The sequence below is a fragment of the Equus asinus genome, chromosome 7, assembly GCF_041296235.1.
Source record: "Equus asinus isolate D_3611 breed Donkey chromosome 7, EquAss-T2T_v2, whole genome shotgun sequence".
NCBI classification, from domain to species: domain Eukaryota; kingdom Metazoa; phylum Chordata; class Mammalia; order Perissodactyla; family Equidae; genus Equus; species Equus asinus.
In genome coordinates, this window is record NC_091796.1 from 103,681,183 (window position 1) to 103,753,271 (window position 72,089).

A 72,089-nucleotide genomic window follows, 5' to 3' on the forward strand; every position below is an offset into this window, starting at 1 on the left:
GAAAATTATAATGTGCATAGGCAGGTAGGTGGATGAGTGGATGGATGGATAGACACAAGAAGAAGTTAAGAAAAGGAAATGTCTTTTAGTAGTATAAAATATAACGAAATAAAGATAATAAAGCAAGATAATGTGGTGGAGAGAGGCAGGGGTGGAGGTGGCATCAGTGAGGGTCATCAGGGAGGCCTCTGTGCCCATGCTTGTCTGGGAGAAACTGTGGGCCAAGACCTACACACAGCCGCACACAGTCTTTTTCTGGCACATACCAAGCACTCATTGAAGGTAGTTCCTATCCTCGACGCAGAGATTGAGGGGGATGGAATTGGTCACTCTGACCATTGCCTCCAGATGTCTGATGAGGTGACATGTGGGGACGAGTGAGAGAAGAAGACCTTTGCACTCACATGCAGTGTGTGCTGGGCTGGGTGCTATGCCTACGCCCCCTGACCCTCCCTTTGCTCTCCTAGCCCTGTGGGGGTGCACTGGCAGTGTCCCCACATCGTGGGGTGCTCCACAAGGTCCCCTTTTGCGTTCTGTTCTTCACACCGTTGAATCTCTTGCATCTAGCACACAACCTGCCACATAGAAAGGTGTAATGAATAATTGAATGAATGCCTGGATGGATGAAAGAATTTAATTATGAGAATGGCAGTATCCCTGCTTTTCAGATAAGGAAACTGAAGCACAGAGAGGTTATGTGACTTGCATGAGGTCACAGAGCAAGAAGTTGGCAGAGACAGAGTCAAGCAACAATTCCTTCATTCGTTTATTCATTCACTCAGTTGTCACTCTAACAGGCTTTGTTAACAACACTGACCATGCGTGGGCCACTCTTCTGCCAGTTGGTGATGTGATGATAGATAAGGCTGGTCACTGTCTTTAAGTCACTTATCACATGGAGACGTGAATGGGCTGTCAAATTCCAAATTTCAGTTATGTCTCCTCAAAATAAAATGAAATTGTAGAAGTTAGAAGATTGGAATTGTTGGTGCAACATAAAGATCTTTTTCACACTTCTGTATCAGTGGTTAGTTGTTCTGGGTGAGTGAGTTCCTCTTTTCTGGAATATTCAAGGCAAGGCTGAACAATCCCTGGTCAGTCCCAGGAAAGAGGTGCCTCAGGCTAAAGGTAGTGTGTTAGACTGGATGGGTGGTCAAGGGTAGACCCCCGCCTCCCCCAGGACCCAAGAATACAAGGGCAGATCTGTAGACCCATACCCCCTGCAGGCCTGGTACTGAGTCCCAGGAGTGGTGGGCACCAAGTGTTCTGAGCAGACCACCTCCTGCGTGTGCCCAGGAGGATCAGCAGCTCCACGGATCGGCACCCATCCCCCGAAAGAGCCGTCAGAGCTCCATGTGGAACTGGCAGAAGATTTCCTCCCCCTGTGCTGCTCCTCTTGCTTTGTTCCGTTGAGTGGGAAGATACCCAGGAACCAGCCTGGATTTAATGAGACAATAAGTGAGCTTCTCAGAGGTAGTGAGGACAGCTTCTATGGGCATCATGTTAGAGGAAAGAGCAGAAGAGAGAAAAGCAGTGGGACAAAGGCCTCTCCGAGTTCTCTGGTCCCACAGCAGGAAGGACACACAGGCAGCAGGAACCGTCTCCTGTGCTGCTCGTCTCTCTGAAAGTTGACCTGTTACCTGTGGATGAGAACAAGTTGGGTCGTAAGTAGCATTCAGGGGGTGCCTCGCAAGTGTCCGCCTGGGCCAGGTGCTTCATCCACGAGCATCGATCCTCCAAACAGACTGGAAGTTGATCCCCATTTCATGGAAGGAATCACGGGTTCAAAGAGGTGGGGTAACACATTCATGGTCACCTGGGTAGTGAAAGCCAAAGTCATGAGCCTTTCACTGTCTCGTTCGCTCATCTGGTCTCCACTTGTTTATAGAAGGCAAATAAAAGAGGCAACTTCAAAGGACAGATTAGAAAAATCGCTGGCCCTGTCTTCTGCAATGTGAAGTGGGCTAACCTATTTAGTCACTATGGACTGGGTTGGAATTTACCTGTCTACATGCCTGTTTCTTCCAACAGACTTAACTCTTGTGGTAAGAAAAATAGTTAACCTGTGATTATGTCCCCAGAATCTAGTTGGGGAAGAGGGGAGGCAGCATATAGCAGATTCTCAGGTGTGGGCAACAAAATGCATGAGATGGTGATTGCCCGAATTATGAGTAAGGTCTCTAACTTCTAAACCATCTCCCTTTGCCTGGGATAGTCCTGTACCTGGAGGGCAGCCCCATGCCATGTCCAAGGTCATCAAGCTATTAAGCAAAGACAATATTCAAAGTCTGTCCATTCTACTTTGCTATGCCACCACCTGTCACATCATACTACATAAAGACTGATGTGACAGCCAAGGACAGCTAATGTGCACTGATTGTGCGCTTACTGTACCTCACTGGGAAGTGGGCTGGACTGGAGAGAAGATTCTTATACAGACAAGTAGGGTACCAGTATCTTAGCCTAGAAGCAGTAAGTTGATCACGTCAACTAAGATGCAGGATAAGGATGAATGTTGGCTGCAAAATGCCGGCAGTAGCACAAAGTGAAGATGTGACCCTGCAGGGGGGTGGAGAAGAAGATCATGTCAACGAGGCCCCGAGACAGGATGGTACCCCCATCATCAGTGTGCGTGACCCTTTGAAGGCCTGTGTGTGAGGCTCAGGGAGACAAAGAAGGTTGAAGTGCCAACTCGCCGAGTCCTCCCCAACATGCCAGTTCACTGGGCCAAGTGCGCAGCCTCCTCTCGCAAGGCAGGATTAAGACACAAGGCTAAGATACAGGCTTTTTTTTTGAGATCAAAACATTTGTTGTTCATGTTACAAAACAAAAGTAAGTCCAAGCAGATAATAAAATCAACATTTGTTGAAGTGTCCCATCCCGGATTCTCTGTCCTAAATTAGTAACCAGTCCAGGTTCAGGTTGCTTCAGCACTTCTTCTGGATGCTATGAGGTGTTTCCGTGGTCAGCTCAGAACTGACTGGAGAAGTCTTCCTCTGCATTGTCATCATCCCGTTATCCTCCCAGATACGTGCATCTTCATCTTCATTGAAACCAGCCTCATCTTCCCAGGAAACTCCTCAAACTCTTCATCCTCCTCGAGGAGACTCAAGTCCACGAACTGCTTTTTCTCTGACTTCACGACCCTCTGCTCCCCTAACCACTGTGGCCAGTAGGAAAGTCGGACCCCTCACTCTTCCTCACGGCAACCACCACCATATGTCTATATCGGGACATCATTCAGAGTTGGCGAATGTTTCTGAGGAAGAAGCCACCACAATCACCCCATTCCCTAATTTAAAACAAAAGCAAATAAACAAAACACGGAAAATAACTTCTAGGCAAATGTACTGGGGAGAAGGGGTGCCACACATCAACATTTGAAATGCCATTTGCTGCCTTCCTGGAATGGCCCCCGACTTCTGCAATTTGTCATCTTCCCTCTGAGGACACTAGGCAGATGAAGCTGCTGGGGACCCCAGGGCTCTGAGCAGACCCCTCTGAGCAAAGTTGTGTTTTTGCGTTCCGAGGATCGGCTCTTCTGGAGAAGCTCATTTGACGAGCTGTCATTACACTCGCAAGGAATTAAGGGAGCTTGGGGAAAGAACAACATATACATAGGTTACTTTATTTGGGGATTATCAGATTTCAATCAAATGCTGCAACCCCACCTGTTATTGATTTTCCTCTCTGTTTGAAGGTGGAGATTTCCCTGAGGAGAACGGACTCTGAGCTGCCCTGTCCTCTCCAAGGCTGGGAGGATGCGGGCAGCCTGTGGATGGCCAGATAACAGGAGAGGATAGGGAGAACGGATGATTTACTGTCTTCCAGTGAAGCACCCAATGCCATGGGCTCTGTGCCTTTCCGTCCACTCTCTTCTTGGACCACCTTAGCATCCAAATCTGCGTCTCCTACCTTTTTTTTTTTTTGAGGAAGATTAACCCTGAGCTAACTACTGCCAATCCTCCTCTTTTTGCTGAGGAAGACTGGCCCTGAGCTAACATCCATGCCCATCTTCCTCTACTTTATATGTGGGATGCCTGCCACAACATGGCTTGATGAGCAGTGCCATGTCCTCGCCCGAGATTCGAACCAGCAAACCCCAGGCTGCCGAGAAGCGGAGCGTGCAAACTTAACAACTGTGCCACCCAGCCGGCCCCTGCATCTCCCACCTTGAAACCTCCCTCTGGGCTCTGGATTTGCAGATTTACCCTCTCCTCTTCTGGAAGCTGCTTAGCTCCCCACTCCCAACATCTCCAAACTGGAAGCTCTCACCTCCTGCGATTTCTGTCCCCAGTGGCTTGTGTCTCTGCACGTGGCACCCTCCATCCAGTGGCTCAAGACAGAAAGTGGGGCCACCTCTTCCTCTCCTGCATTCCTAGCATCCTGAAGATTTTATCTCCCAAAGTTTTCTTGATTCTGCCCTTTTTCTGCATCACTACCATTACCATTTACCCTCAAAGTCACCCCTGCACCTAGAGGATCCAGTCCCAGTTCCTTAGCAGAACTTAGAATGCCCCTCCCGAATGAGCAGGCCCTACTCTATGCCTTTGTGTCTTTCAATTCCAGCAACACCAAAGGGCTTGCGTTTCTCAGCTTAGACTGCATAGCAGGTGATTTCATGCTTCCACCTCCTTGGTTTGCTCACGACCTTGAGGACTCATATCAGGTTTCAGTCCCTCCAGAAAGTCTTTGCTGACTCCCCCCTAGGCCGGGTTGGGTGCCATTTCCCCCATGGCTGCAGCTCCCTGGCTGAGTGCTCTACGCTTTGGTATGTGTCGAATCTTCCATAAGTACTGGTTGTGTTTCTGGGTGACCCATTGGACTGTGAGCTCCCTGGGCTCAGTCTCTCTCTCTCCCAGCACCAACTTCAGTTCACGCAGCCGTCGGTGCTCACAACGTAAGTGTCCAACGAATGTCTGGCTAGTTTCCTTTCTCTCAAGAACAGTGCTGCCCTCATAGCTCAAGAGTCGCTCCCTATAGAATCTCAGAACCGGAGGGAAACTTCTCCCACCACACTACACAGATGTGGAAACTGAGGTCCAAGGAGAAAAAGGTTTTTTTTTTTTTTTTTAAAGATTGGCACCTGAGCTAACAACAGTTGCCAATCTTCATTTTTTTTTCTTTTTTTCTGCTTTTTTTCTCCCTAAATGCCCCGAGTACATAGTTGTGTATTTTAGTTGCAGGTCCTTCTAGTTGTGGCATGTGGGACGCCACCTCAACGTGGCCTAATGAGCGGTGCCATGTGCATGCCCAGGATCTGAACCCTGGACCGCCGAAGCAGTGTACGCCAACTTAACCACTTGGCCACGGGGCCAGCCCCGAAAAAGGTCTTATGCTACACCTGGACTGCCCCAGGCCCCCAACACTGGCCCAGGACACCTCCCCTAGCAGCATATCTTCTCTCTCGCTGTCCTCTCTGCTGATACTGACCCCTGGGCCAACCTGAAGCAGCGCTCCTTATACCCCAGCCTACTCTGAACCCATTTGAACAGCACCACGAATCGACCTCAGATAGAGGCAGGAACCAGGTTTATCCCGATGAAACTGCAGTCAGAGAACACGTGCACAGCTCCCCAAAGCCCTTGCTGTCAATGACTTTTGGAGGCCAAGAGACTAGAGTCTGGCTAGACTCAGAACTCCCATTCCAGCATTTTATTGTCAAATTTCAATTCTGTTATATGCGTAGACCCATCCTTGACTCACCTGCTAGACTACAGGATTTGGGGGGGCGGCCCTGGGAGTCTCATTTATCTACCCATCACCACCCCATCCACCTCGAGTCAAAGCCCAAGCAAACCGTAGGCGCTCAGGAAATAGTGGCTGAAAGAATTTAACTCTCCTGACTGTCAGGACAAGGCATTCCTCATCACCTCAGGAAGACTAGAACTCAAGCCTGCAGGAAGCACTCACAACTAGACAGTGTACTGGGTTATGCTTCTGTATTCACTGCCTCCTTCAATCTGCATCCCCATCACAGGAAGTCATCACTGTTATTGTTCCCAATTTAGAGATGAGGAGACCAAGTATGTAACCTGCCTGAGACCACACAGCCATGAATTTCAGCCTAGGTCCACTTGACCCCAAAGCCTGAAATTCTCTTGGCATTAACACGTTCCATGGTGCTCACATTGCCCATAATTTGTTATTTTCCAGGCACGTGCTGGAGGAGAGAGGCTACATTATTCCTCTCAATTTATGATAAAAACCTGGAAGGCAAGAAAGAGACACACCTGAGGCCAATGTCAGTATCATCCAAGGGGTTGAGAGAGCCAGACGCCAAGGGGTGGTGGCCCAAGACCCCTTTGGGACCACACTTAATTAAGTCAAGTTCTTTTTCTTTTATTCTTTTTTTTCCTCTTCTGTCATGGCTGCACTATTGGCTTGTGCTGTCTAAAGAGAAAATAGTTAATTGGTTTATTTAGCCAACTATAGATGTATTCAGTATTATTCTTCATTGTGTGAATTAAATTAAATAGTTTATTTACCCTCGTGCAATTCATTCAGTTCATTTAATTTAATTTCATAGTTATAACATGGGGAACAAACTAACTAGATTTCTCCCTTTGGGATGGAAATGGGCAAATATTTTGGTTCTGAATTAACAAGCAGCAAAGCTGATATTTATAATAAATCATCCATTGTTAGCCATCCTGATAATTATTCCGTGAATGGTCTAAAACAGACATGGGCATGTAATAGACATATTGTTGGCTTTTACTGCAGTTTAGTTCTTTGTGTTAACGAACAATCCAAACTGAAAACTCAGAGATGCCTCCTGAGTAAATCGCTTTGTTTCACAGGCACGAATTGAGTACCTACTATGTGTCTGGCCCGGTGAAACAGCTTCGCATGCGTTAGCCATCACACTGACGCCTGCTTAAAACACGTCTGCATCTTCCAACTCCCACAAGAACATGTCTAAGCCCCTTAGCAAGACTTGCAGGACCCCTCTGATCTGGCCCCACTCACTTCCCACCCTACACTCCTCCCCCTTGCTCCCTGCTCCCCACTTACCCACCTAATTTGCAATAAACATTAGCAATGCTTATGCACTATTTGCAATTGTGCAAACATGACAAGTTGCACTGTGACTGTGGGTCCTTGCTTCTTCTGTCCTCTCCCTGGGGAACTCGGATTCATCATTCAAAGTTCAGTTTAGTTTCTACCCTGCTCCTAGCAGCCTGCCCTAAAATGTCACCAGCCCAACAGGGTTGACGCCACCTTCCTTCATCCTTTCAGCATGGCAAGCATCACCCCCCATTGCAAGTGGTCCTATCACCCATTGTAAGAGTGTGCCTTTGCCATCCCCGGAGCAGGGAAGGAGCCTGTCTGTACCTCCTCCTTTCTCATCTCAAACCCCTATATCCCTAAAAGGGGCTGACAATAATATCTTCCTTGTGTAGTTATTTTGAGAATTAAATGACGTTACAGCATGTAAAGAATTAAATGACAACGTATGTAACAGCAAGCCTATAATAAATATTAATAGTCACTATCTGCTTATACATCACGCTTCCTGCTAGACAGTGACTTGGTGGAGAACCAAGGCTTTGTCTTATTTTATCTCACAATTCCCAGTAAATAGCACAGTGCTTTGAATGATTTTTTTCTTTAATAAATGCATATTTCATGATTTGTGAAGATTGTTAGAGAATTCCAGGTGACAATTAAGACACATCTGGGCAATGGAAAAGGAGAGGAGAAAAGAGATAAGAGCTTTGTTATTGGAGGGGCACCAAAAATTGCAACCAAAGCTCGCTGATGTTCAACAGATTTTGGAAGCTCCCACGGAGCACGGGCTGGATATTAGGAAACGGGTTGATTTCAGGAGCATGCGCAGAGCCTTCCGCCTGCAACTTACATCAGCTGGGAAGCTTCTGAGCAGAAGTACAAGTTCTCACAGAAAAAAATGCAGCCCTTTAATCCTTCTTCACCTAATAAGGATAAGCTCCTAAGCAATCCTTTTGGGGAAAAAAGAGGAGAATCTTAAGACAGAGAATAGAAGACGTTTTCTTTGAATAAGGGGAACAGATCCAGAAAGCAAAGAAATTCAAAGACTGGCAGATATGTGTCTGAGTCTCATTGCTGCCTGTCATGAGGAGTGTCATCTGGGGCCATTCACCCCACTCTGTGGGCTGCAGATCCCTCACCTGCAAAAGGGGGAAGATGGCGGGAGGGTGAGGTGAACTGCCTTCAGCAAAGGGTCAAGGAGAATTATAAGAAGGGGCAGTGGCCGCCGAGGTGTCATTCTTGCTCTCCAGCCCAGCACACAGCCCCACAATCCTGCTCCCCAGGCATTGCCCTTAGAGCTGCAGATCAATTAGTCACAGGCCTTAAAGCCGAATGCAATTAATTCTATAAAGTGCTGCTATTCCTGCTGCATTCCAGGAAAATCCCATCATGAAATTGGGGCGTGATGAAGGATTTCTGACGAAGGGAAGACAGAGCTGCGTCAACCCTCCATGTGTCCTTCGTGTCAGAGTCTGGTTCAGGACTTCTGAGTCAAGTGAGGACCTGTGGACATCCTGCCACGGGCTCTGCAGAGGGGACACATGGGCGCCCTGCCTTACGGCCCCTCTTTCCAGGAGGAGGCACAGGGGGCTAGAGAAAGAAAGAGGAAGAGGAAAGGGCAAACCAGTGCCCGCGGAGTTGTTTCTTTCCTCACGGCTACCTCCAACTACTTTTGCCTACCTTCTATCTGCAAAGATGGCGGGAAATACAAATTTTTTAATTATTTTTGTTGTGGTAAAATACACATAACGTAAAATTTACCATTTTAATCATTTTAAGCATACAGTTCAGGGGCACTAAGTACATTCACATTGTTGTGCAACCATCACCACCATCCAGAACTCCATCTTCATCCCAAACAGAAACTCTGTCCCCGTTAAACACTACCTCCGCATTCCCTCCACCCCGGCTCCTGGCACACACCAGTCTGCTTCCTGGCTCTATGAATTTGCCTGTTCTTGGTGCCTCATGTGGGTAGAATAATACAGTATTTGTCGTCTTACATCTGGCTTATTTCACTCAGCATAATGTCCTTCAGGTTCATCCACGTTACGTTATGTATCAGAATTTCATTTTTTAAGGCTGAATAATATTCTATTCTATAGACATAGCACATTTTCTTTAACCATTCATCCGTTGATGGACATTTGGGTTGTTTCCACATTTTGGCTATTGTGAACAATGCTGCTATGAACATTGGTGTACACAGAAGTGTTCAAGTTCCTGCTTTCAATTCTTTTAGATAGATGTCCAGAAGTGGAATGGCTGGATCTTATGTTAATTCTATGTTTAATTTTTTGAGTAACCCCCACGCTGTTGTTTTCCATAGTGGCTGCACCATTGTACATTCCCCCCAGAAATGCACGAGGGTTCCGATTTCTCCACATTCTCACCAACACTTTTGTTTTCTTTTCTGTGGGAGGATGTCATTCCTAAGTTAGGCAGACCGCTCTTTCCAACAACATAGGAGATCTTTTAGTAAGGAAGGAGTGAGGAGTAGATCTTGAGAGGGAGGAAAATTTTTCCCCCAGCACCTAACAATATAACTTCCAAAATACAGAAAACAAAAACTTGATTGAACTGCCAGAAAATGTTAAAAAAATGGATGAATCCCCAGCCCAAATGAGTGTCTCTAAGACCTAGGTCAAAAGATGATAGAATGGATGTTACATGAGTAAAAGTTATGGCAGGGTTGAATTTCACTATTGAAATGCTGATGCACAGCATGCACGTGTCTATGCGTAGTATACCTGATGGATAGATAAACGTTGTACACCCAACAGGCAGGGCATGTGTATCTTTTCGGGTATGCATAGAAGATTATGAAAATTGATCATGTACCAAATCTAAGTCTCCTTCCTCCTCCTAAATTAAGTATCTTGAAACCAGGGTCTCAGCACAGTTAGAATTCAACATGAAGATAACCGAGAAGAAAACCACACTTCAGAGTGAGGCACTACCGTGTCTGCAGACACCGGACCTGGATGGCGCACAGCGGGGACGCCAAAGGCAGCCTGCCCCCACCACCCCATACCAGCCCTCTCCACCAGAGCTTCCTTCCTTGACCACCTCTGGGTTTATAGTTTGGGTTTGTTCTTATTTTCATAAATGACCAAGGAAGACTTGCATCTAAAAATTCTAGCTGGATGAATCTTTATCCCGGGAATTAGAAAGTAGTTTCCAAGGACATTTGTTTATCCCTGGGGATCGTGGTGAAGGATCCATGATCTCTGTGAGCTGAGCTTAGACACAGCCTCCCTACTGAAAACCCAAGTCGTGACTTGTGCTCAGAGGGCTGAGGCTCTCCCACACCCGCCTTCCTGCCAGGTGCCCCTGCTCTCCCATTTTTCTTTCTAGAGAGTGACTATTCTATGACTGAAGCACCCACCACCTTGCAACCTCAAGGCAACTTTGAGCAGGTGGCCAAATCCCCAGACCATCAGATTGTTTGTGTAAGGCCAGCAAATCCAAAATGGCTTTAATATTTTTAAAGGGTACTACACATTCATAACCTACAAATTAGTCCTTTTATCACCAAGTAGCACCTTCTCCTTTGTCCTTTTTTTTAAATTCCCTTTCTCTAATGTTAATATCGACGTACTGTCTTTCTTTAGGTGAAGGTTGTGTCTGGGTGTCTCTTCCCATCCATTTGCAGTCCTTGGAGTCATTGTCGAGCTGTGTCTCCTGTAGATAGCCCTCCATCATATGTCAGTAGGTCTGCGTCAGCTGAGTTTAACTTGGGCTTATTTTTGCCTTCTTAATTTAATGTTTTCTACGTACTATACTTTCTCTCTGTTTTCTTATTTTTTCCCTTTCTCTCCTTTTGTGAGATTATTGAGATTTCTCTGATGAATTTTTTGCTTTACTTCTACTGGTTTGAGAATCATACGTTCTCTTTATTTTTAACATCTCTCAAAAATTGTAAACACACATTCAAATTTATTTTGCTAAAAGACATCATCAATATCTCCATTCTCGTAAGCAAGACAATCTGTACAGAGCATTTGCTTCCTCCTAAAAACCCTCTATTTCATGAAATTATTGACAGAAACTTAGCTCCAACATGTTTTTACACATTCTAATTTTTTAAATAATAATTATACCACGATTTATTTAGATGCCTCACAATATTTATTGATTGTATAGTTTACTTTCATTACTTGCATCCAGTTCCTTTCCTCAGTTCCTATTTCCTCTTGCTAAAGCATATCTTTTCAGGTTGGCAAACTTTTCCTATAAAGGGCCAGATAAGAACTCGTTTAAGCTTTGTGGGCCATGTGGTCTCTGTCACAACTGCTCACCTTTGCCCTTGTAGCATGAAAGCAGCCACAGACGCAGTGTAAACATGGTTGTGTTCCAATAAAACTTTATTTATGGACACTGACATTTGAATTTCATATAATTTTCATGTGTGATCAAATTTTATTCTTCTTTTGATTTCTTTTCAATCACTTTTAAAATGTAGAGTCTGTTCTTAGCCCACAGACCATACAAACCCAGCTGGTGGGCAGGATTAGGCCACAGACCACGGTTTATTGACCATCATCCTAGGATGTCTTGTTCTTTCAGGGTCTATGGCCAACTTCCTGGGTTGTATGTGTTTCTAAATTTCTTTGTTTTATTTTCTCAAAATCTACTTGGGAAGGATAAAGAATTCATGACAGAAAGCTATTTTCTCTTTCAATGTATTACTTAATTATTCTTCTGGTGTCTGATACTGCTGATGAGAAATCTGATGTCAATGTGATTTTCACACCTTTGTAGGAAATTCTTTTTTTTTTTTTCAATTTCCTCTGATACTTTGTAGGATTTTTTTTTTTTTTATCTGTTATGTTCGGAAGTTTTTCTAGATGACATCAAGAAGTTATGAGAATTTCCAGAAAAACTGTGTTCAAATACTCCTTACACATGTTCTGTGCTCTGTTCTGCCCATTTTCTTCTCCTAGAACCAAGATAAGCTGTGGCTTCTAGACAGGCCATCTCCAATGTCTCAACTTCTCTAGCTTGTTCTCTCTCTGTACTGCTGCGGCCTTGAAGTTGTCTTCTGTTAGCACATCTTTTACGGTACTTCTGTATTTACAAAAAAAAATGTATTTTTATATATGGAAATTATTGCTTTTCCTAACTCATTATTTCAAAGTCTCTTTTCCTCTATAGCCTTCTTTGCTCCACTCATGGCTTCTTTCCCTCCTTTATTTCTTTCAGGATATTAAAAATCTTTTAAATTTCTTTGCAGATTCCTTTGTGATCTTTTCTTTTCATCATTCAGAGCAAATATTCTCCCATGGTCTGCATTTTTGTTTGTCTCCCACAGACATTGTCTTCCTTCAGTGTTTTGTGATTCTTGGTTGTGAGGTCAGCATCGCCCTGGAGGATTTCTCTTCTTGGCATCCTGAGAACTCCCAGGGTGCATTGTCATGTCTCCTAATGACAGATTCTGTACATGTCTCAGTTTGGACCCCACCCTACATATTGCACTTATCTCAGGACAGTCCCGCCCCTTGGTGGCTCCAGGCCCTGCCATGGGCAGAAAGCATTGCTCAATCTCTGGACTAGGGCTAAAGCCACACCCCTGGGTAAACAGACACAGAGCAGCGCAGACTCTGGAAATGGGGGTCAAGTAGCAGATTTCCACCATAAGTGCAGTCCTTAGCCACACCCAGATTGCCAGATGTGGTCCTAGCCCTTCCTAGGACTCAAAGCCCTTGGCCCAGCCTCACACTTGGAGCTGGACTCTTCCCTGCACCCCCTTGGGCCTCACAGATTCACACCCTGCTAATCACAAGTGCCCTTTCTCAGGAAATATTTCCATTTCTGGTAACTGGAGATCCCCTATTCATGTTTTGGAGCACTGCGATATGGTTAGTCCATCTTACTAATACTTTCTTCATCTCCCTATGTGTTTAGAGAAGCGGGCACCATCTTGAACTGAAATTCTCATTATTATGTGAGTACAATAGTGTAACCATATCCATCCTCTCAGGATCATTTTTAAATCCAAGCGAGAAAAATGCTTTGGAAACCATCAAGTGTCTAAAATATAGCAAATAATCTTTTTCTTTTTTTTTTACATTGTATAATAACCCCACAGATTTGGTGTCAGTGAGAGAAATGAAGATTAATCAGGGAAGCACTGATTTCTGGGGATACCAGCGCAATAACAGAGGGATTTAAGGATGAAACAACTTTGGGAAAAGCAGCAAATCTTAACACCCTCTTGGAGACTCCTAATACACACCTGTGTATTACAGGTTGCAAGAAGCTCTGCTATAAAGACACCAACCTAACTTTTTTTAATCTAATATTTCCAAAATGCATTGATCATGAAAGTCTTTTTAATATAGTGACTAGAAGGTACGAGAATAAGCGAATCAGGGCTTTCATTGAGGAGTCTTGATTTTGTGACAAGACTGAATTACAGAAGCCTCTTAAATGAGGCTTTACTAATATGAGGCACAGAATAAGCAAGAAACTTCACCGTAAGACAGTACCAAAACACAATGGGAAATAATATATTGAAATAATCACAGTCCAAAATAGGCTTACCTTACTTAATAATGTACCATAAACAAGAACTTACTTCACACCTCAGAATTACCTGGAGGACCAATAACTTGAAGGCCTATTGTGGGAATACTTAATGAGACTGGGCCCTTTTCAGTAGAATGGGCTCATGTCATACATATGAGTTTGAATATTAATTTCAACCTCACTTAGCCTCAGTATTATCTTCTGTAAAATGGGAGCGATATCAACCACAGTAAACATCCAACACACTAGGACCACTGAATAATACACATTCTCTTCTGCTGTAGCCATAGCACCCGCCTCTGAGGTCAAGAGGATATTGAATGAGAACCATATGCCCCATTCTGCAAGGTGGGAACTATTAGTGGTAAAAGAAATTCCCTTGTTTTCTAGTCCCGTATTAGACAGCTGATAGATCATGGAATTTTAGAGCTGAAAGGGGTCTGATAGGTCATTTAATTAAAGCCTCTCAATTTTTAGATTAAGAGATTGAGGTTCAGAGACAACCCATGACTTGTCCGAGGTTAGTGGCAGGTGGCAATTAGAACTCCGTCTCGCTGGCTCCCTGCCGCGTGATCTTCCAGGACTCCACGACGCCTCTCTATGAGTGAAACAAAAGTTTATCCAAGTTCAGACAAGAAACCTAAGGCTTTAAAGAGGCAAAAGTTTCAAAACTTCTTATTTCCGTCAGCAGATCTTAAAGCACAAAAGAAGGGGATGAATCATATTCTACTTTATTTAAGTCACATTCTCCTTGCAATTTCTGCAAATAAATGAGAGTTCTGCCATATTTTGAATGACTTGCATCAAGGGTGAATTTTTGCTCCCTATTAAACACCACTGCCACTTGACTAGCCTCTGGTCTGAAAGGCTTAGCCAGGAGCTGCCCATGCCGGTCCTGATGAAGGGCATGCACTTCGGTCGTGTTTCGGTCACCTGGAAGGCAATCGTCAAGCCAGGCATGTGTGCATGTGAGATGCCTCTGTGTATTTTTAGAAAGTTTTTAAGAAGGAGACAGCCAAAATATTTTTACTGCACAGCAGGCAGTTTCATGTTGGAGTGTTGGAAAGAAAAAGAAGAGGAGGAAAATAAAGAAAAAGATGCAAGACTGGCTCACAGATTGAAATGGCTAATGCCTTTGTGGGCCTGCAGAACAATCGCTCTGATCTGGGAGACTGTCACAGTCTCCATTTCAAATGTCCTCACACAGATTCCAGGAACCACACGATGTAGGCACATTCCACCACGTGCCTCAAGCCACCAGGGTGTGAACCTTGACCATCAGGTAGGAATCAAATGCAAGAGATACAGGCAAGAGCATTGCAGTCAAGTTGGGGTGAGAACAAAGCTCCATGGGGTAGGACATCATGTGGAGAACCACAAGGAATGAGGTTGAAAAGGAAGCTGGGGCCCATCCAGGAACAACCCTCAAAGCTGACTCTGGGGCGTGGATACTGCCTCATGGGCAAAGGAGTTATGAAATAATATCACACTTGGAATAGCTCTTTGCAACTCAGAGTGTATTTTCACGCCTCACGGTCATTAGGTCCCCAAATAACCCATGATTGGCACCATGTCTGTCTCCATGCCACAGATGAGGAAACTGAGGCTCGAGAAGGGCACACAGCTCATAACAGTGGGGTTGGGATTTGGATCCAGATTTTCTCAGACCACCTTCAGCCTGAGTTCCTTACACGCAGGGTGTTGTACAGATTTTTGAGAAGGGTGGTGAGACACGAGGGACTTTGAGCTTAGAGGAGGGGCCCCTGGAGCTAGAGAGGAAGATGGCTATGTGACAAAGAGTAGTCTGGATAGAGCAAGCGTCAGCCAGCAGGATCTGCAAAGGGCCAGGTGGTAAATAGTTTAGGGTTTGTGGTCTTTGTTGCACATTCTTCTTTGTTTTTATTATTCGTTTATTTGGTTGGCTTTTACAACCCTTTAAATATGTAAAAATACTCTTAGCTTGAGGGCTCTAAGAATAGGTCCAGGGCTGGATTTGGTCACTTTCTAACCCTTGGCTGAGATCTGGATGTGGAGAGCCATTCAGCAGGCTGCCAAATTATCCCAGGTGAGGAATGCTGAGGGCCTGGGCTGGGATGGAGAAGAAAGATTGAGCCCACACGATGTCAGGACTGGGAAGGGATGGACAGCAGGAGGGGGCGGCTCGAGGACCTAGCTGCGTCCACTGTGCCTGCAGCAGACAGATATCCCAAGGCCAGCATCTCACCGAGCCTTCTCCCTCCACATCGTTCTCATCCAGGGCGTGGAAGCAAGAGCCCCTGGCCCCTGGCCCACGGCCCAGCAGTGGGAGCTGGAGCAGAATCACTGCTGAGAGGCCTGGTGCATCTTAAAGGGCACATGGCCAGGCCAAAGGGCAGGAGAGGAGTGATTCAGATCACAAGAGCAGGGGCACAGCCAAGGTTTGCATGTGACCACGTGGTGAGGAAAGACATCCAGTGAAGCTCCAAGCAGTGCCTTGACATAAGACGTAAGAAAGAGCACGTCCAGACCCTTACATGCTCAGGTGCTATGCTGAGTAATTTTCGTGCGCTGCCTTTCTTAGTTTCCCGCTCCATCCCCTCATGGAACTGACTCCCATCACCTTGATCTTGGCGACATAAGGAAATTCAAATTCAGTGATTGCAAGAGACAGCCCCATGCCTGACTCTGCTGTCCCCCAGCCATTTCCTGGCGGTGGGCTCTGGGACAACAGGCTTACTTCACTCTGCCTCAGTTTCCTCACCTGTAAAAAAAAGATCATGATCCTAATTGGAGGGGGACGGGAAAGACCCAAACCCTTAGACTAGAGCCTGGCAGCAGGTGAGTGATGTCTTCAGTGGCCATGCCGGGGCTGCTCCCACATCACACAGCCAGTCAGCAGTAGAGCCAAGATCTGAATCCAGACAGATCACTACTGAGCATAAGAAAAACCCTGACAATTCTAACTCTCTCAATTCCGTCCCATAGAAAACGAAGCTACATGTCCCGTTAATCTTGGGAAATAGTACGCAAGGAGATGAAAGTTCATTAGCATCCTTCACCACAGCGAGGAGTGTCGTTGCCTGCTTTAATGATGACAATAATACATATTTAAAATCTGACAGCAGGGGGACAGGAGCTGGTCCTTTCGGATGCCTGAGAGTGGTGTGTGCTTAGCAGAGAGGGCGAGGTGGGGGGGCAGTTACGCCCCTGGGAGGCCTGCCTGTGTCCAGCATTTTCACACATTCCAATCCCCCTCCAGGTGAGCGTTCAACCTAATTTCTACAGACAGGAAACCCGAAATCCGGAGAAGTGAAGAAACGCATCAGGGTCATGGCATCACCAAATGATGTCTGATTTGACAATCCTGGCTCTTTGTGCTACCCCTAGATTTAAGCAGCTGTTCAAAAGAACAGTAAAAGAGATGTCACGGATGAAAACATCCTTGAAAGGAAGTCAGATTTCATAGATAAATACCGGCCTTCTCCATGTGCCTCTTCCATCCCCATAACTTTGGATAACGGGGTTTTTATTGTCAGCGAGGCTTAGGCATGTGTCAGAAGAGTGCCCGAGCAGAGAAATCTATGTGGCAGACCCCCTGGGATAGGAAATAGGGAGTCTGCTCATGCTGACAGTTCTAGAAAATTCTCCATTTTTTGTGAAATACGTGCTTGTCAAGTGATCATGAGACAGCTGGAAAGCTGAGCCATGCAGTAAGAGCAGAGAACCTGAGGAGGGAGAAGCTTCCCAGGGCATTCTGAGAGTCTGTGCCTTGTCCATAAACTCCACCATCTAGCATCCTCTCCACACAGCTGGGTCAAGAGCGGAGAATTCTTTCCCATTCTGTGAGCCAAGCAGTCATGGCAACAGTGCTCCAACTTTGTTGTGCATAAGAATCACAGGTGGAGCTTGTTAAAAATCTAAACGTCCAGATCCCACTTCCCAGGAATTCTGATTCAGTCAGAGGACATCCAAGGAGTCGCATCTTTCACGTGCTTGCTCCCCAGGTGATCCGGGCCACACGTGAAGAAATGTCAGCCCAGGGCTCCATTGCATCCTGGAACTAACAAAACAATTGCAAGTGCCCAAGAGCTTATCATGAGGAACCAGTGGTGGTACAGGAGTCTAGACTCAGGGTAGGGGATGAAGGTCACATTCCTGAGAAGGTCACTTTTCAGCTGAGACCTCAGCAGGAGAATTGGGAAAAGGTCAGAGGAAATGTTAGAGCAGAAGCTGGGAGGCCAGGAAATCAGAGCACGGTAGGGAACCTGCAGGAATTTCTACAAGTCTGGTAGAGAAAGAGAGGAAGAGAAAAGCTGGAAACATGTGGGTATGTATATCTAAAGCTACTCTGGCTGCTCTGTGGGAGATGATTGGGGGAAAAGCTGGGTTCCAGTGAAGGGCTGTCGGCAGTGGCTGCCTACGGGTAAAAGATGAGAGTGGTTTTAAAGAGAATGGAGGCTGTAGAAACAGAGGGAAGAAGCAGATCTGAAGGTATCTAGGAAGGAAAATGCACAGGATGTAGTGGGGGCTTGCACACAAGGAGAGGAAGATGTCCAAATGGATTCCCAGATATTGGCCCTAGGTGACCAGTACATTGTTGGTGACATTTACCAGGATAAGGGGCAATGGAGACTGGCCAGGTGTGAGCTCCACAAGCTCGGAACTTCTTTCTAGTCTCCCTGCTTCCTCTTCAGCATCCTGTGTGCTGGAAGGAATTGTCAAAACAGTGAAGAAGGAGCAAGAGACGCATCTGGGAAATGCTGAGTCTGAGACACCTCAGTGGAAATGTCAGGTGGAAGGTCTATCTAGAAACGGACACCTGGAATCCACAAGGGAGGGCTCAGAGAGATGCGCATCGCTTGGAACCATCCATATGTAGATAGTAATGGAAACCCGGGAAGCATTTAAGATCCATAGGGAACCTAGACTGATAGAAAGGCAGAAAGAGAGGAAAAGAAAAGAGGAGAGAGGGGAGGGGAGGGTCTGGTTGGGGAAAGGGAAGAGGGAGGGGAGGAGAGAGGTTAGAATTAAGGTAGAGAAACTTCAACTCTTAGAATGTGGTCAGAGTTGGAGGAGGGAGTTTTGAGTCTCGTGCTGAGTGGTGGATGGGAACAGACAGTAAACAAACTGGAGCTCAGGGTGACATTGGATCTTGGGACCAAGAGAAACCCAGATCTGAGAATCGTACTCCACATCAAGATAAAGTATGCAAAAGCTTCAGTCAGGCTTTGCATCTGGAGAAGCTATTATTTATTTTGAAGCATCATCTATATTGTCCCTTAAAGTAGCATCTCTAAAAGGACTAAGAGTAATTTACAGAAGACCCCCATGGTGCTATGCACCTGACACATACCAACCACAAAAATGAAACTGTGTCAAGCGCTTTCCGGCAAGGCACTGTGCTAAGCGTTTCCCATGAGTTATTTCATTTAATCCTAAAACAGCCCTATACAGTGTGGGTATTATTATCCTCAATATTCAGATAAGGATGCCAAACATCGGAGCATTTATGAGACTTGTCCAAGCTCACGCAGCCACGTGGTCAAGCTGGAATTCAAACCCAGTTCAGGCTTCTTCGCCACGTGCCTCTGTTTGAGAAGGTTTGTGAGCAACGGAAAAGAACAAATTCCCAGTGAACGGAGCTTGGAGACAGGAAAATTCAACTATGCAAAGTCGAAAGCCTTCAATTCCTTTGTGGCTGAATAAATGGGACCTTTGAGAGCCAGTGTCCTCGGCCTCCCGCCCCTCACCCCTCACGTGGATCAGAACCCACACGCTCACTCTTGGCCTCTGCTGGGAGCTTCGAAAAGCAAAGTCGCTACCTGAGAGCTCTCTCTGCCTGATTTATGGGTGTGTTTGTTGTGCTGAGATCATAAATCTCCACCCCCAGGACATTTCAGTTCTGGTATTTATTGACCAAAGACAACTTGTGTTAAAAAATGTTTTGAGACTGTGCCAGATCATCACTACGGAATACTTGAGAAAACACACTGTCCTCGGATAGATGAAATTCTGCAAGTAGCTGATTTTGCTACCGGGGCAAATACCTTCCCTGTCTACTCTTTTATTGCGTTTCGTTTTGTTTTAATTAATGAGGCAGATTCTTCGTATGTGTCTCTTTAGCATCTCAAGAGTTCATCAAGGGAAGATTGAGAAGAGGAATTATCAAGAGACATTTCCCTCGGGGTCTAGGAGAGTTTTGATTCTTTCGAACCAGAACTCTTGGCCAAGTGTATCTCAGAAGCATTCAGGCGGCGAGACACCTGGAGAAGAACTGTGAAATATAGATGCTTCCACGTAAAAACCCAAAGATAGAAACGTGAGCTAAATCTGACACTCACGCCAGATTCTGGTACAGACAAGCTTAAGACTTTAGAGAACAGGTCTGGAGAAAAAGTCAGAAAAGCTCCCAAACCTTCACTTTGCTGAGTGTAAGCATGGTGCACCCTTGTGCACGGCTGTGTGAATTTGGAAAACAGTGTCAAGGCTCGATATTCATGGTGGACCACCTTATCCTGTTTAAAGAAAAATGATGTTCCTGGTTGGAACACAGTAAACGATTATTTTAAATAAGGAGTGCTCAATTCTAAAGACTACAAGGCTCAGGCAAGTCAGGGAGGACAGACTGGTGTAAAACAAGACAGAAACCATCAAGCACCACCCCAGGATTCTGCAGAACAGGGGTGTCTCTTAAAGGAGACATTGATGCCTTGAGTCCAGTTGGCTTTGGCCCTTTTGGGATGTGAATCCAAGGTTTGTCAGATCTTCTGTTCTCTTGGTAGAACTGGAAATTCTGATTTTAACAAGGCGAAACCAAGTTTTAAATGTTTATTGCTAATTTTTTATTTAATGAAACAGTATGTGGGCCAAGCAAAACACATCTGCAAGCCAGACCTGACAAGAGCTGCCATTTGTGGCCAACTTTAGACTGTTTCTGCAAATTCAGAACCATTGGACCATTTAAGAATTGCTGCTCCGTGGAGTAAGATGTCAGTCCTTGACTTTCTATAATTTTTTATGCAAATTGGGTGCTTGTTGTGGAGCTCAGAAATCTGAGTGTTTAAGAAAGCAAAGGTGAGCCCCAGCCAGGTGGCACAGTGGTTAAGTTCATGCGCTCTGCTTCAGTGGCCCGGGGTTCACAGGTTCAGATCCCATGCACGGACCTACACACCTCTCATCAAGCCATGCTGTGGCAGCATCCCACACACAAAATAGAGGAAGATTGGCTCAGATGATAACTCAGGGACAGTGTTCCTCACAAAAAAAAGAAAGCCAAAGTGGATGAAATAGCTAAACCTCTGTTCCTGCCACTACTCCTGGCTTAGCTCTTTGCTGGTCCTTTCCCACATACCATTTGGTCCTAGACCATTCTTTGAATGCTCCCCTGCAGTTTTGCCCACCTGGGCTCACTGGTTCTTCTCCAGCCCACCTGGCCCCTGTGCACTTCTGGTCCCCAATTTCAAGGTGCATCACTGTTCTTAGCCTTGAGTTTTCAGCACCAGCATCAATGGGGGACCAAGGGCACACTCCTTGAATTGCCTTCCAGAGTTGAGCAGACTGAGGCCTGCTCTCTAAGCAGCTGTATGAAGTTTTGTACCAACTCTCTTGGTGAACGCACCACCATTCATCCGGCAGCAGAAGCTAAACCCTAGGGGTCAGATTTAGACAATTCTCTGCCCCTCACCTCCACCCCAATCTAATCAACCACCAAACCCTGTGGATTTATGCCTGAACATCTCTGGCACATGTCTGCTTCTCTCCACTGCCAGCAGCCCAATCTCACATCATCATTGCCTGGAGCCTCAGGGCTTTTGATCTAGTCTCTGCTCATCATCAGATCTTAACCTCTCAACGCATTGTCCACACTGCAGCCAGAATGATCATTGAAGTCTGATCACAATACTCTTCTGCTTTAAATATTCAAGGTCTCCCGACTGGTTTCCAGATAAGAATCACAACCTCCTACTCTCACATGAGCTGATCCCTGCCTGCCCCTCCTGATTCCTTTAGATTTCAGTTCAAAAACCACTTCCTCCATCCCCCTCCAGCCAGGCCCTCTTTGTTATGTACCATTAAAGTTTCTAGACTTGTCCTTTGCAGCATCCATCACTATTTTAATTAAATAACAGTTGCATAACTGGGATAATATCTGGCGAGAATATAAGTTTCACAAGAAAAGGGATGGAATCGTTACTCTTGGATTCTCAGTGCCTACACCGTGTCTGCCAAGCAGCAACCACTCCACAGCTCTTGATAGAAAGAAAGAAAGGAAAGAGAGAGAGAGAGAGGAAGGAGGCATTCCCTTTTCAGGACACAAGAGCGAGAAGTAATGTCCTTTTATGGCCAAGTGAATTGCTTTAGCTGGAAATTCATTGACTCACCCAAGATCCATCTCGCTCTTTTCTTTGAGAGTATAACAGTCTCATCATATCCATAAGCCCCATGTCCAGGATCATCTCCCCTCTTGCCGAGCTCTAGCAGCCTTTTGAGATTTGGAATCTTAATCCTTGGAAGGTGAGATCAGTTCCTTCATTTGGGGATTTTTTGTTTTCTTATTTCATCTGTGAGCATCATCAAATCCACTCCCCTTGAAGATGAGGACAGCGTCCATTGGGTGCAGCATATCATCTCTGCCCAGAACACATCCATCAGGGATGTCAGAAAGAACCACCAGGCGGCTGTGTGGTATCAACCCCACATGAATTGATGCATGCAGCTCATTGCCATTCCTTTTTTAAGAGGATTAAATTAATCCAGGTAGCTTGCATAGATTCTGGTCTTACAGAAATATGGATCCAAGGCTTCTCAACCTTTTTCCCAGATCGTATTCCTGGGAACTCAGGGATGCAATGATGTAAAAGCAATTTGCTTGAGGATTTCAAAGGAGGGAGCCAAAACATGTCTACGTGAGCATGGCTCATTTGATAAATAGCACCAACCTCTTCCACTCTGCAGATGTTACAGCTCTGATAAGTCTGTTCGGGAGGAGAATTGGGAAAAAGACTTGCATAATACGAAGGAGTGAGAGCCCAGGGCCAGGGACGGAATTGCTCATCACTCAGAAAGTTTGAGAGTAGGGCTCTGCCATTACCAGGAGTGTGTGTAATTATCAAGCAGCTTGGGAGAGGTCGCTGACTGAAACCCACAAATAAAACTCCAGTTCCTGGAGAAGCCGGCTTGATCCCTTTCCAGAGGAAACACCGCGTCTGAGTAACCTTTTAATGCGTCTCCCTTTCTCTCCCTGATACACTGGATAATTATTTATTTTGTTGTCTAATTAGTTAATTAGGCTGGCATTGTGTTTTAAGTTGAAAATCCTATTGTTTAGGTACTAGAAAATGGCTTTTTGTTTGTTTGGGGATTTTTGCAGGGTACTAGGGACTTATTAATTGAGTTGTTTGCTCTGGGTGAAGCAGCCCAGCGACGCAGTGTGAATTTTCTGGGAGTAAATTGATGCATCCGCAGTGGAAGGTTGTGTTCAACATAAGAGCACCAGGGCACAGGCAAAGTCTTGGTGGGCAGTTTTCCTTGTTATTTCACTTCCTCCCTCGTGTTTATATGGCAATTTACAGTTTGCAAAGCCCATTCACTCAAAATAGCTCATTTAGTCCTAACGAAAGAGGCTTTGGAATGCGTTTTATTGCTCCTCATTTACAAATGGGCAGCTGAGGTCTAGACAGCCAGGGGCTGGCTCATGTCCCTCCCTGTCCGGCTATCTAAGCCGTCCGTTATGGAGGGTGGGAAAGAGGAAATAAAAGGGGGCGGGCTCTGGAGTGGAACATCCTAGGTTTGAATCCAAGTTCCTCCACTTTTTATTAAATTTCATCCAACATTCTACAAACATTAGCCAAGCATCCCTCTAGTCCCAGGCACTAGGCAAGCTGCGGGAGACCCAGACATAGACAACACAGGCCCCTTCGCGGCGTGGGCTGGGTCTGCCTGACATCTCTCGGAACTTTAGCAAACCTCTCTGTCAGATGGGGAGAATGCTATTGACCTTGAAGGACTGTGATCAGATTGAGAGATGGCACATGTTAAGTATGAAACAACCTCTGGCACCCAGTAGGTGCTTAAGGATGGGAGCCATTCTTAATTGGCTCCAGGTCCATTGCTCATTTCATGAAGACACATGCATAAGCTCCCTGAATGCAAAACCACATGCTACCAGGGCCCTGTGCAGCCTTCGGTCAACTCCTTGCTCTGGCTCAATATGCCTTATTCTCCGAAGGCCTCCAACCCTCCTTTTCCTCAGGGCTATAGTGCCTCTCAGAATCCCCTCTGGAACCACCTTCCTTCCTCAACTGGTACCTTGGTCTCCCGTGGCAGGCCCCGTGCTGAGGATTTACCTCCTGACCTTTGTGTTCTTCCGTCTTAGTTTCCCACAGTTCTGCAAAGTGGATGCACCAATTGCCTAGGGCTGTCTTAACCATATTTCACAAACTCAGTGGCTTAAACGACAGAAATGTATTGTCTCATGGTTCCGGAGGCTGAACGTCCAAGACCAAGGTCTCAGCAGAGTTCACTCCTTCTGAAGGTTCTGAGGGAGAGTCAGTTGCAGGCCTCTTTCCCAGCTTCTGGCGGCTGCTGGCGGTCTTTGGCGTTCCTTGGCTTGTTGAAGAATCACCCTGATCTCTGCCTCCATCCTCACGGGGTGTTCTCTCTTTGTGCTCCTCTGTGCCCAAATTTCCCCTTTGTATAAGAACACTAGTCATGCAGGATGAGGGCCCTCCCTACTCCAGTGTGACACATCTGACTTAAGTAATTACACCTGCAATGACCCTGTTGCCAAACAAGGTCACCTTCTGAGGCAGTGGGGGTCAGGACTTTAACATGCAAATTTGGGGGGTACAATTCAACCTATGACAGCGGCTATTATTTCTTCCATTTTTCAGGTAAAGAAGCAAGCTCCACAAAGCAATCTGTGGCGTGTCTCAGAGCTAGTTTTCAATGCAGTCTTGAAAGCAAGTATCCCTAAGAGCTCCAGAGATCAGAGTCCTTGTTCAACAAGTGGTCTCTCTAGAAACAAGAGAGGTAAGGCAGGCTTTGGGCTAGAGACGGGGAGAGTTCAGCAGATTCTCACGTGGCTGGCATTTGCTGTCCGTGTGGCGGGCTGCTCCTGCGAAGGTCTGAGGCTCTGTTTCCGGAAAGCGTTGGCTCTGTCCTCCTAATGGCCAAGAGGCCAGTACCACTCCAGTGACTCCTGCTTTTATCAAGACTCCAAAGTTCAGGGATGAGCCAGCCCGGGGAATCCGTGCCATCTCACACAGGCAGGCGCTCTGCTGGTGTCTGAGCCCTCTGATCTCTTATCAGATCTCACCTTCCAGAGCCAGCTAATGCCACCCTCCTCCTTAGAGGGGCCCACACCCAGCATCCACAGGCAGAATGAACGCCTCCTCCAGCTTTCATTTTTGCTAACATGTTCCTTTGTAGCTCTCTCTCCACTTATCACATTGAAATCATCTTGGCTCATCTTTTTGCTTCCACCTTAAGACTATATCCTGCATATAGAAACATGTTGACTCTGAAATTGAGTTTTAAGTCCCTTCTAACGGGGTCACCTCTGAATCCTAGCACCAGGCATAATAGGCCTTGCAAATAGTAGGTGCTGAATGAATGTCACTGGAGGATTGTCGTGTCCATGTCTGGGCGCTGGCCCTCAAGAGAGTCATTGAAAACTAAAATGCATCAGATCTAAATCAGCAGTGTTGTCAAAATGGTTGGAAAGAGAATTCCAACACATCAGAGGAAGGCCAGTCGAAAGAACCACCAGGGTTCAGCACAAGGAAGAGGTGATTGAAAGGGCCCAGGAGCATGGTTTCCAGTCAGAAGGGCTGTGCTGGGACAAAGGGAGTGGATGTGACGCAAAGTTCCAGGGGTGACAACAGGACTCAAATGCAAAACCTATAGCAGGTCGGGTTTCAGTTCAACATGTCAGAGAACTTCCTCATGGGATTGTCAAAAATAAAGTGATAAAACAAAATAGCATAATTTATAAAATAAAACAAGAAAGCCATGTTTTGCCAGTCTAGAATGAGCTCTCCAAGTCTAGGGCAAAGGTTCTTAACTGGGGGCGACTTTGACACCTGGGGACGTTTGGTAACGTCTGGAGACATCTTCGGTTGTCATCCTGGGAGCAAGAGGAATTGCTTCTGGCTTCTAGTGGGGAGAGGCGGGGATGCTGTGAAACATCCTACAGTGCGCAGGACAGCCCCACCACAAAGAACCATCTGGCCCCAAATTTCACTAGTGCTGAGACTGAGAAACTCTGCTCTAGAGGTCTCTGAACCCAGGCCGGACAGCACATAGGGATCATGGCACCAGGTAGGGGAGTGCGCCAAGCCCAAGAACCGCTAGGTAAGCGGGTTAAAAGTACATGCTCTTGGTCCTAGCTCCTAGAGATGTAATTTCAGTGGGTCTGGGCAGGGGCTTGGGAACACGATGCCTGTTAAAAAATACCCCTTGTAACCCTAAATGGGAATTTGGGGCTCACACCCTGAGAGACATCACCCCAGATGATCTTTGAGGCCCCTTGACCCATCATCTTCTGACTCCAAGAGAGAAGCAGTGGAAAGTTAAAAAGCATTTGCCTCATCACCCACCTTTGGAAAATCCTGGTGGAGAGAAGGGCCCAATTAATTAGTATTTTTTAAAGAACTTAGAGATCTATTTTTTTTAATAAGAAAATGAACATAAGTGCAGAGCATCATGACTACTCATTATTTAATTTAATGATTTGTGAAGATTCTGTTGCCATGGCGACTGAGCACTATTTATAAAAATTAAGAACATAAATTATAAATAATAATATTATTACAAGCAGAAGGGACTCAAACCTCTCAATCAGAAAGGAATAATTTCCAGATTGAAAAAAAAAAAGAAACATTGTTTACATCACATATGGGGAAGAGTGCTGGAGAATTTGCATTTGCACAGTGTTCTAGAAGGAGAAATCAGGTCAAGATGATGATTTTATGTCATTTGCGTGACAGTCTGTGTCTTTGCATTCCACGGGTGCCTCATGATTCAGGAAGGCTAGGATGGGGCTGGCAATGGTGTCAGAGACAGCACAGAAGCAGGAGTGCGATGTCAGCTCAGAGATATTAGAGTCACTTCCATCCCACTCAGACTCCCACTCACCCTGATGGTACAGGCCAGCTTGACAGTGGCTCCTAGACTCAGGAAGGGTCAGGCCAGAATTCCCCCATGCGTGGATGGGCAGGAAGGTTGGCACTCAATCCCATTCAACCCATTTTAATTTAATCAATGCGTGTGATTACTGTGCCATAAGGCGGTGGAGGCCAGGTGAGGCCAGGCAGCCAAGGAGACTGAGCTAGAGGTCAGTGGGAAGGAATTGCTACAGCCACACTCTGCTGGTCACACTATAAAGTGTGGGATCCCTGAGTTGGGGGCAATGAGTTCCACCACAGGGATTCAGGAGGAGAATTGAGGCCAAGTGCTCAGCCAAAATCGCACACATAGCAAATGGGTGGCAGAGCCAATATCAGAACCCCAATATCCTACTTCCCAATCTAAGACTCCTCTCCCTGGTCATCCTCCTCCCCTCACAGTCCTCCCAAGGTCCTGGGCAGAGAAGCTATCACCACGGATGACTAATTGGAACTCCTGTCACTGTCCTGGTGTGGTCCTGACAATCATCTACAAATTCTGGCTGGAGTCAGCCTGGATTACCCTCCGTGATTATTCCAGAGGGAAGGGAAGGAGACAATACAATGCCAGATCTAGTTAAACCACTTGTTTCCCAATAGGGTTGACTATGGATTGTTAGTTGTGTTTATACTAGAGACTTCCATGTAAATACTCTTCTCCTTACCTGTCCAAACCCTGTCCATCCCATAAGAACTAAAATAAACCACTACTGACTCTAGAATCGTTCCCTGAGGCCCCAACCACCCCTCGTGCTTTGGGGCAATGTGTTGGAAAGGAGAGAGCAGAAGTGGAATGCAGACATCACCGCTCCCTGTCCGGGGAGAACCCTCTGGCTTCTGCGCTGGCACCTGGCTTGGTCTTGGACCAGCTTTGGGGCACCAGCCTGTGCCCGGGTGGTGAATGGAGGGCACGCCTTCTCAGGATGAACCCCAAAAGAGTGGACCCCAAATAATCCTCTCATCCACTGAATTACTTCAAACTAAGGTGCTTGTAAGGAGACAGGGTTAACCACGATATATTCTAGGCAGTAATAGCAAATGGAATGTTTACAGAACATAATTGCCTTTCCACGCCATGACAAAGGGAATTAGGTCTGCACAGAGCCAGCGCTGAGATCAATGCTTGAACACAGGCAGCGAGTATGAGATGAGGTACACACCAAAGCAAGTGTATATTAAGGGGGAAACGTTTAAGCATGTGAGCCCTTACACTCCAGAACTTGACCCCACACAAAAATTATTTTCTTTTAAAAAAAAGCTAAGTTTGTTAGCAGTGAAATTGTGGCATATACAATCCAACTAGAAACCTGGCAAAGACTTTTTAGCATATAGGCAAGGCAGGTCCCATGACCATTTGACTCAAGAGGAGAAGAGGAAGGAGAAGAGGCCTCCAGAACTGGAGAAATGGGCTTTACTTCCAAAGGTCGCTGGTCACAGATGCAGTAAGCAGGCTGCCTCTCCCGGTGGGGCACGAAGCTCAGGGCCTGCTGAGTAGAACATTTCAGGAGAGCTTGCCTTCTCCCAGAGGCCGTCTCCCTGCTCCTCCAGTTGGAAAGATTAAAGAATACTCCTTTGGGGCTACATAATCTTCTTAAGGTTTCAGTGGTTATTCTTTGTCATCTCTTAGTACAGCACTTTTCTTTTTGAGGAGGAGGAGAAAAGTGGCATTCATCCACATCGTTTTATAAATGGAGGAACTTGGCGTCCAGAGAGGTCAGAATTATATCAAAAGCTGCGAGCCTGTGTCTATCATGACATGATACGCGGAACTAACAACTCTCTTACAACCAGACTTCCGTTCCCAAACTGGGACGACCTTTAGCAAAGCCAGCGCCGAACCTGTCACCACCTCTTGCTTTGCAATCTGCCTCCCCATCTGCTATATTTATCTCCTCACCTCTCGCACAATCGACGGCCTGATGGAGTTCTCTCACTTCTTCCTGAGACTGGGGAGCAAGGACCCTCCCTGCCTGCACAGACCTTGGGCTCCCAGGCGCTGTCATCTACATTCCTCCCTGAAGTTGCATGCCTCTGTGTTCTCTCCCAGCCACACCCTAAGCCAAGCCTTGCTCCAGTGACCCCCTGCATCCCAACCGGCTTTGACTCCAAGGTACAACAACCAGACCCATTGTTTCAGGTCTGCTTAAAGCCGTACGAGGAACACAGCTTCTGAAGGATCTCCCCGTCAGTGTGAGACCTGGAGAGTCCACGTCTGTACCCTAGGAAACTCAACGAAGTAGTTCTCTGGCATTTTATAACTAAACCACTCCTTTCTCTATTCTCAAAAATCTGAGTTATTTACGCCTAGTCACCAGAAATGTTTTTGGATGTAGGTTATTTCTTCCAAATGAGAGAAAGTAGAGATAAAAAAAAAAAAATCAAAGCGTTTGATATTTGACTAGTTCTGGGGATAAACTGTATGGCGAGTATAGACTTCTTGCTTTGAGGACACCCGACAGGCCCTGACACCTCTGAGGGAGCCTGACAAGACAGAGCATGAGAAGAGGAAGGCACCTGCCTGATTTTCTTCACAGGCTGGGCCTGTGCCCATTCCTCCACAGGGTTGTGACAATGGACACTGAGCTGCCACAACCTGAATCCTTGTTCTGTAGGATCTGGCTTCGCTGCCCAGTGGAAGACATGCTTTTACTTTTCCTCAAGGGGAAAGCGGTAGAAGATGGATGGGAAAAGGAGGATAGACTCGGCTTGTTTGAGTCCCATAAATAACAATTCGTCAAAGGTTAGAAAATGATTTGTTTTCCATGGAGATACTGCAGGCTCCTTGCCCAGCGTTTGGATAAACATTTATTTAGGCAGATAGTTTATGAATTATACAGCACTTTTTAAAATGGGGTGATGGGGAAAAGTTATAGCATCCTGAAGTGCTTCCCTTGGTTCCATCAGAACCAAATGAGGAATTCCTGTCAGGGGAGCAAGGGAGGCCCCAACTCCCCGGCCCCTCTTGACCACCTCTAGCCCGCAGAGTGGCCGTTAAGGACTCTGGATTTGCCAAGTAACAGAACTGAAATGGGCTGTTTTAAGAATGCGAGGAAACTCATGGGCCCTCTCCCCAGGAAATTGAACATGTGCATTCGTGCCCATGTTTTTTATAATTTCCAATGTGCACAGGCTACTTGAAGCCCTCCAAGGACACCTCGCAGGTCCTCAGACCCAGGTAAAGAGTTCTGCTGTGGCCACTGCCTTATTTTACGGATATGGGAATCAGGCTAAGCCAGCGAGGAGCAGGTCAGATAGCAAGTCTGTGACCCAGCCAGACAAGCCCTCAGATGGTGTCCTTCTCACTCCTGGTCTTGTTCCATATGTAAAACAAGAGAATCAGAACCAACAGGCAGAGGCATAGCTGGAGGGACGTGGAAGTGTGTCTCAGACAGCATCGCCCAGAGCCTCTGACAGAATCTGAACGCTCCTGGTACTGGGTGGTTGTTACGAGACCAGAGACATCTTAGCATCCTCCATGCTTAATGCATTCCTGCTGTTATCACTTGTGTAATATTAGTTGAATTAGCTCAACAAAAATAAGCTAATTTGTACTCTGTACCAGGAGTTAAGGGCATAGACAAATAAGACACAGTCTGGTGAAGAAGTCAGAAGGAAAAAAAAAAACATTGTAAAACATGTGGTCTGTAATAAAATAGGGAGATGATGCATAGAGGACGTTGCAGAAAAGAGGAATGAACGATGACTTCTGCTGGAGATGCCAAAGAAAGCTTCAGTTAGGAAAGAAAATTTGACCTGGGTCTTCAAATACAATTAGAAGTTCACCATACTGATTAGGGTCCAAGATGAATTTAAATAATGAGATGAAAGAAGGAAGATCGGGAGGAAGGGAAAGAAGGAAGGAGGAAGGGAGGGAGGGAAAAGGATCAAGTCAGGAAAACAGAAACGGCTCCAGGTGCTTCAAGTAGAGGGAGTCCAGGGCTGAGAATTCATCATACGTCTCATGGAAGAGTACAGAACCAAGGGATTAGTAACAGCTAGAAGCCACCTAGGAAAAGATATGGTGTTATCAGAACCCGGAACCTGGAGTACAATTGGGACAGGGAAACTCAGAGCCGGGGAGAATCAACTCCCCACAAGGGCCCAGGGAGGCAGCTTGCAGAGCTCTCTCCATTACGAGATGAAGATGCTGAGATGCAGAGCCTTTAGCCATTTGCCCAAGGACTAGTAGCTAGTAAGATGAGAGTAGGACCTCTCTTCCCCAGAGACTTTGCCCTTAGCCAGTCTTGACAAAGCTGCCTTGAAGTATTGAGCCCTCAATAAATGCCTTGCTCATTACCCATTTTTCAAAGTGTTTTCACATAGTCTTTATTTTTCAGATTGTATTTATTTCTCAAACAAGACTTTCTAAAGTCTTTGTTCTAATCCCTGATTCTATCCACTGACAACTCCTTGCTTTCAGGAAGCATGGCAAAGTTTTATTCTTCTGGAAAAAAATTAAAAACAATTATTATTTGTGATACCTTTATCAGATAATTGAGTGAAAATAACTTTTATCTTAAGTAATAGTTTTTATCGTATTATGAGAATTATGTTTCCGGCACCAAAAGCAGAGGTCTTATGAGATCCCAGGATTGCTGGTCTTTGAGGGGCATTTAAGAAGGGTGACTCTAGATTGCAAATGTGGGACCTCATGCTAATTAAAGATACTTTCTATTGACAAGAGTTTAGCCCTAGCCAATGCCCAAATCCCAATTGTTCCAAGCCCCTTTGGCAAAATAGGTACCTCTGTTACAGGCAATTTGTGATTCAAGGTTTCATCTTGGTCATTACCGCTGCTGCAGCAGATTTAAATATTTTAATGAATGATGTTATTGTCTCTGTGCCTGGGGGTCTTTTCAGCAGAGGTCGCAATTTGAAGGAGGAAAAAAATACAGAAAAATACCTCTAAATATGTGAGTGAGGACGGATAACTCACTTTGGATGTGTGGTAAAACCCAGGCATGAGGCTCCCGTGCTAATGAGGGATGTACCCCAGTTCACAGAGAAGGGGTTTCAGAGGCATAGAGGTGAGTCATTGGAGGAACTAGGGCCATCTTCCAAGAGCATTGTCAATGGATTGTACCATCGAGACTAATGAATGGGTGGAGGAGACATGCGAAGAGCCCAGACAGCAGAGTAACATCCCATACAAAGTCATTATGAGCACCCAGGATTGGGAGCAAGTCGGGGCAGGAGAAAGTGAATCATTTAAACAGTGTGGGGAATTCTGTCTATTATTCCACTCCAAGAGAATATGTCCCAATGGGAGCATGACTTGAGAAGTGCGACTTTTGGATTCTTATACTAAATAAGTCCCTGTTCCAACACATATGAACATCTCACCATGGAGGGTGTGATTCCAGTGTTTAAAGATGGGTATTTCTCATGCAACATACATCTGAAGCTTGGGTCTAGTCCTACCTCTGTTGTTCTACTGAAGACGGAGCAGCATGTCCGACAACGAAGGAAAAACTGGAGGTGAGGTGTGATTGAGAGATGGTCCTTTGGCCTCCAACATGGCAGCCTCCATAGAGATTTCAGGAGATGTTGGCCTTGCACGATCCTCACTTTCCAGGCTGTCTCTGCACCCTTATGCTCGCAATGCCCCTTCATCTAATCGACCACGCGTTTAACAGACGTGTATCAAGTATTTTCTCTGTTCTGGGCAGTGATCTGGGCATGCTGGGGATACAATGATGAGCAAACAGTCAAGAGTGAGGGCCACAGACAATGAGCAAGAACACAAATCAATAAGTAGCATGATTTCAGGTAGTGATCAGAGTTGTAGAGAACAATGAAGCACGATAAAGAGATAGGGCAGGAGTTAGTTGTAATTTTGGATATTGGGGACACGGAGTTGGTAAGAGCCTCCCTGAGGAGGTAACGATTGAGCAGGCAGCAGAGCAATGTGAAGGGAGGAGTCGTGCACAGATCCCAGGAAAGAGAATTCCAGAGAAAGAGGCCTTAAGTGAAAGGAGCTGGGCATGCTTGAGGAATAGCTCACACTGCTACTCACTCATCTGTGTGATTCTGCCAGAAAAACAATGGGGTGGCAGGGGAGATATGATTAACCCCATTTTAGGGATCAAGAACCAAGGAGTCCCGAAGTTTCTGCCCAGAGTGTAACCAAGACCAGCAGAGGAGGCAGGTGTAGATATGAGCAGGGAAGGCGTTTCCAGGCAGAACTCAGGGACAGAGCTGACAAAAGTGCAGTCTAACTGAGGCTGGACCAGAGAACCAGAATCTGTAGTGGGCCAAGGGTCAGGCCACGGTCATTAACACAGCTACCAAGACAGGCCCAAGGTTGACAGCCACTTGCCAGGAATTGCTCACTGTCAGGGAGTCTCTGTGTGGACGACGCAGATTCTGGGATCAAGAGTTGGTAAAAGTACCGGGATGGAGTACAAAGGCTTTCTCAAAACCTTCCAGGAGCCTGGCTTCCTGAGACCCGATCTTACTACTTCTAAATCTATGTGCAACAGGTGATGACATTTTTAGATACACATGGAATGAAATGCTTACAATAACACTCGAAAAAGAATGACCAGAGGTATTTGGAAGGGGGAAAGATAAGTCCCCAGAGGCTCTTGGATGACGTGGTTGCCACAGTTGTCTGGGGCTGAGTGCTGAGTCTCTGGCAGCCAAGGCCATGGTTATGTTGTGGAACTGCTGGATGACAGAACACAGTGAATATTCCTGGGAAATAACTGCTCATCTCTGAATTCACGTTTCGCACAAGACATGCCTTCCTCAATAGAATTTGTATGGACAATATCTAGGTCAGCTTCTGGTGAGAAGGTATGATATATCTTGTGTGCGTTTTTCAACTATCATTCTGGAAAATTCCAGGATGTGGGTAGGGTGCTGGCCTCATTTGAGCCCCACCTGTGTCAGAAACCTGCCTTCAATTCTCCCCTAGACGATTCCCAGAGCATAGCCAGACAGGGCAGCAGCTTCCATTGCCATGGAGTCCTCGGGCTTGCCTTGGCCAGCGTAGACAGGGAGAACCCAGGAGCCAGCAAAAGAGGAATCACCCACGGCCTCCACCCTCGAAATTGCCACAGAGATTCCCTGCCTTGGGGATCTGGTCTTAGACAAAGCAAACCGTGTGAGTCCATCGTAATTAAAGTTTTCAAGATTTCTGCTTCAGTTATTGTGCTCAAAAAACATAATCTCTCAGAGGCTAAAACGATGACACTAGTATTTACAAAGACTAAATGGCCTCAATCCCTGAGCCTTGCAGGGGTAACTTGGGAGGGAGAAGGAGGGGAAAGAAAGCCAGGGGCAGGACAGGAAATGTTTTCTGCTCTAAGAAAGTTCTGGCAGGTAGCCTTCTACGGCTAATACAAGCTGTGGACGATTTACTCTACCACCCTCCACCCCAGCCAGCATGCCGCCATATTCCCTTCTGGGCTAATCCAGAACGTGACCCAGTGAAAAGGTTGAGAAATCCCACCTCCGCTTTCAGACATCCTAGCTGCTGCAAGGAACTCTATTCTCTCAGGACCTCTCACAGGAAATATGTAAGTTTACCTGCAAACATTCGTCTCATGTCACAGAAAGACCAACGTCATTGGTCCATTGAGGTGAACGTGTTCTGGCCAGAACTAATGGGGATTATTAGAAAATCACACGCCTAAAAATCCATAATGATTAGATAGAGTGGATGTTCAGACAAATTCAATTCAATAGACATTAATCAAGTACCTTCTATGTAGGACCCTCCATGCTGGGCGCTATACTGAGTTCTAGCAACAATAACGACCAATAACTTCTGAGAAGCTACAATTTAATAAGCCTTTCATACCATTGGCTTATTGACTTATACCACAAGCCTGTGAGATTCTAATTATTAACGTCATTTGATAGAAGACAGCCAGGCTCAGAGACAACAAGTAACTTTCTCAGGGTCACATTGTTATTAAAGCAGAATAAATTGGGCTTGAAACCAAGTTTTCTGACTTTCAATTGTTTGCTCCTTCCTCTCCACTGGGCTGCCAGTGTGGATACAGAGACATCACAGAACTGAAAGATTAACACCTTGTTTAAATACGATGGATATATTTTTTATTGATTCAGAGCAATCTGAATTGGTCTCATACAGTTCATCTTCCACCAGGGTTGAAGCGCTTAAAATTAGCAGACAAAATGATCAGTGTACGTTGCTGTAGTCACAAACACACACATTTACACACAGCTTACTTACCTGTACACACACATGTACACACAATTACTTACCTGGACCACTTTTCACAGATTATTTAACATGTACACAGTCCTGTGAGGTAAGTGCTCTCAGCATCTTCACTTTTCAGAGGCTTAAAGAAATGAAGTAACTTGACCAGTCACATAACTTGTGAAGGTCCAAGAACTTGGACTTTGGTCGTTCTGTCCCCAGAGTTCTAATCATGACGCTGTTCACATCTGTATTCATTTCCCGTGGCTGCCATAACAAAGTTCCTCAAACTGAGTGACTTTAAACAACAGAAATTTATTCTCACAGTTCTGAAGGCCAGAAGTCCCAAATCAAGATGCCAGCAGGACCACGTTCCCTCCGAAGTCCCAAGGGAGGGATCCCTCCTCGCCCCTTCCAGCTTCCGGTGAGTCCAGGCATCCCTTGGTTTGTGGGAACCAGAGCTTCAATCTCTGCCTCCATCTTCATATAGTCGTCTTCTCTCTGTGCTTGTCCGTGTGCTAATCTCCTCTTCTTATAAGGTCATCCCTTATACTTATTGGAACCCACCCTAAACTGTATGACCTCATCTTAACTTGACTGCATCTGCAAAGCCCCTAATTTCAAATCAAGTCACTTTTCCAGATACCAGGGGTTAAGACTTTGATAAATCTTTCAGGGGGACACAGTTCAACCCATCCGCTACCCATTCTCTTCCTCTTCACCCTTGTGCCAGGTTCCCTCTGTCTCATTTCAAATAAAAATCATCTTTCAGCTGAGAATTATGGAGGGTTCAAAGACAATAGAAGAGGAAAATTGATGCCTGGGGAAAGGACTCCAGAGTGTCAGGGCTCCGATCTGAACCAGTGCCCCTTCCTCCAATCCGCTAATCCTAACCGTGGTTTTCCCAGAACTTAATGAGTTTTATCTTCCAAATTGGGATGTACTGATGAGAAATGGAATTGGGCATTACCAAGGCTTTGCGAAAGCTGACTTCTCAAGCTTCCATCTTTAAAAAAAAGTCAAGGAAATATTTACTCTGTGAGCTGGTGAGAAAAGAAAAATTTTATGTTTATTGGGCACTCATAACTTCCACGGTCCTAAAAATGATTAAGTCTTGTGTCTAACATCTTTTGTGATTAACAGAGTTGTCTTCCATTCTAAATGTTGCTGTTTTTCCTGTCTGAGATTCTATTAGTTAAAGTCATCGTATGGAAAGTCAGTATTCCGATATGAATGTTGAGAAAAGCATTCACTTTATCCCCTTCATGGCTATTTGAGTATCTTGCACTGATAAGTTTGTATGAAATCTCAAAGTGTGCACAGCCCCAATGATATTAATATGCAGAAGCAAGTCTGAGCATCAAGTTACTCAAAATCTACACTGCCCAGGCAGAAGCCTGTATTTCCAAAATAAATTGCTTGTAAAACGCAATGTCTTGATGAAATATTCAAGTTTAAACTCATTTTGTATTCCCAATTTTAAATACAGACACAAACTTTGGCTGCCGCTTCTCCGGCCATATCTGAAAGTGAGCAGGCGCATTGAATCAATCAGCTGTAGTCGGCAGAGAGGAAAATAATCCCCCCAACCAAAGTAAACTGCAGAAATTCATAAATAAAAACCAGAGCTACAGAAAATCTCAGCTCTACGGGAAAGTTTGTACATGTGCATTAAAAGTCTTAACATTTTTTCCCCCAACTTGAAGATTTAAGGCTCCTGTTTTAATAGGCAAATATGTATGAACTTGACTTTCACCAAAAATCTGTCTACGGTTGCACCCGAACGTTTGTACTTTTTAACCAGAGTTACTCCTGGGAGCAGAAACTTGTTTGCAGAGCAACGAAAGAGGAATTAAAAAACCTTGTTGAATCAGGATTAGCTGTGTGTATGAGCAGGAGGAAGACAAAGACTGTTCCCATAAGTTCTTTGCCTCCTCTCCCAGGAAGCCACCCGTGTCCCTGCCCCTTGGGGTGTGCGCATCCCTACAAAGAAGAGGGAAAACCCACACAGCAAGTGACCTCCAGTGTGGGAGTTTCACTGATCTTAGGAGTCACCTGGTGACTTATTTTGCAACTGGAGAAATGGAAGATGAGAGAGTCTTGCCCAAGATCTTTGAGTGCCAGAGCTCCACCAAGCCATTTTCAGGTCCTTTTCCTTCTGGAAGATTCCCATCCCTTCAAATCTGAATGACTCAGCTCCTCAGGAATGTCACTCTCCCTGGCACATGCCACTCCTCGTAAGTTAAGTCATACACTCCTGTGCTCAGTAGCAGTTGAATGAATGAATCACTTGCCGCCACCATCCCCACCGTGGATAAGACACCTCTTCTGAGTCTCCATAGAATCCTCTTCTCAATCCTGCCCTAGGGACAACCAAGTTTGTCTGGCTGGCTGTTTCCGTGTGTGTCTCCCATCTAGACCATGAGTGCTTTGAGGACAGGGATGATGTCTTGTTTGCTTCTCTGTCCTCATCCTCCCGCCCAGAGACTGGCAAAAATAGAAGCTCAGAATATTTATTGAATAATGAGCACGAATGTGTACCAGGCCCCACTATGCTCTTTTTCCCTATAATGTCATAAAATCCTTTTTCTGTTAATGTCTTCAAATGTGTTCCTGGTTGAGAGGAGCATTGTTCTAGTCTGTCACACATTCTGGAGCATCCTCCCCTCTGCATCCGTATTCCAGAGATGGTCCCCATCAGCCCTGGTGCAACCAGATATGACCCAGCTGGCAGGAGCTGAAGATAAGAACGTACCTCCAAGGGCACCTGTGAGGGATGAGGTGAGCAGAGGCCCTGCCGCTGCCCTCGGCGGGTGATTTGTTATCTCCAAATATAATGTAATAAGTTGTGATAATAAACACTCCACACAGGGAAACAAATGACTCCTTCTCCCAGCTGCTCTCTTGCTTGCACTGGATGCTGTAAAAGCACGAAACAAATGTAATGCTTTTCAACCAAACCACATTTTTAAAGCTAAGTGAATATTTTTTAAAATGCTAAATGATGCTACGGGATGAGGAATATTAGCATTTTTCTCAAAACAGCCAACAGCAGCTGCTTCATAGTCTTCAGGTATATTTAAAAAAAGAAGAAGAAGAAGGCGAGGAAGAAAAAGTAGTGATAAAAAACCAGAAGGAGAAGAGAAAGCCAGTTGCTTTCACTAGAAGTCCGAAACGAGAGCCCTGTTTTAAGTCCTTCTCTAGGATGGAGCTGAACTATTTTGCCTTCAGCTTCATGAACGTTTAAAAAAGTCAGACCAGCTCTCATCTTCCTGTTTCTCTGAAGCCCCTCCAGTGTGTCTTAGGCCAAGTATACAAGATAACAGGTCACACGAATGTTTGCAAATATGGTTCAATTAGCACCACATGGGGGGAAGAGAAATCAAAGTGTGGGAGGATGAAAACACAAACAGCCCCCTTGCCAAAATGTCATGATGACGCTCCCACTGAGGGCAGCCCCTTTTCAAAGCCTTTCTAGTGGGCAGGAAGCCAATTTCTTTTGGTGAGTTTCATCATGAAATAGTCCTATCTCCTTTAGCCTTCCACCAACAAAAACCAAAACCCAACAAGCTTCCCTGTTCATTGTCCCCAGTCCGAAAGAGAACAAAAGAAGGCATCCAGACTTAATTTTGACAAGGAAATGGTCTCAGGTGACTTCAAGATCACATAAAGTCAATGCTGTCGTCTGGTCCAGGGCTTTGCCACTGCAGCAGCATCTGCTACTTTTTGTTTTGTTTTGTTTTGTTTTAAAGGAAGCTCCCAGTTCTTAAATCTTGAGTGTCAATTTGATGCCCCCATGACTGTGGCACTCAGGGTCCACAGTGGTGTTTCCTACCTGAAGTGCAATATGTAATTCAGCCAGGAGATCAAAACAATACCCAGGGAAAAAGGGGGTCATCTTGAGCTTCCACATTCCTCCTTCCATAAAACGTAACCCACAGTTTATTCCAACAGACCCATCACCCCTTCCGTTGAATCTAGGCACCAAAGTCACAGTTGCCATTTTCAGGATGGGTCTAAATATATCTATGAAAACACCCTCCAGGATACCGTACTTTGATAGAGACTTCACGAACACAGCAGGAGGACTGCTTCTGAATGAATGAACCCAAAGTCTGGAGTGTCTTCCCCATGCAGGTCACCCAACATCAACCTAACCAAAAGATGGACCATGGATTCCAAGGGAGTTCTTCCAGCTGCTCCTCATCGAGCTCCTTCATCAGTGGGGCTCTGCTGCAAAGTCATCAAAGTCTCTCTGTGGATGAGGCAAGTCCTGCCGCATCCCTCTGGGAGTCATCATCGACGTTCTCGTTCCACGACTTCTGCAATGGCATGCTCCTATCCTGGGGTCAAGGTCCTCGATCTGTTCTGCAACATATCTGGAACCAGTTGTATCCACCAGTGTTGGAAGTTCCCTTTCAGTGCCCTGTCTTCAATAGTTGTTTTCCCTGGAGGATTCTCTCTCCATACAGTCTACCAAAGTCTACCTGAAGGTTTGTTGTTAACCGAGGGATAGCTCCTGTCTGTCATGTCAATACCCTTTGTCCCTGTCCTTCACCTCAATTTTCTGCTACAAAAGGAGGAATGTCTTAGATGCTCTCTGTGCAGAAAGGTTATTGTAGTTCCAGCCCGAGAACGATGAGAGATCATGTCCCCTCATACCCCTCATCCCAAACTACACAACACATGACGTGGATAGCCTGACACTCGCCAGCTGCAAATCTTACACATTGCCCCAACCTGCCCACTCAGTGACTCAGCGACTCAGTGCCCAGTTCCACGCAGGCTACATATTCCAAAACAAAAACAAGGCTCTAGCAGAACACTTTGTCCTGCATTCTCCCAGAAGTGTCACAGGGGACACTTGCCTGGAAAGGTAAACTAAGAAGACCAAAGATATCCTAGAGCCACAGAAAGGCTGAAAACATGCATACCCTTGCTCTCTGAAGGCCCACAGCTCTTGGGTGAAACCACTTAAGCCGAGACCCCAGACTTCAGTCAGCCCTCGTGTCCATCTCTTAATCCACTCCCTCTACTGTTGAACAAAAACGCTTAATAAATGTTAGCTTTTGTGATGGGAACAGACCTCCCATCTTGTCCACTTTGGCGTCCTTTCCTGGTCCAACCCGCATCAAGATAACTGCCCCATCTCCATGCTTCCACCACACCCTGGACATTCCCTCAAGTGTCCTACTTACCAACTGTCCTGTTGATTTCCCACACTGGCCTGTGTGGCCTTGTGGTCTCTCTCTTTCTGTATGTGAATTTCCTATATGCTCTCTTGCTGTCTATCTGTCTATCTCCTTCCTTCACTCCTCTCTTTCTTTCTTTCCTTCAATTATTCATTCTATAATAATAGTCTGCTATTCTCTAGCATGCGAGGCACTGTTTTGGGCATTGGAGGTAAGGTGGGGAAAGGCATAGACGGGTTGTGCCCTCGTGGAACTAGTATTTAGCAGAGGGAGAGCAGGGTATGGTAAAAAGAGATTGAGCTGTGGACTCCCCCCGAAAAAAGTGTAAATGCAATTCCTAATTCCACAGTTCACTAAAACCAACATTGGGGCAAATTAGGTAACGTCCTTCATTCTTGGGTTCCTGAGAAACCAAAAATGATTGTGCCTACTCTGTAGGGGTATCATGAGAATTAAATTGAATAGTGTTTGTAAAGCAACTGGCACAGAGTAACTGACTAATAAATTAACTGTTTTTATCATTGTGCTCATGTCTTAAGCAGTGCTATCGAAATATTTTTGGAAATAGTAAGCATGGCTTCCTGATACATGTCTACGTATTTATAAGACAATTTATAAATTGCACATGCATAAATATTAACAAATATGTACATTTTTAAATAAATTTTAATTCTCTTATATTTTTAGATAAAAATAAATGTAAAAAGAAAGTTTAATATGTCTTCCCACACCACAATAAATCATTTTGAGTACCCTTATGAGCAAACACCTCACTTTGAAGATCATTGGTAAAAAAGTGGGTTTCCAGGAAATTTATGAGTGCAATTTCACAGGCAAAAAGATCTTACAAAATTCACTATTTCTGTCACTCTCTTAGGAATGTCTTGTTAATATAGGTACTGCCCAATTCACAGAAGAGAAACTGACATGGCCAAAAGATGTTTGGAGAGACGCGCAATCTCAGGAGTCAGGGAAATACAACTCAAAATGACGAGCTAGTCTTTCTCAGTCATCAGATGGCCAAATAGGGAAACGTCCTCAAATACCCACCAAGTGCTGGCGAGGGTGCGGGAAGTGTGAATCTCATATCCTGCTAGTGGATGTGTCAGAAGAATGGTACCATCTCTTATGAAAACAATTGTCAAGGGGGCCAGCCTGGTGGCACAGCGGTTAAGTGCACATGTTCCACTTTGGCCGCCCAGGGTTCGCCGGTTCACATCCGGGGTGCGGACGTGGCACCACTTGGCAGGCCATGCTGTGGCAGGCGTCCCACATATAAAGTAGAGGAAGATGGGCATGGATGTTAGCTCAGGGCCAGGCTTCCTCAGCAAAAAGAGGAGGACTCGCAGTAGTTAGCTCAGGGCTAATCTTCCTCAAAAAAAAAAAAAACCCATTGTCAGTTTCTACTAAAGCTGAAATTGTGAACACCACGTGCCCTAGAAATCATATTGTTAGATCAGACACCTGAGAGAAGGGCTTATTAAATTGTTTTGTCATGGACCTTGTTTTGCCGATAGTCTTGTGATGCAAGTATAATATAATATAATATAACATAATATATGTTATTATACATATTAAACATACATTATACACATTATAATATATTTTATTAAATACTATTAAATTATTAAATATATATTAAAATGTATATTATATACTATGATATTATATTATATTTTATTATATTATAAAGTGTATAATAATATATATAAAGATTGCTAAGGAAACCAAATATGTTGAAAACAGCTGTAAATGTTTAAAAAATAAATTTTTGAGACTGTAATATACGTGTTCATTCTTAATTCATTAAAATAGCAATCCAGCAATAGTCTCATAATTACTGTAATTTTGAGGTGCTGCTGCTCCTGCACAGTGTTTTGAGGCACCTTCAACAAGTGTAACACAATCCGAGACTGTGATCCCCATTGGTGACGGAGCCACAGGACTGCTCATGCCACCAGACTTTGTTGTCTTTGATCACAGTCCAAGGAGGTGCTAAATTTCAGATAGAGGTCAGTAAAAATAAAGATTAACTTTTTCTCTTTCAAGTCCCAAACCCCTGAATTCTGTCACCCTGCCCTCAGAAACTACCCCCACGTGTTCACAACAAGACATACTCAAGAGTGTGCATTCCAGCACTGTCTGTGATAGCTGAAAGTTAAAAATAACAGAAGATGGGTGTGGATAAATAACACATAAAATAGTCATAAAATGGGATATTACAAAGCAGGTAATAGAGAGTAAGAGTTTGTCGAGCTCTCAAATATACTTCTGAGCAGGAAAAGCAAAGTGCCAGACAAAAAAACCACAGCGTTCTTCCATTTAGGAAATTTTTTTTGAATAGCACAGAATATGCTGTATGCTATTTACTGTAAAAAAGAAATGTGTTTCTTACGGATTTACATGCAGTAACACATTAAAGCAAGAACTAAAAGGATTCACAGAAAATGCCTGATAACTGTTTCCTTTGGGGAAGGAGAGAGGAAAATGGAGCTGTGATGGATAACAAAGTGATCTCAACTCGTATATTGTATGTATTCCAGAGAGAGAGAGAGAGGCAGAGACACAGAGCAACAGAGACAGAGAGAGATAAAGGAGAGAGAGAGGAAGTGGGAGAGAGAGGAGTGAGAGAGAGAAAGCAGACATAGATAGAATTCTAGATGTGTGGCATATTTTACCTTTTTCAAAATGTGAAATATATATATACGTATGTATGGTTTATACGTGTGTATATTGTGCATATATTTATGCATATATTTCTATTCATCAAGGGTTCCAAGGAGATAGTCCTAGGGCAATAATTTCTCAATTTTGAATAATAACCTAGAGCCTTTTTCAATTCCAAAATCATAAAGGAAGAGAAGAAAATGAAAATAAATGTACTAAGTTTATCGGTTTGCCATTCAGTTTCTCAATAATCCAGACGTAATTTTTGGAAGCATATCAGAAGCCAGAATTATTGGCAACAATATTTAATAAGTTTCCTTTTTATAACTCTATGATAACTTAGTTGTACCTCTAATAAAAATTGGTGCTAGATGGCAGGATGTGAAGATTCAAGTTGGGAAGAAAAGAAAAGACCTTTGTATACAGTGATGCATCAGAAAAGGGCAGGTTCTGATTTTATTAAGAACTCATTTGTAATTTTGTAAGTGGCATGGACCTTGGGAAACGCTGTGGCGAGTTCCCTGGTCCGTGACTGCACCGTGCGAGGTGGTGCCTCTCTTTGAATTGTTCTCATTACTTTTCTCCAAAGCAGAATTTGGAGCCTGCTCTTGCAAAGGTTGATCACAAATGTCTCCGAAACCACACGAGATAATGCAGGTGAGGGATAAATCCTTGGAATGAAACAACGTGGGGAGATTATGTAAAAGCTATTTCCAGTCATGAAAAAAAATCAATCCAAACAAAGACAGCCAGCTCTGGGTGGAGCATTACACTCAGTGCCCGTGCTGCTGGCTTTAAGAGGTTCCAGTAGTCTCAAAAATCATGACCGTAACTAGTTGTGTCAGTCTTTTGCAATGCACAGGTTCACAAAAACCCAGTGTCAGAGGAGATCTTGAATATCATATGATCCCTTACACGTCTCTAATGCTTGAATTAAGTCAATGACAATGACAACAATAACAACAATAATAACTAAAATTGCAATGTGCCAGGCACTGAGTGCATTCCATTCCTTCAATGACCTGGCCAAGAGTCCACTGAGTCTCTAATAGCATATCTTCCCTGACAGGGAGCTCATCATCTCCTGAGGAAGTCCATTTCATTGCTGGAGAGCTCTGACTGGACAGCTTATATCAGGCTAAAAATGGTGTCCTTTGGTTTCCACCCACTAGCCTCGGACCTGCTCCTAAGAACAGAAGCCCTCCTCTAAGATCCCTCTCCACAAATCTGAAGGCAGCTCTCATGTCTTCTCCAAGACTTTCCTCCGCGTTATCTGTCCTCCGTGATGATACCGTTGCTTGTGCCAACTTCCCTCTAGGTCTGTCACTATCTCCATGACTCTCTGGTGAACTGCAATTGGCCACATCTCTTTTCAAATACCCACACTGAATGCAGTAATCTGGATGTGTTCTGATTAGCAGGACGATCATCTCGCAATTTTAGAAACTGCACTTGCATCCATGCAACCTGGCCTCAGTTTTGTATTCTTGGAAGCACCAGAATGTTAGATCAATAAGCAGAGGGCATGCAAAAGAAAATGATGAGATGGGACACTAGAAAATGCTTAGTTAGAGTTAGAGTTCCTAAGATGCCACACCAACTCGTCTGGACATTATCCTGGAGGCATGCGATTCCGGTGACTTTTATAACAGGAGAGGAACAATATGGGCAAACCTTGGAAAGAGAGCAAAGGTCTGGAGAAGTTAGGGATGGACAGCAAGGAGAACTATTCCTAATGAAAGTAAAACTAGAAACAAGGTGTGCTTAGAGCAGACTCGTGAGAGGGAGACTAGAGAGACCTCACACTCTGGGGTACATCAGAATCACTGCGGACGGATGCTAGAAATATCCACCGCCGGACCCTACCCTTGACTGCTAAATGGGGCTAAGCCATCTGCACCTTGAGAGCCTCAGGCTCCTGAGACATAAGGAGGAGGCACTGAAGGGATGTCACGGTGAAGGCACTCGACAATAAAGGAGGGGAGAGCTTGCAAATGAATCCAAGACATCTACCCCTGGAAAGTGGACAGGAGAGCTGGTTGCTACAAGGACTTGGGGGACAAAAGAAGAGAAATAGGATTGTGGAGGAAAGAAAATTACTTTTCTTTTTCCATGCTGGGTTTGCATGGTCCGTGGGACTTCCACGGAGAGACACTCAGCAGACACTAGGAAAACAAAGCTGGGACTCAACTAGGTGAGATCTATTTTGGGGTGAATTCCTTTCAAATCTATAAAATCCTGCCACTATTTTTTTTTTTTTTTTGCATCTAAGTTCAAAATAACATCTTTGAACTATTTAAATCCAAATTCTCCATTGGGATGAGAATTTATGGTTTAAAACTGGTGTATAGTTTAAAAAAAAACATACAGCTGTTTAAGTCAGATGCTAAAAGGTCTAATATAAACTCGATTTTGATTTTAAACTTTTAAATAACTTTCTATTTAAAAAAAAATTGCCTTCAAGGAGCGCGGGTACTTACACACAACAGGCAGTCGATGATAGCGGGTATTGAAATATCAATGTGTTTTTTCACAGGTGCTGGAAAATAAACACAAGTCATGAAGAAAGTAATGAATCAACTTGAAAACCCAGTGGGACGTTAGCCTCCTGGAGTAATAATAGCACACTCCCTGTCAGGGCCCACCACATGTTGGAAAGGTATTTGCACCCAACTTTGTTCCCGTGAAAAGCCTAGAAGTACTCAGTAATAAGAGCTGCTGGCAGGATCCTGACAATCTTTAAAAATATCTACCCTCTGAAAGAGCTCGTCACACCAGAGTTATCTCTTCTGCAGACAGCCATTAAAGCGCCGAAGGGCGCAGGCTGCATAGAGGAAAAACCCAGAGGAATCCAGAGGAGAGTGGTGTCGGCAGAGGCTCTTAGCACAGCTGAGGCAGACCTCCACACTAAGGGGCCGATGAGGCCAACGCTGTAATTTCTATGATTTACAGACAGGAGTCCTTTGCTTTTTTCTTTTTTATTTGCTTTGAAGAAAGATGCAAGGGGACATTTCTACGTGGGACAGGTGGTGTCACCTGCAATTTGTGACTCCCGTTTTTTTAAGGAAGCACCTCAGTGCGCTTGAGATTCCAAGGGCTGTTGCATCCTGCTGGCTGCATCGCGTCTGCGGGATCAGGTGGATGGAGGTGGTAGGACCTGAACCTGGTTAATCTCCATATCCACAACACTTAGCACAGGCCTGGTACACAGTGGTTGCTCAGTAAATGTCTGGTGAATGAGTGAATGAATGAAATAAGCTGCCTAAGAAAATATTCCCAGAATGGCAAAAATGCTTAGCTGTAAGAAAGGGTTGAGCCTGGCTGAGGCACAACCCGAGAGAAATGAGATGAACAAAGACGATCATTGGTCCCAGGGACCATCTAAGCAAAAAAGTTAGGAAATAGGGCCTGGGGGCCATGACTGTCAAAGGCCTTGACACTGCCTGAATGGGCTATTTTGTACCTGGTCTGATTTCGCCCAACAATAAGCACTAATCTACAGTCAACATGAGGGTACACCTACGTACATTTCTAGATCAGCCTGCATTCTCAGCTGCATGCTCAGCTTTCAAAGGGCATTAAACAAGAGCCACTGATAGAATTTGTTGCAAGTTCTTATTGCAATAATTCTGAACACAGAGTAGTAATGGTAAGAGCAATAAACATTTTAGAGTCCTGACACTTTTGAGCCAGACAGTGTGATAAGGGCTTGGCGCAATTTTTATTTAGGGCTCACAACCACCCTGCAAGGGTGGTACTGTCAAAGTGATGGGCTTATGGAAGGGAAATCAGAGGCTCAGAAAGAGAACAGCCTCCCCGAATCATCGCTTACAGCCAGGCTTGACCATCAGCCCGGTGCACACAGCCAGCCAGAGCAAGCCTGAGTGCAGAATTCAGAGGATAGGACTGAAAACTGGCAGAGGTCTTCTGGGACAGAAGGACAAGATGGGTCAAAGCAGGGCACTGGAGCTCTCTCCTCTTAACGTGGGCCCAGCTTTGAGTGACAGCCTTACAGTGCCTCCACCTCCTCCCCCACCGGCCTGCCTTGCACCTAAGGAGCAGAGCGTCAGGACAGCAGCCTCTGACTCAGTGTTTTTAGCTATGAAATGGGAATCCTAAGTAAAAGCAGCACGTCTCTCCCAGGGCTTTTGTGAGTAATCATGGGGTCAATCCAGGCAAAGTGCTTCACACAGTCCAGAGCACGTCATGCACCCAGAAGAGGGCAGCTATTCCCATTGGCACTGCTGTTTTCCAGTTTTTAAGAGACTGTAACACTAAGAAAACAAGTAGGTCAAAAGTGAAGGGCACCCATGATCGCATGACAGGTCTGGAAGTCTTGGCTCTGGATTTGAGGCCTGTGGAACAGAAACAGAGGCTGGAAGGTCCTGGAAGCCGCTCATCCTAGAAATGGTAGTTTTGTGCATGTCCTGAGTCTGAGCCTGACCTTGGGACTGTGAAAAGGGGCATCTTGGGTGCACACAGCCTCCTTCCACAACCCCACTAGACCCATCCCATATTATGGGGTGGGCTAAAGGCCAGATTCTGCAGTCTTGGCCCACTGGGCAACCTCAGTCAAGCTGCACACATTTCCAGCCCACAATATCCTCATCTGCAAAATGTACTACAATAGATAATGTCTAGCTGACCGGGTTTGGGGGAGAATAAAATGAACCCATGTACGTAAAGCACTTAGCCTATTGACTGTCGTGTGCTAATCCTTAGTCAGGCAACAGGGAGTGAGCAATGTCTGCTGTGTTCATTCACATCATTAGGATAGAAGACATTTGGCATCGAAGAGCTCAAATCATGGACAATGCATAAACTGGCACATGGGAGAGAGAGCACATCGAGGGACACTGTCTGCACGTCTCATCTTTGATCAATGCAGGGTCTAGAGAGCTCTCTTCTCATTTGAGGACAAGTCAATGGGAAAAGAGGCTTATTGAAATGCACAACAACACTGGAGAACCAGAGGAGAGGAAAGACAACCTTCACGTGAATGGTCCATGAAGAGATGGGACACAGAGAATGACTTAGTGCCGGATTTTGTTCAAAAAAGGAAAATCATCTTGCATTATTGGGATTCTTCAATGGGGGCCGGCCAGAAGCCATGAGTAGTAACCAAGCCAAAGTCAAATGACAACGATGAGAAGAAAAAAGAGATGAATGTGGAAAGAAAGGAGCACACGAGCACTGAAGACGCCTCAGGTCTGCACAGGAGCCTTTGAAGAGGAGATGGGGCGCTGTGGAAAAATACAGTCAGCGACGTGGAGCAAACTTGACTAGATCTTTCAGAATTCAGACTCAAATAACCCACAAGGAATTGAGAATAACTATGGAGAAGATGAAAGAAGGTGATGAGAATAAGAAACATGCTGCATATCTGAATTAGAAGTGATGCTGAGTAAGAAGCTAGAACAATGAGAACAGAAGTGACAACTGGGTTTAAGAGACCAGGGCATTTTATCCAGAAAGGCTGGTCTTACTTAGGGGAAAAATCAAAGAGAAGGGAAGCATACCAACAAAACTGACGCATTACAAGGAGAAAGAAAAAAATAAGTCCTACAAGTACCCAACATGTAATATAGGTCATTTAAGAAGGAATAAAACTCAGGATAGATTCTGCTTTCTTTGAGATTAAACGATAGAAGATCATGAAGCAACAGCTGCAGAGATGAGAGGAACAAAATTTGTGACCCAGGGAACTTATACCCAGCAAAATTGTCTTTCATGTCTGAATACAAAAGAAAGTCATTTATTCTCAGCTAGATAAGAGGTCAGAAAATTCATCAATACAAACTTGTCCCTAAAAATTTAGTTGACTGCGTATTCAAAATCGCAGAAATCAATCAAAATTAAGAACTGAATGATGGTATTTAACAGCTGGCAATGAGCATGAAAGTCACTGAAATCTAGACTTAAGTCCAAGCTGCTAATAAATTTTGGTCACAGACCTGATAAGACTGTGAGATGAGCCCTCTCACTGCTGATAACAGTGTAACCTGAGGCACTTTTTCGGAGAAACAATTTGGCAATTTATATCACAAGCCTTAGAATATTTATACACATTGACTTGACTAGTCCAATCTAGACCTTTAGTTTTAAGGAAATAACTAAAATTGCCCCCAAGATTGTGATACGTTTATTTGTGACATATTTATTTTCTCTTCGTGAAAAGTGAATATCACTTAAAAATGTTCAATAGAAGAAGAATGGCTTAATGAATTATACAGCCAGACAATGAAAACTTTAGGTTCCTTTAAAAAAAAATACTTTGGCCAGCCCCATGCCCTAGTGGTTAAGTGCAGCATGCTCTGCTTCAGCAGCCCAGGTTCAGTTCCCAGGCACGGAACTACACCACTCATGGGTGTCCATGCTGTGGCTGTTATATACAAAATAGAGGAACATTGGTGCAGATGTTAGCTCAGGGCAAATCTTCCCCAGCAGAAAAACACCAAAAAACTCCACGTAGGAATATGCTTATGATATAACGCTAAGCAGAAAATAAAAAGAAACAAAACTGTATAAATATCACTATTTCATTTTTTAAAATACTGATAGACATATTATTGATTGGTAACTAACTATTCAGATAAATGCCGAGGAAAAAATTGAAAAAAAATCAAAATATTGACTATTTTTATTCCCCGTCTGATGGAATTGAGGCAATGTTTTTCTATACATGCCCATTTTTAAAAATTTTCTACAGTGAATTAAGGTATACGGAAATTTTCTACACATCACAGAAAGCAAAAGAAAAAAATATTTTTAAGGCAAGAGAGCGCAATGGTCTTAGCTTCAAAATCTATAGAAAAACAGATTAGCTAGGATGGGCGCACTTTACCTAGTATCCACATTCATCTAATCATCCATTCTTCCACCCACTCGCCCACTGTTTCACCCCTTCTCCACAGACCCGTGGATCCCTAACTCCCACCAGATTCTAAGCTAGCCCTGGGAACACAGAGGTGAAAATGCCAGATAAGACCTTGGTTTTCTTGGCCTTTATAAACACACAGCTAAACCTGTCACAAGGGAAAATAAACACAAATGAGATTGGTGCTAGCAGCTGGGAGGATGAAGGACTGAGCCCATGGGTTTGCGGAGAAAGACAAAGAAAGATACCTTGCGTTGGCCTGAGGTGGTACCTTGGGGCATAGCAAAAGGAAGTCCCGTCAGACATTAGGCACATGGGTGATGTGATAGACCTCTGGAAGCATTTTCATCTAATAAGGCATGGGTTCCTCCTTCTAATACGAGGTGGAGGTGGAGGAGTAGGAGGCTGTAGACTGGGAGAGATGGATCTACCTATTGCAGATGAGGAAACCAATGGCAATGCGTTTAACATTTCCCCCTACACATTCAATACAAGTCTACGGGGCAGATGCAGCTAGAAACCAGGTCTGCAATCGCATGGTCCCAACCGCTCTTCACGGAAATCTCCTCCTTCCACTCCTCTCCTCCAAGATCCAACTCAAATGCTTCTTCCACTGTGAAACCTTCCCAGCTTCCCCACACACGTTGGTCATTATCCCACCAGGCTCTCAGAGGACTGCCTTCTAATTATATATACTCTTGACTTTGAACTATATTGTATTTCATTTAACAAATTTTTGGGGAGGAAACTCCTATGATAGTCCCCAGTTACAGCAGGAGATCCCTAGGTGAGGAGTTGGATCTTTTCTTACTTGTATTTTGTTGATTCTCATGACCATGTGTCCAGACCAGAGTAAAGACCTTGATAAATAGGTCTGAGTTGGATTGGATTCACTGGAGTTAGTGGAAAGAATAACACCATTATGACCATGCAGCTTATATATGAATTATTCATAATTACACACAGTAACGCAGAGAATATATTTAGGTGTTTTAATCCTGAAACCAACAGAAAGACTCATACAACAATCACTCCTCCCAAAGCTGATGAGCAAAGAGATAGCAGATCTCAGACAGCCGTGCAGGCAGACATGGGCCCTGCCCTCCCAGACCAATAATACATCCGTCCTTCTCCACATTGCCAGAGCCAGGCTCTGCCTTCCTACATCAGTCATAAATCTGTCCTTCAGCACATCACTCATCTGTCAGCAGGCTTTCTTCCTTTTGTGCAACTGGGACACTCCACCTGGGGCCACAGAACAGGACCCAACTCAACACACAATGGGGTGGCAAGAGGGGGTCCATCGAGGGTTTCCTCTCTTCTGTTGGAAGAAGAGAGGCTCAGCCACCATCCTGGCCACCCACTGTCATGCACAGAGCCCTCTAAGGCTGGTCCAGGACATCCTCTGTCCACATGCATACTTTCCATTCCTGCATATGGCTTCCTTCTTTGCTTTCTGATCCCTCTTCCACACAGGTAAGCTGGGCTAAAAGGTGTAGCCAGTCTCTTTAACTGCTCCCTTTGTGAAAGCCTCTGCTTCCCTTCTGGAACCTTCTCAGATCCCTAGATTCAAAAGTACATCTCAGGATGGGTGAGGACAAGAATGAATATTCATTAAATGCCTAACCAAATGCCAGGCATTGCAGACTAACAGCCATGCTGTGATTGAAAAAGAACTTTCCTTTATTTAAGAACAAAATTAAAAAGGCTAAGAGACTTGAAATAATCCATCCTATGTCACACACTAGTGAGAGGAAGCAAAACTGGGATTAAAATCCATGGCTGCCTGTTTTCAAAGTTTATGTTCTTTCCATGGCATGATGACTTACCAAGGCAAAGGCACCCCCAGCTCCACACAGCGTTCCTCCAGGTAAGTTAAAAAAAAAAAAGGAAGATGAAGAGAAGCGAGATGCGAAGAGAGAAAGAATCTTTATAACATGTTCACTCCTCCCATCAAGGCACCCACCCCCCCAAACCCCCAACAGCAACCAGCCAGCCTGGATGGGAGAGTTCTGACCCTCTCTGCCCCGGGGAGGGGCCCAGCTCCGCACCCTCTTAATTTTCCCACTTCTGTTGCATTTCTCTTGCCAGGGCCCTCCCTGAGAGTGGAGTGGGTGGGGGCGCTGAGAAAGGAGGGTGTGGAGCCACCGCAGTGCCGGAGGGAGTCCTTCCCACCACACACCTGTAAACCCTTCAGCCGCCTCCTGGTGACAGCTGCTTCTAGACCTTCAACTTTCACAGAAGCCTATTTTTGCTGAACTTGCATTAAACAAAGACCTGGAAACACAGGTCTACAAAATCCAAAGCTTTATCTCCTTCATGAAGTTGTCTAAGGAGCTCCAACCTTTCTGTGAACACAGCGTTAGCAAACATCTGCAAAGGGAACCATGACTCGTTCTGGATGCAACCAGTCAAGGAGCACCCTTGATCTCAGATGAAGTCGAAACGTCTTCCCTTGATCTGATTCCCAGGCCCTGTGTGAGCTCAGGCTTGCAGCTCTCCAGCCTCATTGCCATTCATCTGGTTAAGCCTTTGGTTCATCATCCAAAGACTTCCTTTCTTCTTTTCCTTCTTCCTTCCTTCCTTCCTTCTTTCCTGTCTCTTCTTCCCTGCTCCATCTCTTTCCTTCCTTTCTTCTCTTCTTCCTTCCCAATAAAACTCGAGTGCCTATTCAGTCCTGGGTGCCAAGTCAGGTGCTGTGGAAACACGGTTTCCAAGGCAAATAGACCCAATAGGCTCGTTCTCCAACTCCGCACGCCCATGCTTGCAATCCCCTTCACACGGGACACCCACACCTTCTCTGTTGGATAAAATCATCTCATCCTTTAAATCTCAAATGAAATATTAGGTTGTTTTTCTTTTTAAATCCTTCCCTATTTCCTCTCGTCCCTCCTGGAGTTGGTGTTGGGTGCCCCTCCACAGTTGTCCCTTCCTGCCCTTCCCATTGAGCCCCTCGTCTTTGATGTGATCGTCTGTTCATGTACTTGTATTCTCAACAACCCTACGAAGTCCTTAAAGGCGAGTGTGCTCAGTGCCTTTCGTGTCTGCATCCTCCAGAGCTAGCTCTCTCCACATCCTCTACACCTTCCAAGACTCCCAGGCCCACCCTCGGCAGATAGTTTATTCCTCTCAGAGAAAATAGAAATCATAAGAATACCCTCAATTTCCAGCTTCCAAAACTACAGTCACTTACATATGCCCCCAATTTTTCCCCTGAGACCCAGATCATTACATCCTACTGTCTACTCAGAACCTCTGCTGGAACAGCCGGTGGTCAGTTCAAAGGCAGGAGCTCTAAGACAAACTCATCATCTTCCTTTCTAAACCAACTTCCCTGGCTTTCTGTAGGTCCCTCCTAACACAGTCACCTAAGCTGAGGCTCAAGACTCAACTTTGAGGCTGCCTTCGTCCTCATTCCCTACACACAAACAGCCACTGAATAATGTTGATTCCAGAACCTACATACATCCATTCACCTCTCTGCCTCTTCACAGCCGCCTGTCTTTTCCACGGCTCCGTCACTTGTCTCCAGGATTTCTGAAACAGCCTCCTGATTTGTCTTCTGGCCTCAGTCTTGTCTACTACCAATCCATTTTGTACAATCCAGCCAGAGTAGTTTTCTGAAGACATAACCAGATGATGTCACTCGCGAGCTTAAAACCCATAAAAGCCTTCTCCTTGCCCTGAGGATAGTGTCTAAACTCCATAACAGAGTCTGCCAGGCCATTCAGAACCCAGCCTCAACCTTCCTTTCTTGCCCACCTCTGTTCACTCCCCCATCACATGGTCTCCAGCTAGACTAAACCTTCTGTTAGTGAAACCCCCTTGATCTCTGTGGCCTCCAGACTGTCATGGAAGTGACTTTCTCTGCCTGAGATGTTCTTCCCCCTTCTCATTGCTTGGCTGGGTGTGAATGTCACCTCATTATCACACACCAGTCAAACTTGCCAGGCAATGCAGTAACAGGAACACCTTTTCACATCCCTATGGCCCCACGGAAGCCTCGAGTGCCATGAAATGGCCTCCCTGGGCCCACCGCAGCCCAGATGTTCTCTGAGATCCCCAGCAGGAGCTCCCGCTGCACCTCATTATCACTGTCCCAGTAAATAACAGCAGCACTCACACCCGTCTACAAAACCAACACATGCATATTTTATCTGTATAAACAGTGCATATAATATGACATTTCCTTTCAAAACTCACTTACTACTCGGAAATTCAAAGGAGTGCCTGCACTACCCTTGGACTGGAGACTAATGAGGGTATCATAAATATTTGATTAAAGCCAGGCCAAATTCTCCGGGTTTTGCCTCACAAATTTTTCAGAAGCAACTGCTCGAAGATTTCTTGAATATCATCAGCACTTTTAGGAGGTAAAAGGCTGCTCCTCTCTCAAGGAAGTTTTCCAGCTGCCTCTGCTCTTGCACAGGCTGGCGGCTGCTATTTCTCTAGAATACCGATGGGCACTGGATCTCTTTGAGCTTTAAAATCACCTTCCACTTTGGACTCTTGGTCAACGAGCTTGTGTTCACCACTAAGAGGCAGTCAGATGAGAAAGGATTATTGGGCTACGATGACCCAGAAAACGTGCCTCTCAAACTGGCTGGCCCGATTTCTGGCTCTGTCAGTGAGGAAAGAGGAGTTGAACATCTCTGAGGCTCCATGCTTTCCTCTGTAGATGATGAGAAAATAAATGGTTGCCAAAACGAGGAGAGCTTTTGCATACTAGAAATTGTTAAAGAGTGTCATAGATTGGGATTACTAGTTAATGAGCTGGGCTAAATGCCTGGTCACCTCAGGCAATTTTCCTTGTTGAGACTTTCCAAACAATACCAATTCTCAGATGACAAATGGAGGGACCCATTTAGAAATCCATCCATTTCAAGAGATTTAACAATATTCGTAACTTTGGCCTTACAAATCATATTTTTTATGAGAATGAAATAACGCAAATTATGAAGAAAATACTTATTTGGAAGAGATTTTTTTTTTCATTGCAGTGGATTCTAAAATAGTAAAAATCCTGGAAGCAATCTAGACAGCCAATAATATGGTCAAATAAATTATGGTATAGCCCCTAACAGATTATTGTGTGTAAAAATAGTCATTACAACAATGATTTTAGTAACAAGTTTACATGCTTATATTGTTAGGTGAATAGAGTATCAAATCAAATAGATAATACAAGTCACTGTGAAATAAAGAATAAAATGTTTTCTAAAATATTAAACTCTCAAGTATTGAAAAGAAATCACTGAACATTCATCTAATCTCTAAATAAAGAGGGGTGCCTAAGATTAAAAACAAAGGATAAATCGCCAAAAAGTTTAAAAATTCTGAAGCAAAATGTACCCTAAATAAATTAAAGTTCAAAGAAAATGACATAAATATGATGAATATATCACTCATTAAAAAATGCTTACAAATTAATAAAAATATAATCATTCCCATAGACAATTGGATGAAGAAGGACAGATCATTCAAGGACACAAAAGAAAAGAGCACTTAATTTTTAAATAATCCAACCCACAAGTAAATAAATAAATAAATGAACTATGATAGTTGTCGAGTGATCAAGAACTTTTATAAAAAAAAATGCAGGGGGCCGGCTCCGTGGCCGAGTGGTTAAGTTCACGCGCTCCACTGGGGCGGCCTGGGGTTCCGATCCTGGGCGCGGACATGGCACCACTCGTCAGGCCACGTTGAGGCGGCCTCCCACATCCCACAACTAGAAGGACCTGCAACTAAGATATACAACTGTGTACGGGGGAGCGGGGGGAGGGGTTGGGGAGATAAAGCAGAAAAAAAAAAAAAAGATTGGCAACAGTTGTTAGCCCAGGTGCCAATCTTTAAAAAAATAAAAAATTAAAAAAATGCAACTGCTCAATGTCAATGAGGGGGAGTTATGGAGAGAGGACATCCTGATACATTAATGGAAGAAAGGCAAACAAAAATTTAAATAGAACTTTTTTAATATAAATCTGGAGCCTTAAAAATGTTCATATCCTTTATGCAGTAATTTCATTTATAGCAGCCTGTTCTCAAAGAAACAACCACAAAAGCAGATAAAACTTCACACTTGAAGATTGATCATAGAATTATTTGAAGTACAAAAATTGAAAGAATATGAATTGTTACCAGAATAATTAAACCCTGGACGTAGAATATCAGTTTTAAAAATATGTAGTAGATGTGCTTCTGATCCCCTAATATTTCTGAAACAAACACAAAACAAGAAGAATTAAAAAGAAAATAATTCCATTTTCCATGAAAGGAGGAGAGCTATTTTGAAGTGAAAATTATACTAGCATAAGTAAATATGTTGAAACAGGAGACCCAGTATGGCAAAGACAGGAGACTGCAGATTCTCCAAAAAATAGAGAGGATGGTGTGTGGCAGGTCTCCACGGACTACAGGTCAACACTCACAATTCTCATAGAAAAGAATAATAATCTCTACAAAATAAATGACCAAAACAGAAACATAAGGACCCAATTATTTAAAAAAACAAATAGGAGAGAGAACAGAAGAAAATTAAAAAATTAATTAGCAAAGATCCAGAAAAAGTAGAAGATAAAAATAAAATCATCAAATAAGTAGAGGTCATTTTGGCAGCAGGAAAGGGGAACTGGACTCTGCCACAATTATAATCAGAGACATGGAGGAGAGGCTTGAGAAAACTGAGCAGAAGAAAATAGAAAAAAATATCAAAAAGTTTAAAATTATAGAACAGAAAAATGATGACTGTGAAAGATGACAAAGGACATCCAAGGTATGCAAAACTGGTGACTGGAATTAATAAGCAAAACAAATAGACCATACAAATTATTCAAAGATGTAAGACAAGATGTAAGACAATAAAGAGATAAGACAATAAATTTTTGAATCTACATGTTGAAATGGTCCACAGTTCCCAGACAACTTGAGGCAGGTCCGTGAGCAGACAGACATATTTTATTCGAGTTGTTAAATATCAAAAATAAAGAAGAAATCTTATAGCCAAAGGAAAAAAAGTCAACTCATCTACAAGAAAAAGAAATTCAACTTGCCTTAAGACTTTTCACTGAAAAGTACTGCAATATTCAGTGCCAGAACATAATGGAAGAATGTCCTCAGGTCCTCAGGGAAAATGTAAGGCAATAATTTTATACCCAGCCAAAATGTCCTTCTAGAATAAGGCAACAAATTATTTATATAAGTTATTTCATGAATGCCAATCTCATCATCTTTTGTTACCAAGGTTGGAAGATCAACATCTATAATGTTTAAAGCTAATAAACAAAGAAAAATGTATAAGCATATTATTTAAATGCATGAATCATTCACTTGAAGAAATAAAAACAATAATGTATGTAACCAAAATCAGGTGATATGGGAAGGATGGAGGGAGGGTAGTAGATGAGAGGAAATCTAGGACACTGCAGTGCATGCATTTCAGAGGGGAGAGTCAATAAATACTGTCTGAAGAAGTAAAGATTAGGTGTATTTGTAAATTTATAGCTATAAAAATGACTACTGGAAGAAGTGAAAGTGAACCCAGAATAGACCTTCCAAATTATTAGAAGAAAACAGAACCCCCTACACACACTCCAAAGCACATACTGACCTTAAAATGTCAGACAAGGATAAATTTAAGCAACAGTTGTAAGGAAGATATCCATAATTATTACAAGCAAACAAGCCACAGTGAAGATGTGGCAGTCTCGAATATTTATGCAACAATGAAAACAGCAGCAAAATCAATGAAGAAAGATGTGGTAAATGTAAAAAGAAACAAAAAAAATAGTGTTAGGAGATTTTAATGCACCTCTCTCAGCCCATGAGAGTAATAATTTAAATGAAATAAGATGAAATAAAATGAAGATGTGAATTGCAATCACCTCAAAATAAAAAGATTTTAGAAAGCTAAAAAATTAATAAAATCAGCATATAGGCAACCTAAATAAAAGATAGAACAAATCTATGGATATTTAATATACTATATATAATTATATAATATATAGAATTGATTTTTATGCTTGTGCCACAATCAGAGTTTGAGGTTGTAACAACTGAAGCTGTCTCTGACTGATTAAGCACAAAAGGAGTTCATTCAAAGATGACCGGCAGTTCACAGAATTGCGAGCAAGTAATTCACATGCCTACAGGAAGATCCCCCAAATTATGATTATCTAGTGGCCTGATGAGGGCATTTTCCTCTCTGCCACTATAAATTCCACTAGCAGCAGAGCACCTTCTAGCCCGGAAACTTGACCACTCCACCTGCTGGTCTGAAGTCCCACAATTGCTAAATTCTGCTTCTGTGCTTTGCACATTTCTCAAGATGCTCACGTCTAAACGGAAGCAGCACTGGGGTGAATCTGTTTGGGGGAGTCTGAGCCAGATGCCTGTGTTGTAGCTGTAAAAGCAGCCAGAGAGCAAATTTTATGAGTGCCACCCTGGGGAGGCTTGACTCAGAGGGCTTAACACAGCCCAAAAATAGCAAAGGTGTCCTGAAAAGTCTTGGCAGCCAGAACACCTGGCAGATCCCTGCCCCAGGGCGCTTACTGCAAAGCCGATCCTTGGGAAGAGGGACCGTGTCGTTTTTTCAAAGCCATGCAGAATATTTACCAAAAAAGTGAATAACCAATAAGCCGCGGAGAAAACCTCACCAATGTTCTCCAGTAGCTATAGCTCAGGTATTTTCTAAACAGAAAGTAATAGAAACAAAAATGGCAGCATGAAAGGATTCTACCCCACCTCGAAATTAATCACATAAAACATACACACAGACTCTGTCTCAAAAGAGGAATTTTCCTTAATGGTAGAACCTTTTTCTAGTGTAAAATTGCAATTACACAAATGCTAAGCGCCTAATCAATATTCTATTGCTAACGCCGCATTCATAACACAATGTTTTAAAACAATTTTAAAATTTTTATATTACTAAGAAAAATGAATAAAAGTATAGGAAGCATTCAATCAAAAAGCAAGAAAAAGATCAATGCAATAAATGTGACAGAAGCAGAAGCAGACAGGAGGAATGGAAATGATGAAAACAGAAAGTAATGAATTTGATAATGGAAAGTGGTAGAAACAATAAACAAACCCAAGAACCTGTTTAACAGCAACAAAGAATTAAAAAGAAAGAAAGAAAAACCTTAGATACTCTAATCAAGGGTAAAGAACCTTTGAAAGTACAAATAACTAAATAAAAATACAAGAATCAAAAAATTACCCGAAAAAAATGGAAAATAGGAAAGTGAGAGAATAATTTGCTTAATGCTATGCAAATAAACTTGAAAGTCTTGATGACAAGGATGATTTTCTAAGAAATCACAAATGAATAAATTGATCCCAGATGGAGAGACTATCTGAGCGGAAATAGTGTCACAGGAGAAACTGAAGACTTTTAAAAAGCCGTTCTTCCAAAAAGCCCTGGGCTGAGACGCTTCCATGGGTGGACTCCTTCAAATCTTTAAGACATGCATTATTTCTACATTCTTTCACTCCTTGGGAGCATAGGAAAAGAAGGGAGGCGTCTAAATTCTTTCTTGTGAAGCCAGCCTAACATTGATTTTTAAATCTGACAGAGAGGAAAAAATAAAACTACAGACCAATCTCACATATGAATATTGATGAAAAATCCTAAATAAAATATTAGCAAATAGAATCCAGCAGCACATTAAACCGGTTTGAAGATGGCAATCGAAGAACAAACTGAGCCCTTGTCTCCTGGCACCAGATCCACAGAAATGATAGTAAAGCTAGTTTTTAAATAAACAAATAAACGCATGCGCTAAAAATAAAATGGGGTGCTCTCAGAATGCCAGGGCTTCACATTCTCAACATGGCGGCTTGAACATGTTCCTTCCTGAAACGCCACTCACTCAGATGACACTAAAGTAGTATTTTTAAAGGGATAAGCTCTCCCGAACAGGGAGGCATTATTAGTTTTATTGCTGTACAGCTAAGCCTTCAAGTCTCATGACTCAACACGAAAGAAGGTTGTTTCTCAATCGCATAAAGTGTTGTGATAGTGGGAGACTTGGCTCCGAGACCTCCAGGGACCAAGTCCGTCCGAGGCTCAGCCATCTTCAACATGTGACTCCCAAGGTGGCCCCAGGCATCAACATCCATTGGGCAGATGAGGGCGGAGAGAAGAGAGCGTCACAGTGAAGTTTTATGAACCACCATGGAAGTGGTATATATCTCCTCTGCTTCCATTCTATCGCCCATTACTCAGCCACAGGGCCCCAGCTACCTGCAAGGAAGGCTGGAATCATACGTGCCCAGGGGGAAAGAGTGATGACACCTGCTGAGTCCCAGCACACTCTGCCTTTCCCGTCAGCAAACTCTTTTTTCACTTTCCTTTGCATACATAAAATATACTCAACCACACTCCCAGAAAAGCATCCCCAAATCCAGGATGCTCAATCTAACCACTGCATTCAACCCAGAGCCCAGGGTGTGTAGTTCAGGCTTAGTCTCCTCCATCATCAGGTTCAGATGTGTGAAGCTGCAGAGAGCCAAGGAGCACGCTAGCTCATGCAGCTGAGGCCCCAGAAAGGTGGGGGAAGCTGTCTTAAAACAATGACTCAGAGATGGATAAGCGTGGAGATTAAAAATCCCTACTCAAGAAGAGTTTATAGATTAAAATTTCAAGCCACATGAGACAGCTGACATCATAAAATTACATAAATACAACAAAGGGAAGGTGGATTTTTTGGTAAAGAAATGGAAATAATTATGCAACTGGGAAAAGACTCTAAATATAAGAACAAATTCTCTAAGTGATATAAGAGTGAATAGTACACATAAAGCAAGAGGAGATTATTTTTAAAAAACACAGGCATGGGGCTGGCCCCATGGCCGAGTGGTTAAGTTCTCACACTCCGCTTCTGCAGACCAGGGTTTTGTACGTTTGGATCCTGGGCACAGACGTAGTACCTCTCATCAAGCCATGCTGAGGTGGCGTCCCACATAGCAGAACCAGAAAGACATCCAACTAGAATATACAACTATGTACTGGGGGGCTTTGGGGAGAAGAAGAAGAAGAAAAAAAGAAGATTGGCAACAGAGGTTAGCTCAGGTGCTAATCTTTCAAAAAAATAAAAACAAAAAAATAATAAAACCATAGGCAGATATCAATTACTAGCAAACTCATATTAAACTAAAGATAAACAAGAAACTATATAATTGTAAAATATAGCATTGTAATCAAAAAACTCAATATTTAAAGTGTAGATGGGGCACACTCCAAGATTGAACTTGTGAAGAGAACATACGACTGAAGAATTTAACCAGAATGCGGTACAGAGAGATGGAAAGACAGAAAATGTTAATGAGAAATTAAAATACTTGAGAAAAAGCTGGAGCTGCTCCAACATATGTCCAATAGCGTTCAGAAGAAGAGAAGGGGTGGTGGAGAGAAATATTCAAAGAGATGATAGCTGAGAATTTTTCAAACATAAAGAAATGTGAGTCCCAAGATAGAAAGTATAAACTGAGTGCAAAGCAATATAAATACAAGTCTACATTTGAATGCATTGTAGAGAAATGGCAGAATATTGCGGATAAAAAGAAAATCTTAAAGGCAAACAGACAGAAGACAGATGACCTTCAAATGATGGCATTTAGATTGACAGTGGACTTCCCAGTGGAAAGGATAGATGTCAGGAAGTTGAGGCAATTGGTTAATCACAGGCATTTCCTGAAAAAGAACTGGTTACATTGTGACATCTCTATGCATGGAATGCCACATAGCTAATTGAAAGAACTAAGTAAGTCCGAATGTCCTAATCAGGATGATCTCCAATACTGAAAGGGGAGAAAGCAGGGTAACAGGAAATATGTATAAAGTGCCAAGCACATATATAAACCAACAAAAATGAGGAAGAAATATATGGACCATACAGGGTATATGCTTGAGCACGCAGAGACTCCTGGGAATTTACAGAGCAACTTGTAACAAAGATCACGTCTGGATAGGTGGACAGGTTGAAGTCTAGAGGGAGAGAGAATTCTTTTTCACTATATATTCTGTGTACTGTCTGAATTTTTAAAATGTTTATATGATGCTAAAATACTTTTAAAACATTGCCGAAAAAACCTTTAAAACATTATGAAATTGCAATCAATGGAATATAATGACATCATAACATTGAGGGATTATGGGTGATATCTCGTTCTCTTTGCACTTTGCATTCTAAATTTTCTGCAAAGATTAGATAATGATTCTATAATCAGGCAAAATAAACTAAAATAGGAACAATTTTAATGTAAGTGGAAGTGCAATTTTCAGATAAGTGGCCTTTCATGTAAATAGAGGAAACCAAGACCTTCCGCCTCGGGAAACAGAAAATCGTGGTAGCTCTCGACCCAACGTGGCCACGTGGAGAAATGCTTGTGATAGAGCGCTGAGTGGAAGGGAAAAGAAGCACTTAAAATGAGGAATATATTCCATTTTTCAGAATTGTTTAGTCAGAGTTGTCCCTCCGGGCAAGAAGTAGTTGTTGACATGGCAGCAAATAACCGGTCAATTATGAGGAGAAAGATGAATCAAATCCATCATTTGGCATATACATGAAAAAGAAGCTGCTGATTTTCGTTTTGTTTTTCTTTTTCACAAATACACAGCCGGCCTTGGAGGGAAGCTCGTACTCTTTATACAGGGAATGTCTCAGAAAAGCTTCTTGGCCATAGACGGGAAGGGAGGAACGTGGAGATGCCTCCACAGCATCCAGCAGGCAGTAACTCCTCAGAAATGGCTGGTCTGCACGTTCTTCATGTGCCAGTTTCTCCTACCGAGCTTGAGAAGAAGCCAGGATAACTCCGGGGGAGTATGTTTTACCCCTTGACTCCACTTCTAATACTTTCTGATCTCCAGAAGTCACCAAGGTGCCCCTCCCTCAGGCAGTATTTGCTGACTCCTTGCCTCCGCCCGCAGTAAGCCAGATCAGCTAACCTCTTGCTCTTGTTGCCCAGTTATTTAATGCAGCACATCCCTGAGTGGCTTCTTGAAATATTCCCCTTACTACTTGACCAACTACAACCTGGTTATTTTGGAAATAACACCACTCTGCCTCCATTGAGGCATATAATAAGCACGTTAAACTTAACCAAAGAGACATAACAGACCTCTAGCTTTTCCCATTCGATGCTGCTCTTCCTCGTCTTTCCCGTGTCAGTGAACAGGACCAGGTGCCCCAGCCCAAATCACAGGCACCATCATTCATTTCTCTCTTTCCCTCACTACGCACATCAGATGCATAAGCAAGTTCTGGTGACTCTATCCCCAAATATTTCTGGAATAAGTTCATTCACTTTCCACCTCCACGGCTATTACCCAGGTTCATACCACCTCTCCGCTTTCTCCCATCTAAATCACCTGCATCCTGGGTTAGCATTACCTGCCTGGAAACCTTCCCCCTAATTTTTCATGGAAGATTCCTTATCACTGATTTTTCAGCGTGAATCTTGGCTTCACCGACTACTCAGCCTCTACCACATTCCCTTTCTTTAACGTATTCTGTGTAACACTTAACTTTTCTTGACTGCTTGATGGATGGATGGATGGATGGATTGTCGTTCCCATTAGAATGTAAGCACGATAGGAGAGGAGTCTTTGGCTGTCCTTTTCACCAAAAAATTGCCAGAGACAAAGACAGGGCTGGCACACTGTGGGTCTTCAGTAAATTCTTGATGAATGAATGAACAAACCAAAATGTTCTGTTTACATTCTGGTCGTCTCTGCCAGACTGTGAGCACCTGGAGAATAGACTCAGCACCGTGTGCGTGCTTGCGTCCCTGTCACCTGCTTCATACAAGAGGGTGTCAAGGAGGCGTCTTGGGTTAGTGAGAACTGGGGCAGACATTCCTCAAGACTGAACTGCATACAGAGGGAGAACTGATGAACAGACAGCTCTCCTCTTAGACTTCCTCCTCCATAAATAACTACCCTAATTATAGATGGCATTCACAAAGAGCCTACTATGTGTCAGGTACTGTCCACACGCTTTACACAGATTAGCTCACTTAACATGTTTTTTTGTTTTACGAGGTAAGAACACTTAAGATGAGGTCCACCCTCTGAACGGATTTTTAAGCGTACCATACAGTATCGTTATCTATAGGCCCCTGTTGAACAGCAGCTCTATTAATGATTTTAGCAACCCCACAAGGCAGGAACCAGCATCACCCCCACTTTAGAGATAAGAACAGCAAGGCCCAGAGAGGTTGGATGAGTTGCTTCAGGAAGAAGGTTAGGACCAACCTTGAATTCAGACTGCTCCTCTCCAGGCTCTCTGAAGTGTATCCACTTTGCCAAGCTGGCCCAACCACCACCTTTTTCCTTTCTAAGTTCTGTTTACTAGCCCTGTGTGGCATCCAAATTTAAATTAGTTACAATGAAATAAATGTTAAAACTCAGTTCCTCAGGGGCACGAACCATGTTTCCTCTCAATAGCCACGTGTGGCTCGTGGCTACCATATCAGAGATCACAGACGGCGAATCTCCCCTTTGTGGCATAAAGTTCTCTCGGACAGCGCTGCCTTGAAACACAGATCCTTCAAGGGCAAAGATCATATCACACATTTACCATAATTTTTTTTGGTGGCATGAAAGGGTCAGCTCCAATGTTTAGTATAGCAGAAACCCTTAATAAATATCAGACATCCACTCCTGTAGCAGGTCTCTACCTCCTAATGGCAAACTAGGGGGTCTTGTTGCTAACAAGCAAGGATTTGTGGAAATCAAACTGTCCATTCCTCGCTGAGGGGAAAAGCTTATGTCTTTCCGTTCTCCTTGCTGCTCACTGGATGACACGCGAGAGCCAGGTTTTCTCATTCACCTGTTCTACTCCTAATTGGGGATGTTTATTGCGTTCTTTGTCCATATGGATTTTTCCTCAACAAATATATTTGACTGTTTAGCGGTTCTGAAGCTTTAAAACCCTGGGGAGAACGCTTGAAGTCAGGATCTATTAAAGATGTTTGCAGCTCTCAGAGCCAAGTTTTCCAAGACCGATTTTATTTTCTTTCACTTGTTTTTCAGTAGCTGTTTTCAGATCCCATGACATTCTGATGGATTTCCAGAAGCATGTTAATCAAGACCTTCTGCTTCCTTGGCGAGAGCCAGAGCTAGATGCAACAGTTCAGCACAAATAACATATACTAGAGTCCTACTGTGTGCCTGCCCTGTGTTAGGCCCTGGGGATTTAGAAAGTTCCTACTATGTCTCTGGTCTTGTGCTAGGAATCAGGCATTTAGAGGGGGTCCCTGGACATCCAGAGACTTCCCAGCTTATGGAAGAGAGGGGCATATAAACACCCATTTCCTTCCTTCCTTTGATCAATGCTTATTCAGTCCCTACTCTACATCGGCCACCGGCATGGGCAGTGGGATCTAGAAGGGCACGAAGCAGCTCGAATTCCTGCCTTTGTGGAAATCAGAGCGGGGAAGGCAGTGCGTAAACAAGTAACGTGCAAATATATGTCACATGCCGATAAGAAATACTAAGAAAATAAAGCAGACAGTAGTGGTTGAAAGCAGAATTTTAGAGGGATGGGGGCTCTCTGACCAGGTGATATGAATGCAGTGAGGGAGGGAGCCGTGGGGGCACACAGGGAAGAGTTTTCAGGGCAGAAGGCAGAGGGAGTCAAAACCCTCGCAGGAAGATAGACCAAAGAACAGATACGCAGATACAGAGAACAGATGGGTGGTTACCAGAGGGAAAGGGGCGGGGGAGGGTGAAAGGGGTAAAGGGGTACGTATGTACAGTGACAGATAAAAACTAGACTTTTGGTGGTGAACACAACGTAGTCTCTGCAGAAGCCGAAACATAATGATGTACACCTGAAATTTACATAGTGTTATAAGCCAACGTGACCTCAATAAAGCAAATAAAATTTTTGAAAAAAGCCTTGTGGTGGGAGGGTGTCCAGTCCCCTGGGAGGGACTGGAGGGGGTAGGGGGTGAAATAGGAGGGGATGAGGTCAGAGATGCTCCTGGGGCCAAGCAGAGAGGGTCTCATAGGAATTGGAAAGACTCTGGATTTGATTCTGAGGCTTCTGAGCAGAGTTGTGACTTCATCGGACTCACATTCTAAAGAAACCTCTCTGTACAAAGAGTAACACAAGCGAGCAAGGGTGGAAACAAGGATACTTTTTGGGAGACAACGCAATAACCCGAGGGAGAGGTCACTGTGTCCTGGGCCGGGGTGGTGGGAGCCAACGTGGTTTGCTCACCTGGGTCATGAGAGGAAGAAAGGAGGGGAGGAGGATGGCAGGACACATCCAGGGTTGCGTGGGAGCGCTGGGACAGGGATGTGCCCGGGCCTGAGAGCCCTGGGAGGAAGCGCACCTGCTAAGATGGCCAGAGAGTCCCAGGTACATTCGAATTTCTGATGAACAATATAATTTTTTTTTTAGTATAAATATGCCCCACGTAGTATTTGGGACGTACTTATGCTAAAAGGTATTGTTGATCTGAAACTCAAATTTGAAGGACTGTTCTGTGTTTGATCTGGCAATCTGAGCAACCTAGGGCATGAGAGCAGGGCTGCTGGTCACGCCTGAGCCAGAGGCTGAAGAATGAGCAGGTCTTGGCCATGGGAATAAGGAGGGAAGGAGTCCCAAGTGAAGGGAACCACACCCACCCCTTCTCTGAATTTCTGAGAGACTTCCAGGGACTCAAACATCCGGGGAGGGGAACAGCAGCACACAGTCCCCTCCTGGTGCCTCCAGAAGTCAGACGCAGTTCAAAGACCAAAGTTCTGGGCAGGCAGCTCTTGGCTGAGTTTCAGGAAGAGTTTTCTCTTAAAGCCTGGGGTGTATGAGGTTCGTGTTCATTGCTCACAGATGAGAGGCCCAGGTTTCCTTCCAGTCTACAGGTCTGCCTCGCATAACTTGAGTGGGAGCTTGAATGGAGAGGATTTAGAGATCCATCAATAATCATAATCATTCATGCACAAACATTCAGTGAGGGCCTCCCATGTTTCAGGGGCTGCATTCAACGTCTTGTTCAAGTTTGTGCCCAGGCCTGCCCAGCTTCAGACCCTGCCTGCCTTTTTCAGTGCAGCTTCTCCCAACCCCCATCCCACCCTCCCCCAAAAATGGCACCAACAAAGTGAGAAGGGAGCGTTGTTGCGCTGGGCAAATTACTCGACCAAACACGCAAAGGGAGTTGTTCGTGTTGTGCATGTTGTGATCCAGGGGACAGTGAAGAAATCATTTTGATTTGAAAAAAAATACAGGAGAGAATTGAAGCCTTGTATGAGCCACTGGGCGCTGGACTCCCACACGTCCACTGTGATGGGGAGTTTGGAAGACCTTTGAGACGGAGAGAAATAGATGGAACGGCAGGGAGGAAAGCCAGAGAAACATTCTGCTCTCCAGAGCCTACTCACAGAGGTAGCCGAGGGTGAGAATGAGAGCTCCCTGCCTTCCTGAGATTTTTATTACGAAGCAGAAGACGACGTTAAGTAATGGCTTATTGGAGTGCACATCCTCGGCAGGGAAACAGCCAATGGTTTCAGAGAACTGTATTATTACTTTGTGTTTGCTTATCTTTTTCTCTCCTTACCTGATAATCATCTGTAGCTCTATCTGTCTTTATAAGGACATGTGAGAAAATAGAAAAGGTTACAGAGAACAGTCAAAGAATTGCATATTATTACCTGGCTTTCCAGAGCGGTCTGTGCAATTGTTTGTTTTTGATGAGATAACAATGAAGATAGAATTGTTCAAAGCAAATGCTGTTCAAATTTCATCAAGCCATCCCTCACCGCCCAACTCTCATGTGCAGCTGCCCCCTCCCACCACTGAACACTCAGGGACATCAGAGCCACTGTCCCTGGAATGATGGGTGAGAAGTAAAATCCTTTCTCTTTGACCTCCATGCCCATCAGGACCAATGAAATTCCTATATTATTGGGTAGCATTAATTTCTAGTGATGGCACCAAGTTCTTACATGGGGTTTCCCAAATAAGCCCTGTCGTTGCACTCCTTCATACCTTATATATGCTGGCCCTTCCGGGTGAAATACCCTCTTGCCTGTCCCCAATCCATATACGCTCCTTGAAGATACCTTTTTTCTCTGTGACACCTTCCCCCATCATCCCAAGCATATTTCATCATCGCTCTCTTTGTTCCTTGGATACAAGACATTGGTTCCACTTCCTTGTTTCCAGGTCTACCTTCCATTGGTCCATGAGCTCCCCAGAGTAGGAATCATCATCTGTGCATTTCTCGAGCACTGTGCCCGGCACAGAGTTACCCCTCCTCAGGTTGTTGTCCAATAAATGAATACATAACAGAAAGTATGAGTTTACCAGGAGTAGAGGAAAAGTACATGTCAGCAATCCTGTACACACTGTGTGACAGGCTCTCCATTTTATTCCTATAACTCTACTAATGCCTTTGAATTTCAAAAGGGGGCCATGTAGATTCTTGATGACACAGAGTGCAGCTGAGACACTTGTACCATAGATACGAGGAAGGGAGCATGTCTGCATGAGATCTGCCTTCTGTAAAGTCTTCAGAGTAGCCTGGAAGGTAGTAAAGGCTAGTGTGAAAGGCTGTGGGCCCTGGAGTCCAACACTCTGAATTCAAACTCAAGCCCTCTCGCCACAATCCTGCGAAAGCTTGAGGGGAGTGACCTTTCATCAGCCTCAGTTTCTATGTCTGTAAAAAGAGAAAAATGAAAGTGTCAACCTCACAAGAATGTTGTGAGAGTAAGATGAGCTAATACACGTAAGGCTTAGCACAGTGGCTCTATAGCAGTGTTACTACTGGTGCCGTCTTTCATGCGTTTTCTATCTATTAATTTATCTCTTCAGCAGGCCTGTAGGTCTAGATTCATAGCACACAGTTGTCAGCACATGCAGAATGGCTTTCGTCAACCCGTGGAAAGGTCTTGGGCTCGGTCCAGAACATCTTACCCTAATCCCTCCTGTCTTCACTGCCCAGACCAACCTTCCCGTCTTCTAGGATCCCAGTCTCATGACTCATCTTCCCTGGATGGCTCCACCCTTCCCAGATCTGATGACTTACCCAATGACCGGCATTGGCTTTCTGTTTCCAATCTTGGTCACGAGATTGGTTCAGCAACTTCCTCTACCTGCTATAACACCACCAAACTGTATATCTGTGCTCATCCATGCCCTAAGGTCTCACACCAGGAAAGGAATTTAGATTAGATTGTTTACACAATTCCTTTCAGATAAGTGAGGAGGACTGAGATGGAGAATTTCATAGCTTTTGAGTTCCCTTTAATTAAGACCAAGTATAGATAAGCTTTTCGAAGTGATCTGTCCTGTTTTATTTATAGCTGGGTTAATGGGGGTGGGAGGAGGTGGAGTGTGGTATGTAACAGACTCTGGCTGGACACTCAATGTTCCACTTACTCACTGTTGTGTAACAAACTGCTTTAAAATTTGGTGGCTTAAAACAACAATTTATTATTATTACAACTCATGATTCTGTGGGTCAAGAATTGGGAATATATATAATATTAAATATATGCATTATGATGTCTCCCTAAGTCTACAAAGCCCCACCTGCAGAAGTTATAATTAGAGAGGAAAAAAATCTTAACTCAGATTATATTAATTAACACGTAGAAATGGATTCTGCAGTTTAGCAACAATGCACATAGCCAGTTAACGTGGATGTCGATAACCAAATTTGTACATCAGATTATGTAGAGTTGTTCCAGAAACCAGCTCTGCATTATTCAAAGAATCCAGAAAGAATAGGCAATGGAATTATGCTGATTTTTAAATATAATTTTCCAGTAGTTTAAGAAGAATAAGTTTTTCATTTAAAAAGCCAGCGGGATCAGCAGGAAACTAAGTTCTGTTTTAGTTGGAAATCAGTGGGTGGGAATATAAAGCCACATTTTTTTTTTTCCTAAATGGAACTAGAGAAGCATCAGATCTAACAAGTTGCAATCAGCCCAATTTCTTTATAAATATATGAGTGAAGAGCTGGGGTTTTCTTTTACATGATGTTTTTTTAATCCAACATAGCAGTAGCAAATCACCTTTGCTAACCTCCGCTCCTTTCTGTTGCATCAAAACCTTTATTTGGGGGAGGTCAAAAGAAACTCCTCTGAAACCCCAAGAATCCACGGGAAAGCAGGGATTTAAGAGGCCAAAATAGCCCGTGGCCATTTGCATATGAGAGTGAAGGGATATGATTATCTAATCGTATCTCACCTGTCCCCACCCCAAGGGGACCGAGGTTGGGCAGCTCAGGGGCACCAGTTCCCTGGACTGCAGCTGAGGAAGGCTGTGAGGCCAGGGATGCGTGAGATGTCGTCAGTTGTCTTAAAGTGGCTGAGAGTGGGCTGAGCAAGGGGCAAAGTTAAACCAGGGATCTGAGAAAGGGATCTAGGGCACAGAGACCGAAAAACAGTCACCCATTGGCTGCAGAATAAGGACTGGCATGGGTCATCTTAGTCTATGCCCTTCACTAGCCACCAGCCTTGGACCAACAACTGCGTCGGTTTCTTCGTCTACAAAGCAGGGCTTATAACGCCTACATATCGGCTGTTTGACAATCAAGTGACAAAAATGCCTATGGAGGGCTTGTTAAATACCTGGCACCTAGGGGTGTCTGATAAATGGCCCAAGAGGCACTGGCAGGTCTAAAACGGGCCAATTAATCAATAGCTCAAGATCCAGCTAAATGCCCAGTCAGAGCAGGAAACAAGCAAACTGGGAACATTTTGTCTGGGAGGTCTCGGACTTTGTCTGGGGTCCCTAACACTCTGTTGTTGGATAGAGGTGGTTGGGCACTGATTGGGATAGCTGCTGTCACACCCAAAATTACAGTGACATCAAACACTAATGAACTTTCTTTTATGACACAGATCTCTTCTTCAATAGCTTGTGTGTGTGTGTGTGTGTGTGTGTGTGTGTGTACATTTTTGAGTGTCCATGTGTGTTGTGTGTGTGTGCCCATGTGTGTGGCAGGGGAATTATTTAACAATTCTTATCGTAAGGGTTTGCAATAGAAACCCTGAAGTGAGTGAGTCCTTTGGTCAAGGAAAGAATCTTCTGGTCAAGTAATTACTCAAAGCATGCTTTTCCTGTTGTGCCTCTTTGATTGGCATGTTCATTGGCGGTATTAAGGGTGTAGACACTCGTGTTGGACTATCAGGGTGAAATTCCAGCTCTTCAACTTACTTAGATAAGCGACTTAATCACCCCATGCCTCAGTTTCCTCATTTTCAAATGGGGATTATGTCAGCTTCTATCTTCCCATGTTTTTATTAGGATTAAATGAGATTGGGCATGTAGAGCACCCAAGATAATGCTTGGTGCATCACTTACACGCACAATAAATGTGAACTACTTTACTCTATTCCATTTCCTGTTATTGTTCTAGTGCTGCCATCATTCACTTCCTCGGCCAACAAGTCTTATAAGCAGCCTCGACAGCCCCCTTTCTACCACGTTGCATGAAATTCATCACCAAGTCCTATAGAGTCTACAGCCATAAAGTGTTAGAGGCCTTGCTCCCTCCCCTTCTCTCCCGGCCCCACTTCTGGTTCAGGCCATCACTATTACCTACTGCTTTTTCAGTGATAGTTCCGATTTCCATACACCATTGTCCCTGCTCCAACTGTAGGGACCCCCGAAAGCCATCCAGAGCTAGCATGTAAGGCTTCCCCGGCTTCCCAACGCCAACCCTGATCTCGTCCCATTTTATCTATTGCCTCATCTCAATGTCCCTCCCAGGGCCCCCAAGACATTTACGCAGGTCTTCTCCCCACTATCCAAAGAGCCCATGCTCTTTCTGGTCACTCCCACAACCTGCTTTGCATCGTAAAAGATGAGCGGTTTACATCTATTACACCAATCCTACCGAGACTATCAGGGGCTGGCATCTTTCCTGATTCTGTATTTCAATGTGCCTGGCTAAGCTTTACTGAGTGTGTAATAAATATGCGTTAAGTGATAAAGGAGAAAACCCAGGTCACTCTAAAGGACAGAAATTTGGTATGAATTCCAGAACATTCCCTGAGTTGAAAGTTATTCATCCAAGAATCTCCCAGGGAGAGAAGAGCAAGCCCTCCTCCTTGAGTTGTCTATAATTAGACTATGACAAATAGGTTCAGAGCATGTCATAAAGAGTAATCTCTGTGTGAGCAGAAGCTCTCTTGTCCTTGAGGTACTTTCTCTGTCACTCTAATCTTATATTCTAAGATCTTGGATATATTTCTGTCAGACATAGGCAACTCTTGATTTCCTTCACTGTGGGTGGAGAGTAGAGGTGTGAGCAGCCCCAAACATCAGAAAAACTCACAATTATTTGCCAGTTCACTTGTACTCAGCATGATCGCTATACCCTTACTGAGCATGGGATATGTGCAAAGTGCAGAGCTGCTAAATAAGAAGGGGGATGGGCAGTGCAAAGGAAGTAATTATCCAGTTTTGACAGACTACAAGGTGCCAGTGGATACATGTGGAAAACGCCACTGAAAAGGTAAGTTAAGGTGG